We start from the raw sequence: 72,089 nt of genomic DNA, 5'->3' as shown, positions 1-72,089 counted from the left end.
ATAGAAAAGCTATAAAAGGGGTCAGGACAATCTTCTGGCACCCTGTGTTTCCAGTCCATGGTGGACATTACCGTGTAAGTGAGAGCAGTGCAGCTCAGGGAGGCAAACATGCCCTGACTCGCCCAAGGAGCAGGGCAGTGCAAAAGAGAGCTTTAAGCCTCATATTCTGTCAGCCTGGTTCTTCACTCATTTACACCAGTCTTCCACTGGCTGTAACTCCACTGACATCAAAGGATTTACCCCAGCATAAAATTGGTATAGACAAATGGAGAATTGTGTATTTTGGCCATACCCAAGGACCTAGCACAGGACTCATCAGCCCTGTTTCTGCTAAACTGCATGCTGGGGTTTCTTATTTGAGAGCTTGCTTGTTTACCCAAATGGGGCCTGACTGTCCTCTCAATGACACAAGTTTTCACCTCCATTTATTTCAATGCAGCTACTTCTTGTATATGGTATGGGGGACTCTCAGGGCCAGAAGATATTTGTACAGGATCCTACATGCTGCCAACCTTCTTCAGAATGGTATGAGTGGAGAAGCTGTGCAACAAGGGGTTGTCACACCCTGGTCTACTTGCCAGGAAGGGTGCTCTACACCAGCTCTAAATAAGACAGTCCGAAATATAGATTTGGGATGGGGCTACTGGGGTGCACACTCACAGGAATTCAGCAGCTGGGAACCACTGTGCATGAGGAAAGGAAGGGCGGTAGTGGAAAGGCTGATAACCCCTGACCTGCTCCTGGCCAGGGTATAAATTCCATCTTCACCAGCCCTTGTGGAGTTCCACACACAACCATAATTGGGGCTTTGTGTAATAGAGGGGCAGGAGGAAATTTCACCTTTATTTCCCAAGCATTGAGTTAAAAATGTACTTCATTTTTTCCTTGAGAACACTGTCCTGTTTGCTGTGAGGAGAATATGGTACTTTGCTGAAGAGCACTAAAGTCTCTAAAAAACTGAGCTGTTTTCCCAACAGATGATTATAAGTTGTCCTTGAAAATATTAATAAGAATACAAACATTTACAAATCTTCTCTGTGCATTACAAAGCTCTGACACCGCTCCCTGACACATCAAATGCTACACCCTATACCAAACACAGAAGTTAAACAGCAGTGCTCTTGTTGTCATTTGCCTTCAGTGCCCAGTCACTCTGCATAATAACACGTTTCAAAGTAGCAGCCGTGTTAGTCTGTATTCGCAAAAAAGAAAAGGAGTACTTGTGACACCTTAGAGACTAACAAATGTATTACAAATTTGTTAGTCTCTAAGGTGCCACAAGTACTCCTTTTCTTTTTTGCAGTCACTCTGCATAATCCTTGTGTCAATTTACTGTTTGTGATGTTTAGGACCAAACCAAATGATTCTTTCAGCACATTTAAAACAATCCCTTCAAGACTTTTTTTTCCCCCTTGGCTGTGTTTTCAATCTTGGCTTATCACTGTTATATTTCATGCTTTATGCATCTGAAAAAAAATTCAATATTCGAGAACAAAGTAAGCCAGAGCTTTCCTTCATTCCAGTCTTTTATGTCCTAGGGCTGTCCCAACTCAATGACCCAGTTTTTATTGTGTCACATTTCACTGTTGCTGGCTGCTACCAGCTTGGATAATCCCTTCCCTGCCTCCTTATCAGTAATTTTTTGTAATTCATTTTTTCTATTTTGTCCATTCCACCCCCAAAGCTTTTAGTTTTTCCCTGGTAGGAAAGTCACTACTGCCATTTATGCTCACTCACTCTAAGAGCTGGTCAGAAACAAAAAGCCAGTCAGTCGTGTAGTTAATGGCTGCAGTCTGTTTTAGGAGCATTGCATTTTCTTCAGAGGTAGGGAAGAAATTCAACATTCTCCAGAGTTGACTCCTGAAAGATCATCCCTATTGATAAAGGTGGGGAAAGGGAAAGGAACCTGCATGCTCTTGAACTGATTGTGATGAGTGAACCTGTATCTTTCAAGGCTTCCCCACACACACAGGGTTGATCTGCCCAGGTAAATTGTCCTATCACTGGTGTCTATGGAATACAATGAATGAACAAAAGAATACAAATCATCTGTGTGGAGGGTAAAAGAGGGAAAAGGACTGAAGCATTCGCCTAAGTTTTTCGGCATGACATCTAGAAATGGTGTATTTCGGTATCTGAAAAGTAGCACTTCAGCATGGCAGCAATAGTATTATACAGTCAGAGCCCCATTACATTTCACAATTCTGCAGGTGTGGAATATTTTGCAAAATTTATCCCGTGCCAGAGAATTGTGCTCCAGGATCTCAGCTTTCATTAAAAAATGGTTTTAGTTCTTATGATTGCTGGTAACCTTGAAAAGCTGAACAGTGCAAAACCATGCAATGATGTTTTTCTGAGTCTGCACAGAGTCTATGAATAGGTGTGAACTGCTCCAGCCATGAATCTTAATGGAGTTTTAATTCTGAAATCTCAAGCTGACAATCAATGCCACCTTGAAAATTGAAACAGGATGGAGATCTCAAAATGATGTAAAATAACCCCCCAAAGGAGTACAGTGCTGTTTGATATAATTCATTTTCATATTTAATTCAATAACTTTACATTTAAAAATTCTGAAGCTGCTGCATACATTTTGATTCAGCTTGCCATGGAGTATATAGTGTCTAGATCGTAGTGAAGGATGGGATAGGAGCCAGTCTACCAAGATGATAGATGAGAAAACTAGTTTGTATATAATAACTGATCAAAACTTGAGCCAAACCTTTTCTGAGATGTTGGATAGCTTTGGGATTTCTAATTTTTTTTAATGCACATCTGCATTTACCAGTCCCAGGAGGATAAAGAAATATCAGAAAGATTCAAATGCATCCACGACTTCAGGTACTTCTACAACCAAATCTTCCAAAGTTTGCTCATCCCAACATTGAAGGTGCCTGGCCTACCGAATTAACTTGAGTGATCTATCCTCAAGTGTCTTCCCTTGTGTTAGCCCATCACAAGGGAGTCCTACAGAACAACTGGTGTGGAGTGTGCAATCATGCTCTGAATCCATTCTGGTGCTCTATTCAGTTGTGTGGACTGAAGACTTCAGGGGGCACATCCTAAGGTTCATAGTGCTTCAGTAAACTGTGCAGCTCTAAGAGTGCTTTCACAGTATGTAGTGGGAGAACTTGCCTGTTCCATTCCACTCAGGATCCCCAGAATGTATGAGCCCAGCAACTCATTAAAACAACCCAGTTCTGACCTGGCACGCCCCCAGTTTCTGTCCACAGCCTTCGTTCCAACCAATGGCAAGGCGTGGACCCAACTCAGAGCAATGCCCCATACCTAATGTTGGGTACTAATGCGACTCTCATTTTGGTAAGAAGAACCAGCGCAGGAGACACAATCGCCGGCATTTTGGCAGTGGCTCATTGCCATGACAAAGTTGTGATGTGCTCTTTTTAAAAAAATTAGCTATTTATTTATTTAGTGTTCACAGGTTTCTAAATCATTGCAGGTTGCCGCGCCGTCGAGCTAAAACGGCACATGGCATTGCCCTATTACCATTTCCACAGAGGTTGGTATTGTCCTTTCTGTTATTTCTTTATCTAGAATTTCATTAGGGCTTTTGCTGATTTTTTTTAAATTGGTGGAACAGTGAGTTGCTCAGGAAACCCTTAAAGTTTTTGAACCCACGTTCAAAAATAACTTATTTTTATTTCTTTTTTCATAAAATATCTGCTCATATACCTAATAGCTTTTTTCAGTGGTACCTGTCATCAACATAGCCAATTCTCCCCTAATTAGTTAATTGTTTGTACACTTTTTTGAACCCACGTTTTTATGAATGTCTTATAACATTTTATCTCCTGTTCTAGTTTTAATCTTTTCTTTTCTTTGTATGACAGCTATGGCATTTGGTGGCAGATGACAGAACAAGCAATGGTCTCAAGTTGCAGGGCGGGAAGTCTAGATTGGATATTAGGAGAAACTATTTCACTAGGAGGGTGGTGAAGTACTGGAATGGGTTACCAAGGGAGCTGGTGGAATCTCCATCCTTCGAAGTTTTTAAGGCCCGGCTTGACAAAGCCCTGGCTGGGATGATTTAGTTGGGGTTGGCCCTGCTTTGAGCAGGAGGTTGGCCTAGATAACCTCCTGAGGTCTCCTCCAACCCTAATCTTCTATGATTCTATGATGCTTTGCTTATAAACTTGTCCCTAACTACTGCTTTACCTTCCTCCCATAGAAGACCTATATTGTCTGCAAAATTTATTTGAAAGTGTAGAACGTCGTCTTTAATTGCTACAACCCATCTTGGTTCTATAGAAACATTTTCCAAAAAACTGATCTTTGGCACCCATCCCAACTATCCGTTCTTCTTCTAGTGATGGTCTCTATTGTAATCCATTGTGGGTTACGCAAGCGCACACCATGCATGCGGAGTAGTGTCCATTGGTCTGCACATGAACGGAAGCATGATGCGAGATAGGGTGCAAGGTGATAAATGGTGGGGCTGGCCGACTACACCTTCAGTTCCTTCTCACCGCCGCATCGTCTGTATCAGAACTCTGTGTCCTCGTCTCTGATGCGCTTCTGGAAATGACAGTTGTACATAGTTTTAAAACAGTTTTTATAGTAGATGATAAGATTTAGTTCTTTCTAGTGTTAAAAGTTTTAAATAGTAGCTAGCTCCAGTAGTTTTAGATAGACTAGGGTTTTTCACTCCTTCCTACCCCCATACCCACATGCAGTACTGGACTATGCTCAGGACTCCGGGCTTCAAACTTTGTGCCTCCTGCCTGCAATCCTTCTTAGTCAGTGATGACCACCAATGCTGCCTGCACTGCCTGGGAGAAGCTCACATGACGGCACGGTGCAGTATTTGTCCATCCTTCCCCAGCCACAACCGAAAAGGCTGGGCACTTTGCCTCTGGAAACATCTCATGGAGCTAGCCATGAGACTGCACTTGAACCCAGGCCAGGGAACCCTCCCTGCACATCAGCCTGATTCGAGGAGGAGTGCACCTCCCACTACATCAAGTCTGGTGCCGGTGGAATCACCCCCAGGGTGGGGCCTAGTCTGGAGGTAAGGAAGTACTTCCATAAGCATGGGGCTAAGTTTTCCTCCAAATCAAAAAGAAGATGGAAGTTCCTTCCACCAGCTCAGCCCAAGGGAATGGAGTACAGTCTAAGTCCCACAGGCACTAGAAAAAGACCCCAAACAATGGGACCCAGTGGTTCTGGGTGACAATCTGTCAGTACCACCATCCCCAGCACCCCACAAGGCTCAGGACCCTCTCACACCGGGAAAGACCCAAGCACCTGGTTCCAATGACTGGAAAGGAAAGAGTGTCTCTCACACCAGAAAAATCCAGAACCATAGTGGTTCCCCAAGAGGTCTTTGCCTTCCTGGATCTGGAGTTACCTCCCCCGCCACATCAGGCCCTTCCACATCTAGAGAGATTAAATCTCCACCAAGGGACATGCCCTCAGTTTGGGGCCCCTCACTGCTTCATCGATGCTCTACACTCTTCCACCATTTCTGATGGTACCACCATTAGAAATGGGATCCATCTTCTCCTCCTCTGACAACTCAGAACCAGGAGAAGAACAACCTTTATCTTACCATCCTTATGCACCACAGAAACCACCTCATCCATGGCAATACTTACCAGCCCAGCCACCATGGAGAGATGGTACCCTATGCCATGGGGAGCCCCACCACCTCCATCAGATCTGACTTATTGGCCATTTTGGGTACCCTGGGCACAATAGCCGCCCCCCTCGGAACTGGCCCAATCCACAAAGGAACCATTACCTGCTTCCCCCTTGAGGGATCCTTCCACCAGGCATACAGACCCGATAGTGGAAGAACTTTTTAGCCTGATTCCAGCACCTCTGCTGGAACTAGCAAGATTCCCTTCTTCCTCTCCTGATCACATGGTAGCTGCATCACCTCCTTGCCTGCCAGATGACTTCAGAGAATTTCAGAAGAGTTGAGAGGGAACTCCAAATCCCTTTAGAGGAGATCCAAGATTCCCAGCACAAGCTTCAGGATATCCTTCACATCTTGGCGCTGACAAGAACAGCATTGCTGATTAACGAAGCCATACTGGAACCTTCCAGAATGGTATGGCACACTCCGGCCACATGCAGAGCTACCTCCAAAGGAGCAGAAAAATGCTACTACATTCCAGCCAAAGGCTCTGAATTTCTTTTTTCACATCCATGTCCAAATTCCCTTGTAGCCCAGGTTGCTGCAGAAAGATCTAAACAACAGCACCCTCAATCTACTTCAGCAGACAAAGTAGGGAAGTGCTTAGATCTTCTGGGTCTTAAAGTATTTTCATTTTCCAACCTGCAATTCAGGATCACAAACTATTCATGTTTGGCTAACAAAGCCTATTTCCTGAATTACACCAAATTCAAGGAGTTTGCTGATAGACTTCCACAACAAGATCACGCTTGTTTTCTAACACTTGTTAAAGAAGGGAAGCTCGTGGCCAGAACTACCCTTCAATCTGTGGTAGATGCAATGGACGATAGTCATGCGTAGAGAGCCCTAGGTCCACTCTTCTGGATTTCCTAAGGAGGTCCAAAACACCATTGAAGACCTCCCTTTTGACAAATCCGTCATCAGAACCTTCCCACCTGTTGCATCCCAATTGCACCTGAATCTAGTTCTCTCTATGCCAGTGAAGCCACCCTTTGACCAATTAGCTTCATGCTCTGTGTCCTTCCATTCCACGAAAGTCATCTTCCTGCTTGCAATTATTTCCATGAGACAGGTTGGTGAACTCAGAGCTGTGATGGCAGACCTGCCTTTCATGGTGTTCCACAAAGATAAAGTCTCCCTACATCTCACCCCAAATGTTTACCAAAGGTGGTCTCCCAGTTTCACATCAATCAAGCCATCCACTTACCAGTTTGGCTTCTGCCACAAGCTTCTGAACAGGAACATGGACTCCATTCCCTCAATGTACGGTGAGCTCTGGCCTTCTACCTGCGGAGAATGAAACCAATCAGGAAGTCTTCTCGACTATTTGTTGCAGTAGCAGCGAGACTCTGGACAAGACATTTCCACTCCGAGAATCACCAAAAGGATTTCTGGTTGCATTAAACTCTGCTACCAACTGTGAGCTCACTTACAGGGCTCACACCACGAGAAGGCTCAGGCTTCAACCACAGCCTCCATTCAAGATGTTCCGCTTGTAGACATATGTAGAGCAGCCACGTGGCATTCAGTACACACCTTCGCAGTGCAGTACATCTTAGTGCAGGACTCTGCAGCAGGTGCCTCCTTCGGCATGGCAGTTCTCCAGACAATCATTCCATCTTCATCCTTACACCCTCCTCCAACTTAGGTACTGCTTGTCAATCACCCTCAGTGGAATACAATAGGGACCTTCACTCAAAGAAGAGGTTACTTACCTGTAACTGGAGGTTTTTCAGGCTGTGTGATCCCTATTTGTATTCTGCTTCCCATCCACCTTCCCCTCTACTGCAGATTGGTCAATTCATGGTAGAGAAGGAACTGAAGATACAGTCGGTCTGCCCAGCCCTTTATCGCCTTGGACAGAATCATTAGGCAAGCCAGGGCACATGCATGGACCCACAGATGCTACCTTTCAAATTCTCTGACTCTGGATGCATGGTGTGCCTCAATGGAATACAATAGGGACCACACCTCTTGAAGAACTTGCAGTTACGGATAAGTAACCTTCTCTTATTACTTCCAATGGGGCAAGAACTGATTGTTTGCCAATTTCTGCAAATTTTGCTGCTACATTAAGGATTTAGAGATTAATATTAAATCTATTCTAGTCTAGTTGATGAGGGTATGAATACATGTGTAATCTCATTCCACTGGATATAATTCCCTCCAGAAATCTGAGAGATTGACTTGTTGGTATAGAAACATTAATACTGCACCTGTTTCCTTCTTTTGTCTTTTTATCAGCTCTGTCCCAATGAAGAATAGGTGTACAGCTGAAGTCTCCTTCAAGTATAATTTCCCCTTCCCCAACGTGTTGCAATATTTTAAAGAAATTCTTTTCAAAAGCTTTTTTTTTTTTTTTGCTTTTGCCTGGGAGCATATGACAAGCCCATTGTCCAGCAGCTATGCTCCATCTTTAAATTGATCTTTAATCTGAAGAGGTATGTGTTCAGCAAATATTATGCCCACTCCTCTTTTTTTTGGCTGAAGCAAAAAATATCTACTGAAGCCAACTACTTTTCATGCCCAGAATTTGCTCCTGTGGAAAATTTTGTTTCTTTAAGTAAAATTATCTGAGAATGTGGGAGGCTGAGTTCTGACTGGGTGTTTTTTCTTTTAATGACATAATTTAGAACTTTGACATTTAAAGCTGTTGCATTAAAGGAAGAGCCATTGAGAATAACAACTTAGCTTATTGAAAATCTGAAAGTTGTGTGTGTGATTCACTCGCTGTTTGATGGCATATGAACCCTTTACTGTGGCACACTTCTCTCAATTCTAATTCTATTGTATTCACCATTGCATGCGTGAATATGGCTTGGTTTCTTATATTGATTCAGCTCCACTTCCCCAGTTCCCTCCCTACTACTATCTTACCCTTACTTTAAATCATAGAATAAAATACCAAAATAGCATATAAATCAGTCCCTAAACAATTGCTGACTGAAGGAGCAGAGCTAATCGTTTCTGAAAAGCTCCATACAACTGAAGATGATGGTTTCAGTCATGGAGCAGGAATCGGAGAAGAGAGAGTGAAGTGAGTTCAGAACAAAAACAGAAGAAAGCCTGGCAGCATCTGGAGTGAGGGGATAAAAGGGATAGACATTGAGAGAGCACAACTGACAGAAATGAGGCACCGCTTAGAGAAATGTAAAAGACCAGAATGTGGGGAGTATGTTACTTAATAGTGGGTGTGATACATGAAGGGAGGGAGTAGCTCCCTTTGATGGACACCCAGCCACCCAGTTAGCTGTAAAATCCCTCTTCGTATCTGTTCTCTGCTTGCTTTATCTGTAAAGAGTTAATAAGCCCACAGGTAAAAGAACAGGAGTGGGCACCTGACCAAAAGAGCCAATGGGAAGGTAGAACTTTTTAAAATTGGGAAAGACACTTTCCCTTTGTCTGTTGCTCTCTGGGCTGAAGAAACAGGGCAGCAGGAATGCTGTGGAAAGTTTGAACCAGATATGAAAATAATCAGATCATATCTAGAACTACTTTTAACAACCCAATGGTGTAAATAGATCAGAATGTTTAGCTAGACGTGATCAGGTTTATTTCTGTTTATGTTTTAAGGCTTGTGGAACTCCTCTGGGCTAACCCCAGATGCTTTTCTTTGCTTGTAACCTTTAAGCTGAACCCCCAAGAAAACTATTTTGGGTGCTTAATTTTTGGAATTGCTCTTTTAAAATCTAGCAAAAGCCTAAATTCCAAAAGTATTTTTTCCTTTTTGTTTTTAATAAAATTTACCTTTTTTAAGAACCGGATTGGATTATTGGTGTCCTAAAAGGTTTGTGCGTGTTGTTTGATTAGCTGGTAGCCACAGTTAATTTCCTGTGTTTCTTTCTCAGCTCTTCCCCAGAGGGGGGTGGGGAAAGGGCTTGAGCGTACCCCACATGGAGGAATTCTCAAGTGCTCCTTCCTGGGTTAAAAGGGTTTTTTTTTTTTGTATTTGGGTGGTGGCAGCATTTACCAAGCCAAGGTCAGAGAGAAGCTGTAACCTTGGGAGTGTAATACAAGCCTGGAGTGGCCAGTATTAATTTTTAGAATCCTTGTGGGCCCTCACTTTCTGCATTCGGAGTGACAGAGTGGGGATTTAGCCTTGACAGTGGGTGATTTTGAAAGTGTGTCCACTCCTCCTCCATTCCACAATGTAGGTCGGCTCCCCAGACTAAGGTTAGGGTTACAAAGGGCAGAGCTCCCAGGGTGAAAGTTAGGGTTAGAAAAGGTAATGCTTGCAATGCTGGGGTTAGACCTGGGGATAGGATTCCAAAGACTAAGGCTGCTTGCCTAAGGGTTAGAGTTGGGATCGACGGGGCTCCCTGGCCTAGAGTTAGGCTAGAGGTCAGCAGGGCTCCCTGGCCTAGGGTAAGGGTTGAAAAGAGCAGTGCTCCGGCCTAGGGTTAGCATTGGGGTCAATAGGTCTCCCCGAGCATAGGTTAAGGTTTCAAAGGATAGGGCTCCCAGCCTAGGATTAGGGTCACAAAAGGTGCCTATGTGTGGCTTTCAGCCCATAGGGATTCCAGGACTAGTGTTAGGTTGCGGTCATTAGGACTCCCTGACCTAGGGTAAGCATTGGGGTTTGTAGGGCTCCCTGACTTAGGGTTACGGTTGCAGTCTGGAGGGCTCCCTCCATGGTATTACTAGGGGTCCATGGCATAAAGTTAAGGTTACAAAAGTTAGGGCTTCTCGGCCTAGGGTTAACATTGGGGTAGAAGGGCTCCCCAGCCCAGGGTTAGAATCATAGAATCATAGAATATCAGGGTTGGAAGGGACCCCAGAAGGTCATCTAGTCCAACCCCCTGCTCAAAGCAGGACCAAGTCCCAGTTAAATCATCCCAGCCAGGGCTTTGTCAAGCCTGACCTTAAAAACCTCTAAGGAAGGAGATTCTACCACCTCCCTAGGTAACGCATTCCAGTGTTTCACCACCCTCTTAGTGAAAAAGTTTTTCCTAATATCCAATCTAAACCTCCCCCATTGCAACTTGAGACCATTACTCCTCGTTCTGTCATCTGCTACCATTGAGAACAGTCTAGAGCCATCCTCTTTGAAACCCCCTTTCAGGTAGTTGAAAGCAGCTATCAAATCCCCCCTCATTCTTCTCTTCTGCAGACTAAACAATCCCAGCTCCCTCAGCCTCTCCTCATAAGTCATGTGCTCTAGACCCCTAATCATTTTTGTTGCCCTTCGCTGTACTCTTTCCAATTTATCCACATCCTTCCTGTAGTGTGGGGCCCAAAACTGGACACAGTACTCCAGATGAGGCCTCACCAGTGTCGAATAGAGGGGAACGATCACGTCCCTCGATCTGCTCGCTATGCCCCTACTTATACATCCCAAAATGCCATTGGCCTTCTTGGCAACAAGGGCACACTGCTGACTCATATCCAGCTTCTCGTCCACTGTCACCTCTAGGTCCTTTTCCGCAGAACTGCTGCCGAGCCATTCGGTCCCTAGTCTGTAGCGGTGCATTGGATTCTTCCATCCTAAGTGCAGGACCCTGCATTTATCCTTATTGAACCTCATTAGATTTCTTTTGGCCCAATCCTCCAATTTGTCTAGGTCCTTCTGTATCCTATCCCTCCCCTCCAGCGTATCTACAGTTTAGTATCATCCGCAAATTTGCTGAGAGTGCAATCCACACCATCCTCCAGGTCATTTATGAAGATATTGAACAAAACGGGCCCCAGGACCGACCCCTGGGGCACTCCACTTGACACCGGCTGCCAACTAGACATGGAGCCATTGATCACTACCCGTTGAGCCCGACAATCTAGCCAGCTTTCTACCCACCTTATAGTGCATTCATCCAGCCCATACTTCCTTAACTTGCTGACAAGAATGCTGTGGGAGACCGTGTCAAAAGCTTTGCTAAAGTCAAGAAACAATACATCCACTGCTTTCCCTTCATCCACAGAACCAGTAATCTCATCATAAAAGGCGATTAGATTAGTCAGGCATGACCTTCCCTTGGTGAATCCATGCTGACTGTTCCTGATCACTTTCCTCTCCTCTAAGTGCTTCAGGATTGATTCTTTGAGGACCTGCTCCATGATTTTTCCAGGGACTGAGGTGAGGCTGACCGGCCTGTAGTTCCCAGGATCCTCCTTCTTCCCTTTTTTAAAGATGGGCACTACATTAGCCTTTTTCCAGTCATCCGGGACTTCCCCCGTTCGCCACGAGTTTTCAAAGATAATGGCCAAGGGCTCTGCAATCACAGCCGCCAATTCCTTCAGCACTCTCGGATGCAATTCGTCCGGCCCCATGGACTTGTGCACGTCCAGCTTTTCTAAATAGTCCCTAACCACCTCTATCTCTACAGAGGGCTGGCCATCTCTTCCCCGTTTTGTGTTGCCCAGCACAGCAGTCTGGGAGCTGACCTTGTTAGTGATGATGGGTCGTGATGAAGGGATTAGGGTGATGAAGGGTCGTGCTTGCCTGGTTAGGGTTAAAAAGGGGAGGCTCATGGGTTATGGGCTTGATGATGAGTTTTGGTGGGCAGGAAGCACCCCTCTGCAAGAACGCATTTGAGGAAAGTAAGGGAAGCATGAGGCAAGGCTGCCCTTACTTCATGGAGTACGAGACAGGTGGATAGCCCCATGTGCTGGCTAATCTTGACAGCATCCACCCATTCCTTGATCGTAGTCCAGGAGGTCTGAATCTGGTTGCATCAACCAAGACCAACCTCTGGCACACCAAGTGGGACTAAGGTTTGAATTTAGCATGGATTCTGCAAGGAGGTCCTTCCCATTGGCAGCCGCTACAGACCTGGTCCCTGAGACCAGAACCTCCACGTTCTGAGGCGGTTCTGGTAAAAGACTGTAAGCTTAGAGAGGTCTCAGGGAAGCTGCCGCTTGTATCGGCACTCTCGGAGGCATGCTCTGTGCACAACTGCCTGCACTGTAAAGGAGTCTCTGCAGGGCCTGATGGTGGAAGGTGTGGACCTGGTTGAGGATGTAGACCAGGCGCTGTCCATCCTCCCACAGGAGGAAAGTCCAGGACACCTGCAGAGACCCTGTGCAGCCCTGGCCAAAAAAAATTCCAGGATCTTCTTCTGGAGGCTGACTAGGGTCCCCGGGAATTCGCTGAGGGTGCTGAACCAGAGCATGGACAGGACTAGATGATTCATCATCAGCATCCTCCCCTGCAGGGAAACACACTGAAGCAGCCCCATTCACCTTCACACCTGGCCAGACACCTTGGCCTCTAGATTGGTCCAATTCTCCAGCAGGAAGTAGATTGTTGGCAGAAAGGTATATGCCCAGTAGAGCAGTGGACCTGTGCCCAACTGGATGTCATAGAGCACAGGGGGGAGAGAACCTGCCTGCCACCCTTTCCCAATCATCAGGCCAGAGCTCTTGACCCAGTTGACTTGAGTGGGGAAGGAGGAGGTAGTGAGGCCTGGAGGACCTCTGTCCAAAAAGCAATGGAAAGCTTGACAGCAGACCCTCAAGGAGAATAGGGCTATGCCCAGCTGAAACTGGAGAGAAGATTGCATTAGTTGTGTTTTGGTTTGAAGTACTTTTGATAAATGTGACTTCTTAAAGGTCCCCTGAAGAGAAACAGAAAAAGAAAAGGAGTACTTATGGCACCTTAGAGACTAACAAATTTATTTGAGCATAAGCTTTCGTGAGCTACAGCTCACTTCATCGGATGCATGCACTGGAAAATATAGTGGGGAGATTTATATACACAGAGGACATGAAACAATGGGTGTTATCATACACACTGTAAGGAGAGTGATCACCTAAGATGAGCTATTACCAGCAGAAGAGTGGAGGGGGACGGGACTTTTGTAGTGATAATCAAGGTGGGCCATTTCCAGCAGTTGACAAGAACATGTGAGGAACAGTAAGGGGGGAAATAAACATGGGGAAATAATTTTACTTTGTGCAATGACTCATCCATTCCCAGTCTTTATTCAAGCCTAAGTTAATTGTATCCAGTTTGCAAATTATTTCAAATTTAGCAGTCTCTCGTTGGAGTCTGTTTTTGAAGTTTTTTTGTTGAAGAATTGCCACTTTTAGGTCTGTAAGCAAGTGACTGAAGAGATTGAAGTGTTCTCAGACTGGTTTTTGAATGTTATAATTCTTGATGTCTGATTTGTGTCCATTCATTCTTTTACGTAGAGACTCTCCAGAAAAAGCACAAGAACAAATCCGCAAAGACACACCCCTAGAACCCCAACCAGGGGTTTTCTATCTGCTACCCAAGATCCATAAACCTGGAAATCCTGGATGCCCCATCATCTCAGGCATTGGCACCCTGACAGCAGCATTGACTGGCAATGTAGACTCCCTCCTCAGGCCCTATGCCACCAGCACTCCCAGCTATCTTTGAGATACCACTGACTTCCTGAGGAAACTACAGTCCATCGGTCATCTTTCTGAAAACATCATTCTAGCCACAATGGATGTAGAAGCCTCTACACCAACATTCCACACAAAGATGGACTACAGGCCATCAGGAACAGTATCCCTGATAATGTCATGGCAACCCTGGTGGCTGAACTTTGTGACTTTGTCCTCACCCATAACTATTTCACATTTAGGGACAATGTATACCTTCAAATCAGCAGCACTGCTATGAGTACCCTCATGGCCTCTCAGTATGCCAACATATTTATGGCTGTCTTAGAATAACACTTCTTCAGCTCTCGTCCCCTAATGCCCCTACTCTACTTGCGCTACATAGATGACATCTTCATCATCTGGACCCATGGAAAAGAAGCCCTTGAGGAATTCCACCATGATTTCAACAATTTCCATCCCACCATCAACCTCAGCCTGGACCAGTCCACACAAGAGATCCACTTCCTGGACACTACGGTGCTAATGAGCGATGCTCACATAAATACCACCCTATACTGAAAACCTACTGACCGCTATGCCTAGCTACATGCCTCCAGCTTTCATCCAGACCACACCACACGATCCATTGTCTACAGCCAAGCTCTACGATACAACCGCATTTGCTCCAACCCCTCAGACAGACAAATACCTACAAGATCTCTATCAAGTGTTTTTACAACTACAATACCCATCTGGTGAAGAAACAGATGGAGAGAGCCAGAAGAGTACCCAGAAGTTACCTACTACAGGACAGGCCCAACAAAGAAAATAACAGAACGCCACTAGCCATCACCTTCAGCCCCCAACTAAAACCTCTCCAACGCATCATCAAGGATCTACAACCTATCCCGAAGGACGACCCATCACTCACAGATCTTGGGAGACAGGCCAGTCCTCGCTTACAGGCAGCCCCCCAACCTGAAGCAAATACTCATCAGCAACCACACAACAGAACCACTAACGCAGGAACCTATCCTTGCAACAAAGCCCGTTGCCAACTCTGTCCACATATCTATTCAGGGGACACCATCATAGGGCCTAATCGCATCAGCCACACTATCAGACACTCGTTCACCTGCACATCTACCAGTGTGATATATGCCATCATGTGCCAGCAATGCTCCTCTGCCATGTACATTGGCCAAACTGGACATCTCTACGTAAAAGAATAAATGGACACAAATCAGACGTCAAGAATTATAACATCCAAAAACCAGTTGGAGAACACTTCAATCTCTTTGGTCACTCGATTACAGATCTAAAAGTGGCAATTCTTCAATAAAAAAAACTTCAGAAACAGACTCCAGCGAGAGACTGCTGAATTGGAATTAATTTGCAAACTGGATACAATTAACTTAGGCTTGAATAAAGACTGGGAATGGATGCGTCATTAGACAAAGTAAAACTATTTCCCCATGTTTATTCCCCTTCCTCCCCTCCCCCTGTTCCTCAGATGTTCTTGTCAACTGCTGGAAATGGCCCACCTTGATTATCACTACAAAAGGTCCCCCTCGCGCTCCCGCTCTCCTGCTGGTAATAGCTCACCTTACCTGATCACTCTTGTTACAGTGTGTATGGTAACACCCATTGTTTCATGTTCTCTATGTATATAAATCTCTTCACTGTATTTTCCACTGAATGCATCCGATGAAGTGAGCTGTAGCTCATGAAAGCTTATACTCAAGTAAATTTGTTAGTCTCTAAGGTGCCACAAGTACTCCTTTTTCTTTTTGTGGATACAGACTAACACGGCTGCTACTCTGAAATCTGAAGAGAAATGATGGCCAAAGAGGCAGGGTTCCATAGAGCAACCTCTGTCCACAAGGGGGCACTCTAGAGGTACAAGCAGGTACAAACATCTTAATCCCTTTGATTTTCTCCAGCACTGAGGTCCTGTTCATTGAATTCTACGCCTGGCCAGTTTATTCAAAATGTCGTCATGCATCTTGGCATTTCAATTCTTGTTCCTAAAATTGTGAACTCTGCAAGACCTGAGTCAGAGATTCATCAGTACCTTGGTTGCAGCTGTCAGCACTCTGAAAATGTGTCATCTTTGTCACCATTATCACAAAACAGGAGCTCTCTACCAGACCTGTTGAGGGCAGTTGCTGATACTGGCCGCTGTGGGTGAATGTGGGGAATGAGGGCCAGGCAGACCTGTATGCAGCAGGAGGTGACTTTCAGTCAAGAAGCAGGGAACAAGTAGATAGCAAGACAAGACTACAGGACAGGGGACCCTAAGAGAATTGTAGGGAAGGCACTGGAGGACTAGCAGCTCTCACTTGTTATCACAGCACTAACCTAATCAATACTATTAAGAGGTTGTACTGGGGGCTAAGGAGGTAAGCTCACTTAAGGTCTGCTCTATATTCCCACTTTTACCAACCAATTTGTGTTACCATAATCACAAATAAGTGAGTGGGTTTTCTGTGTATGGGTAGAATAGAGTTAACAGAAACACTTGAGTTATACCTTGTGTTAACTCACTAATGAAGACATAAACAAGAATTGATACTTCTGGTTGGCCTTTTGGGGTCTCTTGTTCTGTTTTCCAGGCCTTATTTTAATTGCCTCTGAAAAGTTTCTCTTTGAGGTGACCTGGGCTCTGATCTCTAGTGGTTGATTTAAGCTCAGCTTTGTGCAGTAGTTACACAATGGCAGGATGACAATTTGTGCTACTGCATACAGTTAAAAAGTTTTTTTATTTTAGAAACGAATTCCCAGGATTATTGAAAAAAAGGATTTTTCAAATGATGTAACTTCTAAATACAAAACTCATGGGCAGGGCCAGAGTTCCTATGCTTAAAACTCACCTGCATCTCCCTTACAGACTCTGAATGAAGGACCCCAATCTTAATACTTCTTCAGATACTTCAGGTAACTTCCTGCTTACAAATTCCTTCCAATTTGTCATACATCTGCAAAATAAGTCAAAGCCAGACCTGGTGCAAGTTGGGGCAACTGCTGCTGCAAGTACTTGCTTCCATCAGGTTTGAATTTTAATAATAGATAACATTTAAATGAATATTTTGCAGAATCTAGTCATCCAACATCCCTCTCTCCTGCCCACCGAGGAAATCCAATTTTGATATGAGACAAGGCCACTATCCATTCCTCTGAGACTCTAAGACTCTAATAGGCCTACAAAAATCCCATCCTTAACTATATAGCATTTTTCCTTCATAGTGCAATTAGATTCCCTATCCTCTTTACACTTCTCCCTTTCATTAACCCTGTGTCCATGTACCAGCCCTGCCCTGCACCCATATGCAACTGCCTCTGCTCTGCTGATAGACAGAGGGATCCACAAGAAGAAATTAAATTAATTTAACTTTTGATCACCAAAGATTGAGAAACAAACTTTTAGCCATTACCAGAATGGATAGTCTAGACATTAATACAGAGACCTGAAAATGAGACCGGGGTTATATACCTGGCTCTGAAATAGATTTCCTGTATTCCCTTGAGCAGATCACATATCTAAATGTTTAAATGGCCTGTAATTTTGCATGGCTCAATTATTGGGTGCTCCATTTTAGACAACTAGGCCCTAACTATGAGGTGCTGGGTACCCAAAACTTCAGCTGAACGAAATGGTGTTTTCTTGAATTAACAGTTTCTCTGACTGGAGCTCCCAATAACTGAGTCATCCAAAAGTAAAGGTCACTTTTGAAACTCTGTCCTGGAAGCTTTTTAAGTTCTTGTAGCATGACCATCACTGTAGTTTCTGCATCCCTTTCTGTGTCTGTTTCTGCATACTTCCTTATCTTACTGGGCTAGTGTGAGGCTAAACTCGTTGTTTGTAGAGTGTACTCAGATCTGTAGATAGAAGAGGCTATATAGTGTGAAATTTTATTAAAACGAATAAAATATGAATTTATTGTAAACAAAATATCCTTGTGCAAAATCATGAACAGTAAAAATCTTCTGTACACAATTTAAAAAAATTAAAGTTTGCACAAGTATAAAACCTACCAACCCCACGCTGTAGGCATTTTATCCAATGAATAACTGTATACAAATGAAATCAACTGTATAACTGGCAGAACTAATAGTGCCAATGTGATGTTGAAGCAAAATTCAAATCTCTCATCTTTAATGTTGGCTGTGGCAGAACAACTACTTTTAGGGTCTCTGACAAATAGGAAGGTTGAGAATGAGCCAAAGAAATGGGAACAATGGGACTATAGCAGCAAGAGACATTCATCCTGAGGCTCTATCCTAGTAACCTGTCAGGCCCTGAGTGCAGACTCCCAATCAATATTTGATGGAGGAGCCTTCTCAATATTTTGTCCTACCCGCCATGGAGCCTGCACCCTCTTCTTCTCCCAGGCTAGATAATCCGATCTGGGATGATCATCCAGCTGGTCAAATTCTTTAAGGCTGAAATGAACTGCCAGCTGGTTCACCATTCTTTTCAAGGCAAGAAAAGCCGCAATGACCTGGAAGGTGAGGAAGAGGGCAAAAATGATGTGGACTGCTCGCTCTAGTGGCTGGATCTTCAGACCGTCATTAAAGAGCAAGAAAAGGATTATGGGCAACTGCAGGAGGAGACTTAGGAGCCAAAAGCCAGCCAGTTCAGGGACCTACAACAGAAAGACATCACGTCTAACATCAACCGTTATTAAAGCATGGCAACTGAACAATGCAAGCAATGTGTACACAGTTGGAGTACATAACAAAAACATGTATCCTGTAAAAAATCCATTCTCCCTCTTCCCAAAGGCTGCGTATGCTATGGAATTGCTAAGAAAGAGGCCTGAAAATGTTGAAAATGTTCTGTCTAAACTATTTTTCAATGAAAAATTGGGATTTTTGACTAAACAAAATTTGCCAAAAACCATCTCCTTTCTCTGGAAAATTTCTATCTTTCATCAAAAAACTAATGCCCCAAATGTGAAAATTGTTATTGATTATACCACTGCTGTGCCTCATGCACCCATTCTTATGGCGTGGCTCCTAGCTGAACTTCATCTTCCATGATGCAATGTGGCTATGCAACTCCCATGATGCACCAGCTCCCTTAAACAAGAGAGGAGACAGTGGTGTATCACATATGATACAGTCTAAGCACTGAGCAAAGCTGATCAAGAATAAGAGGAGCATGTGGTACGTGAACCAGAACTCCCCTGATGTACTGTGGTAGCATTTCAGAATTGAAGTATTTTGATTTAAAATTTTTGCTGAAAAGTCAAAATTTTCAGCAGGGGAAACCCCATTTTCCAGCCAGCTCTACTATGAAACGAAGAGACAACATAAATGTCTAGCCAACAGCTACTCTGAAATCAGTTTATTATTCATATTTTTGTTTCAACTAAATCCAGGGCTTCAGGGAGTTGAATTCAATGGACGATCATGGGCTTCCCTGGTGTTCCCATCACCTTCTAAAATCTCTGCAGAGAAGTCCTAGCCCTACTGCTGCACCTTGTGAGCCCAAAACATCCTGGTAAAAGCATAAGCAGAGTGAAATGTGGTCACTGGCCCTCCCACTGTTCCTGCGAGAACTGCCAGCCAAATGTGATCCTCTTTACTCCCACACCCCACAGTGACAGGGAGAAGTGGACACAAGGTTGCTTCTCTGGCAATGAAGTCTATAGGATGTTCAGCAGCTCAGGTGACGTGCAGTAGCAGAGTAAAGCTAGTGGGGATAGTTTGATTCTCATTAGTTTCCCTCTATCAGTATCATTAAGGTAGTTCTATAGGCTGGAGCAAGAAGCATGGTCTTCCAAGGGCAAGGTACAAGGAGAATTAAATTATCAGAGCAATAAGCCAGGACAGAAGGAAACAACAAATAGAGAGGCAGAAAAAGGAGACTTGTACTGAAAGTTTAATGTCAGTACGTATCAGTATGGAACAGAGCCTGGTCCCTTGCTCCCTGGATCAGCCAGCTCTAGGAGCATCACTTGCTACACTATTCTATCCTATAATACTTCTAAGCAGACCCACCATATGACGGAAGGCTTCCAGAGAGCTGCATGAAGCTGAAGAGGATGGTTTCAGTGACGTGAGGTCGCTGGAGCAGGAATCAAAGAAAAGAGAAAGGGAAAATGAGGTTGGTATCCCCAAAACAAAAAAACAAGAAAGGGGGAATGAACTTAAATGAATGAATGAAAGGGATAGACAAACACTGAAAGAGCATAACTGGCAGAAGAGAGGCTCAGTCTGGAGAAATGCATAAAACCAGAAGAAGGGAAGTAAATTATTTAATATGAAGGTGATTTTGAAATTTGTGTGTGCTCCTCGTCCACCCCACAACATAGAAAGACTAAATTTAAGTCCTTTGTAAGCCCCCTGGAATAAACAAAGGCCAGGTCTGATTCTGTCCTTTTGTGAACTTCAGAAACAAAGGAGCCCCTGCTCACTTGTGCAAAGTGACCAGCTCTTTAGCTCAACTGACAGAGCATTTACCTAGGGACATGGACCCTAGTTCAAGTCCAATTAGTAAGTGCTCCTTTATAAGTGAATGTCTTTAATTCAAAGCATCATACTCAGCCCCCTAGGGCTCCTGAACTGATGCTCAAGGAGGTCAACAGAACATACCTTCTCCTGCAGATTGCCCATGTATCCAAGATACAGTCGGATGGCCTCAATTAGAGATACTAGGACGATTGCTGTGACCAGGATGAACTTGTAGTAATCTGGCAAGACTGGGTACTAGAGAGAGGAAGAAAGTAGTAATTCCAGAGGGATGGAATGCACTATCACTATTTTATACAGCTCTACAGAAGCTTATGGTATTTGTGATCTGGAGATTCATGCAGCACTGTCAATGTTGCTGAAACCCAACAAGCCGTAGCCCCTGATTTTTCAATCAGCCTCCAACCAAACATGCCACTAATTTGGTCATGAACTCCTGACCCTCCAACTACTCTGACGTTTCTACGGAGACATTGCACTCTATTAAGTATCACTTTCCATGTCTGGGTTGAAGGTAATAAGTAGAAGGGCTGAATATTAGGGCTTGTCTTCACTACCGGGGAGATCAAGGCTGCGGCAATCGATGCTGTGGGTGTCGACTTAGCGGGTCTAGTGAAGACCCACTAAATCGACAGCAGAGCGCTCTCTAGTGGACTCCGGTACTCCAGCTCCCTAAGAAGATTAGGGTAAGTCGACCGGAGAGCGTCTGCCGTTGACACAGCGCAGTGAAGACACTGGGGTAAGTCGACCTAAGCTATGTCGACTCCAGCTACGTTATTCACGTAGAACTTAGGTTGACTTACCCCGGTAGTGAAGACAAACCCATAGTCTTGCAGACAGAGTGAGGAAATAAGATTCAGACAGGCACCACAGTTGTTGGAGGGGATACGTTCCCTCAGGACTTACCTTCAGCTGGAGCATGACAACACTGCTCACCCACCAAAATGGGAAAAAATAAAGGTTGAAATAGAGGGACATCTGCAATGGCAAACTGGAGACTATTTCATTATCTAGAGAGAGAGAGAAATCCTCATCACCCAAGGTCTGTGCCAGACATTTTCTTTCCTACATACAGCAGGAACAGATGCTACTGGGGAGGGATAGCTCAGTCGTTTGAGCATTGGCCTACTAAACCCAGGGTAAGGAGCTCAATCCTTGAGGGGGCCATTTAGGGATCTGGGACAAAAATAAGGGGATGATACTTGGTCCTGCTGTGAAAGCAGGGGACTGGATTTGATGCTTTTTCAAGGTCCCTTCCAGCTCTATGAGATACCATATTTTTTTTTAAAAAAAAAACCCTCTATTTTAAGATATAGCAACTTCAACCAACACATTAATGGTTGGACTCTGAGATCAACCAAGTTCAACATTAAGTATAGTGTGCAACGTTAAAATGTGCAACGGAAGAATTCTGCTACATCACAACTTCATTCTAAAGAATCTACGTGTGAAAGTGTATACAAACCTGCACCAGTAAGGAAGGGGTTAAGCAGCTGTTTTGCTGCCACACTTGCAAAACATGAATGGGTGGAAGAGAAGCTCAAAAGGAGAGCAGTCCAGCTCAGGAGAGTAGACAGTGGAGTTAAACTGACCTGCACTCTGAACTCCTGAGGCCTGACTTTAGCAATGTGGTAGTCTGATCAACAGGGTGTAGGCTTAAGTGAGCATATATATTTGATTATCCTCAAATTAAAACTGATCCCTAAAGATCAGAACTCAGGCATGCTGGTGGGGAATCTTGCATCACTTGGTCTCTACACAATACCTTTCTTTTGTATAGAAAATTCTAGACTCCAGCAATGTCAATCCACTGTGCTTTTTTAAAAAGAGAACCACCAGTTTGGAATGTACATTAAAGAAAATGGAGTTCCAAATCAAACACTATGGAGAGAAGAAAATTAGCTGATAAAACCCAGAAAAACAAAACTTTGACCTCTGCAATATTAAGTGGGAGGTGAAGTTCTATAGTATTTAGAATTTGCACATAGTTTCAAAAAAACTAGACACAAAAGTATAAAAAGCAAGTCCTTAAAAAATGAGATCAGGGAACAGTTTTGTTTCAACTGGCAAGTTTCCTTTTCCCATTGTCCAATTTATTGGTATCATATTAAATCTTGAATTAATGATCAATAAGCTGACTTATTGAAAAGTTTCTCACATTTCTCAAAGTGCAGCTCATAGAAGAATCAGCAATCACCACCATTTGTGGGGGTGGAAGATCCTCTTTATGACTGCCTCACCTGTATTTCCTGTTTAGTGTCAGTGTTTCAGCAGGTCCAACTCAAATTTAAACACCTAAAAATATCAGTTAAAGTTGGTGGCAGTGGAAGCCTGATTTATTTTATCTCTTGAAGTGCTTTGTAACCTCTGGATGAAAAATGCTAGGTAGTAGTATCTGGCAAGTTACTTTGAGTGCCTGGCTAAATGTTAAGGGATCAGTGGTTGTCAGAACAGTAATATTTTCACAGAAAGGCACAATATGTTTTGCCCTAGGCTGATGTCTAATGGTATCCCACAATGTACCTCAAGTTTCATAATTTTTGGTGCTTTTTGTAAAGCCCCAACTTCTGGAGTCCTGTGATTGGGTGAGAATCTCAGCTTTCATTTTTAAGCTGTTTCTAGACCCCAGGGCTGCCAAGAAAAGCGGCCAAAAACCTAATAACTCAAAACCACAAGGCACAGAAAAACAACCACAAAGCTAATACTTGTTAAATCTCATGATTTTGATGATGGCCTCCTGAGTTCGGGGGTGGGAGGCCTGACTGGTGACTTTTGCACACGTGGGGTTGGCAACACAGTCTGGCCCCCTAGCGAGGCTCTAGCCCCCAATAAGGCAGCCTCACGGCCCGGCTGCGTGGGGTACCTGAGCCAAGCCGTGGTGGGGGGGCACTGTGGGGGGGGGGCTGAAGGCGGACACCACTATCTGCTGCTATCACCACTTCTAGCCAGGGGATGAACCGCGCCCCAAGGCTGCGGCCACCCTTGGGGTGAGGGGAAGCTGTTGGCGCTAGGGGGTCATTCTCCCTCCCGCGAGCCCCAGGGCTTTTGAACGCGGGGACGCGCCGCCCGGCGCTACCCCGAGTCCCGCTATAGCGAGGCCAGCGTCGCCATCTTCGTTCCTGGCGGCGACCCTCTCTCTCTTTCTCCCCTGTGAGGATGCCGATGCCGCCGCCGCCGCCATCTTTGTTGCGGGCAGGGGGGGGGGGGGCGGTGCCCTTCCTTACCCAGGCTGCCGCCGCTGCCTCGGCGCTCCGGGCCGGTGCGGTTGCTGTCGCTGAACACAGTCCGGCTGAGGGAGCCGAGCCGCCTTCTGAGCGGATCCGGCAGCGCCATGCTGGCCGCGCGAGGCGCATCCAACCCGCTGCTATGGCAACCGGGGGGCAGAGACGCGAGGCGGCCGGAGCCGATGAAGCAGGGAGGAACCACGCCCCCCTGTCGGGTAATGAGCGACGTGAGCATGCGCAGTAGCAATCATCCGAGCCGGCCCGCTACCCTTCCCCAGGGCACAAAGGCTGGGTGCTGCGCCTTAGGGAGTCGCGTTCCTGCCCCCAGGCAGTGCCTGGCTGGTGCCAGCCCCAGAGCAGAGCCCCCGGGCCGGATTAATACGAGGCTGCAGCCCAGGGCCTCCGCTAAAGGCGGCCCCCCCCCCGCCCCAAAAATAAATCCATAATTATGTCCAATGCAGTGGTCACCGACCCGTTGAGCCTCTGCCAGCCGATTGTGATCTCCAGGCTGCTAAAAGTCCAGCGGCGCAGCAGGGCTCAGGCAGGCTGCCCGCATGCCGTGGCCCCACACCGCTCCTGGAAGCGGCAGGCTGCTGGCGCCTGCCTGCAGCCCCTGGTGTTGGGGAGGCTCCGCATGCTGCCCCCACTCCCAGCACTGTCCCCGCAGCTCCCATGGGCTGCCCCCCCGCCCCAGGTCAGACTCCCCTCCTGCACCAAACTCCCTCCTAGAGCCAGCACCCCTCACCTTCTCCTGCACCCCAACACTCTGCCCCAGTCTGGAGCCCCCACCTGCACCCAAACTCCCTCCCAGAAAGAAACTAATAAAACAACTGTTCTAAGGTAAGGAGTAGGCTATTTTGAATTAACTATATTCTACATATTTTAAGACTGAAATGTAAGCACAGAATGGCTTTATGTTAATTATAAGTTTCAGAGTAGCAGCCGTGTTAGTCTGTATTCGCAAAAAGAAAAGGAGGACTTGTGGCACCTTAGAGACTAACAAATTTATTAGAGCATAAGCTTTCGTGAGCTGAGCTGTAGCTCACGAAAGCTTATGCTCTAATAAATTTGTTAGTCTCTAAGGTGCCACAAGTACTCCTTTTCTTTTTGTTAATTATAAGGAAAGTTTAGTATAGCGTTAATAGCCTTGATGCTGTAATTGTGATAATTTTGTTTTAAATTTGGAAAAAGACTTGTATATAGGGGTCCCACAAAATCTAATGGCCCTGGGTCCACAGGAGAGTTAATCCAGCCCTGCTGGGGAGCGCTAGTGCCCTGGTGAGTCTGTTCATGTAGCTGCAGGGTGTGTTCCATCCACCACGGCCACCCCAAAGCCTAGCTTTTCATGCAGTGTCCTTCTGTCCCAGGAGCTGCTTTCAGGGCACCTGAGTCCTTCCGGTTTTCCATTTCCTAAAAGTTTTTAAAATGTTTTTATTGTGATCACTCCATGTTTGTTCGAGGAGTATCGCTATACTAAGAAGGAGTTCTGTGTTTATGGGAATAGTGCAGCAGAAGGAGCGTTTGATGGGATGAATAACGAATAGTGGTTGGAATGGAGAGAAAAGCCAAGTGTTGACATTGTAGGAGCCATTCTTTGGCTTAGATTGAATGTTCGTGACACTTGTTCAGCAATTCATGGTGAATTCATTCACAACTTGGAAATTTACTAGAAAATGCCCTCCACTCTGAGACGCTTCCCTCTTGAGTGAGAAGCTGGCAGTAGTGACACCTGTACATATTTTTTTAAACTACTTTTGAATGAGTATTTCATGACCCTTAAAAAAAAGTTACTGCAGAAGTGTCCTGTTTTGTTTTTTATTTTGAAAACATGGTCACCTTAATCCCACAGGTCCTGTCTACAGGACCTAGCAAGGAATAATAGTTTGCTAAGATTCACCAAGATAGTCAGGGCCCAGTCTTCCCAGAGGAGAGTGAGGAATCCTTAAATACAATTTATTTTTTCTCTTGACTGCAGCTGATGAGAAGTGTATGACTTTTGGCAGGAGTATTGATAACACTTGTAGTTTTAGCCTAGCTGGTGTAACTGCAGAGTGTATTCGTATAAATGTCAATCCCTTTTTTAAAATAATCCTATTAAACTCTTTCACTTGATAATATTCTGTAGGAGTGAGTTCTACAGATTGATTATTTGTGACTGTACAGAATTTTTATATCCATTTTACATTTAATCCCCCCTCATGCCCAGCGGTACAAACACACAGAAATTTTTTTACACGTAACCATAAACATAAGTTTAGTGCTAGTAAAAGGTATTAGCACCAGATTGCCTTCACAGAGTTTCCCTGAACAGTGGGAGTAGATGTGGGCAGGCAGGACCTGATTCCTTGAATTGCTCAGAAGAGATGTTGAGGAGGAAGGGTGTGTGGGCAGCTTGGAGGAAACTAGAGGTAACCGAGGGGGAGGTTCAGAAGTGGGTGTGGTTCCTGGGTGGGAGTGAAAGTGGTTGGGAGTTGCTAGCAATTATTTAAAGCTGGCAAGGTAGTTAAGTATTGTTGTGCCCATTTTACAGCTAAGGAAACACCATTAGGGTCTGACCCTGTGAAAAGTTGTGTGCACCTTCTCTTGAAACATAGGCGCTGAGAGAGGGTTCAGTACAAGTCCTAGGTATGAGAAGCAAGGTAAGCTAATCAATCTAAATGTTTCTCATAAAATATCAATTGAAATTTTGAAAAGACAAAATGATATAGCTCGTTTCTAGAATCCAGGAGTCTGGAATAAGACTCCCAATATCAGGCTCCAAAGACTAGACAAACTACCTATGAAAGCAAATATAAATAGTATGGAGTGGTTCTAGAGATAATTTTTACATTTGAGGAAACGTTATAAAAAAGGAATGGGTCTCAGAACATTAGCGAAAGAAAAGGAGTACTTGTGGCACCTTAGAGACTAACAAATTTATTTGAGCATAAGCTTTCGTGAGCTACCGCTCACTTCATGAAGTGAACTGTAGCTCACGAAAGCTTATGCTCAAATAAATTTGTTAGTCTCTAAGGTGCCACAAGTACTCCTTTTCTTTTTGCGAATGCAGACTAACATGGCTGCTACTCTGAAACAAAACATTAGAGTACGCTTTTGATTGAATTGCCTGAAATCTCATTTTTGTTGTTACATTCGTCTTGGATAATTTAATGCATTTTAAACTTCAGGTGCAATATCCCTACTATTCTGAGGTAACCCTCTGAAAGGAGCAGGTAGACATGAAGTAAAAGTATGGCAGTGAATTGATGATTAAGCCAGATCTTCATGGAAGTTCTTCCCACACTGTGAGTTGGTAGGTCAATGTTCCACATTATATTCACACCTTCGGGATTTTCCTAATCATTACTTACTCAGAAGTGAAGGAGACATTTTTCCTTATGAGTTGCATGATGATGTGCTGCTCATTTGCAGTCACTCTGCACAGATACCCTGATCTCTCATTCTACTTTTCTAATTTTATAGGCCTAATTCTGCAAATCTGTCAAATGTGAAGTCTCTAGTCACATGAGTATCTCCATTACAGTCAATGAGACTAATCACATGATGAAGCACTCTTGACATAAGAAAGATTTGCAAAATTGGGCCCTCGGTTCCCAGAAATAGTGGGAGGTAGCACAGCTTAATCTGTGAAGTGGTAAAACTGAGCAGCAAGTAGAGGAAAGGCCAGTGGAAGGCGGATACCAAAAGAAATACATGGATTTGCTATGTGCACTTGGTTTCCAAATTCAGGATGTGAATCTGTGATATTTGGCAGGACTATGTGTTCAGCAGATGGCAAGCATCCTACTTGCCCCAGTGAAAAAAATTCACACCTTTGTTTAATATTTAATTTTTATGTACATGCATAAAATATTCCTCAAAGATTGAATATGGCTGTATTCCAGCTAATCCTATTTAATTGTCCTTTGGCTTATGTACCTATCTTTTGTGAATTTAATGAACAGGAGATTTCCTCTGATTTTATGTAGTGTGTTTTTAGTGAGCAGATTCTTCCATTTCAAGCAGAAGGGGAACTTACTATTTTTAAAGAACAGAGCCTTGGAAGCAGCTGAACTGGTAATTTAGTGCTTTATATAAAAGTGGGCCATAAGGGAAGGAAGAACATTAAACTGCACGTGACTGGAACAGTTCCAATATTTATACAGATGGTCATTGTAAGTGTTCAACTTTTATAGTAGGCCTGGATATTAGTCTCTTTCTATTTTAATGGAAAGGAATTCCATTGCTGTATCTCTTCATGTCTGTCCACATATGAATGGAGGGACAACTACCCAGGGACTCCAATTCTTTATGCTTTGAAATAAGCTACTGGAATGAGAAACTGTGTGGAAGAAATAAACTCTTAATTGCACAGCATATTAAATTACTGTTTTATTTCTCTCCACGCATGCTAACTATAAATAAAACAAAAGTCTCTAACAATCTGCCTGTGAGCTTTAAATCAGAGGAATATTGAATTTCTATGTATCCACAGTTGCCCAACTAAATTGGGAGACACTGGCTGTGCTCCCAGACTGATGCTCCTGGGGTTCTCTGGCAACAAAACTAAGCCATAAACAACAGATGCGGTATATCTAACAAAATTTAATATCAGCAGTTTCTACATTTGGCATTTCAGAAACACAGAGTTCATTTAAATGGTGCCAGAGGTTTATCTTTCCACCTGAATCATTATAGCTGTACTACGAAATGCGTTGATTTGGGTCTTACTGACATTGTTTTCTTCTGGGTTCATAAAGTAGATCCCAGCCATGAGCGTGAGGTCATTCACATCTCAGCTTTTCCTTTAAAAAAAGTCTACCTTTTTAAGATAAAGATTATAAAATGGATATAGTGTTGGTCAGCACATACAAGCTTAGAGTACAAAGACAGGCTCTTTTCCACTGTTAAGAGTAAAGAAGTGACAGGCTGAGAGTTTTAACAAATTACAAATACCACAAAGACTATAATATGCATGTTTGAAAAGATCATGTTGTTAGCTTGACAGCCTCTGCCAGAGCAATTTTGCAGCTGTGCTCCTGGCTTGTAGTACATTTACTTTTCTCTGTCATTAACACTCTAGTGCCCAGTGCTCATTTAACACCCACAGGATTTTTTGGTCTGGAAAACAATAATTATTACTACTGATGAGGCCTGCTTGAAGACTCCTTTTTTCACCAGTTTATATTTACACACACACACATGCATGCTATGTGTTTAAATATATCTCTGTGATTGTAGTCTTAAATCAGCATCAAGGAGGTGGCAGATGAGGCTGGATCTTGCTCTTGTTGAAGTCAACAGCATTGAACAAGTTCAAAGGATGATGGATTTCACCACTTCAGTGTTCAGTTAAAATGACTGTAGCACTTACTTTATTATTAATGATTTTTAGTTTTTGTTAAGTTTATTGGGAAACTGCTAAAACAGGCAATGACATTCCTGTTGCAGAAACAGTGAAGGTCGTTATGGTTCAGAGAACTATTGTAAGCATAAAAATTTTGAGCCAGAAACATATTTATACATAGAGCTTTTTACATTTACATCCATTGTAAGGCTCCTTTACATGTGTAAAGGGGCCTTTGTATAAATGAGAATCAGGCTCTTAATTTTTAAAATGTGGCTTTGGAACATCCATGAAAGGCTAACTTCTGCCATTATTGGCACACTGTGTATCTTAAATCTTGCTTCTCTCCCACAACATCTGTATTAGCATATGTATGTTTTGTGTTAGATGGTCTTCAAAATGCATAGACAAATTCAGCCCTCATTTAGACCTATGCATCCTCACTATCACAGGATTCTATAGCTACTTATAACTGAGGCCAGAATCCAGGCCACAGTGTCTACTCAGATTTATTTTTTTCATTTTTTTACAAGATGGCTATCGGTAGCTCTCAAAAAAGCAAATCCTCATCACAGTATGGCTGGGTTATGCTCTTGGTGAGGAGCTATGCATCGGGAATCCTTCTATCCAGCATTTTCCCCAAAAATTGAAATTAGACAGGGTGTTCAAATTTACAGGGGAGTGAGGGACGAGGGGTCAGACGGTGAGAGTATAGCACCATAGTAAAAACTGAAAAATGTTTCATGACCATTTTGTTAGATTTAACTCATGTTTTAAAATCATCACCCAAATTAAAGTTGGCTACCCAACTTGCCTTCTATGAAGCACTAAATCTACATCATTCTTGGTTTCTTGTAGTTTTGCACAACTCCGTTAACGAACTTTTCTAATGCAGCATGTTCATCTTTGGTGGCTTCTTGTGTGTCAGGTATTTCCAGTCCTTCAGTTGATATGCTCATTAGTTCGTTCACGTGATCAGGCAGAATGCGACTTCTTTCAGAACACAAAATTCTATTCCAGGACAAAAAAGAATGTCAACTGTAGCTGTTGGGACTGGGAGTAACGAGATGAATTTCTGTTTCTTACATCCCAGAAAACATAGCATGAAGATCAGGTTGAGCCACTAGAGAAAAGAAGTTGAAGTCAAATCTTCATTCATTTGTCGTATGACATTTCACTCTGTATTCAAATTATCTGTTTTGTCCTGATCATATGGCAGCCCCATTGCTGGTAGTGCCTCACTCCACTCAACTGTCAGTGTTTTATAAGACAGGCTTTTGTAAAAGCTACGTAGAGGTTGAGTAGAATCCAGAAGTTGCTGATGTAGATTTGGAAGAATCAAGTCTGTGTACTTTTTCAGCTGCTTTACAAACATTTCTTGTCCTCTTCATTTGAGGTTTGATAAAGTGCCTTCATTAGTCAACTTTTGGACTGATTTTTCCAGTATCTTTTCAATGGATAACTCTCTGATCCAAGTGCAGCTTCTGTTGCTGGACAAAGATCTACTACTATTGTAGCAGATGCCTGGATGGCATTCTTTAATGACCCAAATGGTTACAACAGTAGCCTTCAAGAGAGAGACTAGTGATTGTCTTCTCTGAATGTAGTAGCAAAAGTAGTCCACCAGCCTCATTACTTAGTTCCATCCCTTCCTGGTAGATACTTTCCAAAGCCAGCAATAACAGTTGCAGTATTTTAAGACAATAGCCAAGATCACTCATGAGAAAGCCAGTGGATTTTCTCAGGTTGGACTAATTTGAACGTTAGTCCCAGAGCATCTTCTGTTTTTTCCAAGATGTTCAGTCTTTTTGGATTCTTGTTGAAAAGTACTACTTGTGGCACCTCAGAGACTAACAAATTTATTTGAGCACAAGCTCTCATGAGCTACAGCTCACTTCATCGGATGCATTCAGTGGAAAATATAGTGGGGAGATTTGTATACACAGAGAACATGAAACAATGGGTGTTACCATACACACTGTAACGAGAGTGATCAGGTAAGGTGAGCTATTACCAGCAGGAGAGTGGGGGGGGAAAAACCTTTTGTAGTGATAATCAAGGTGGGCCATTTCCAGCAGTTGACAAGAACATCTGAGGAACAGGGGGAGGGGAGGAAGGGGAATAAACATGGGGAAATAGTTTTACTTTGTGTAATGACACATCCACTCCCAGTCTTTTTTCAAGCCTAAGTTAATTGTATCCAGTTTGCAAATTAATTCCAATTCAGCAGTCTCTCGCTGGAGTCTGTTTCTGAAGTTTTTTTGTTGAAGAATTGCCACTTTTAGGTCTGTAAGTGAGTGACCAAAGAGATTGAACTGTTCTCTGACTGGTTTTTGAATGTTATAATTCTTGATGTCTGATTTGTGTCCATTTATTCTTTTACGTAGAGACTGTCCAATTTGACCAATGTACATGGCAGAGGGGCATTGCTGGCACATGATGGCATATATCACATTGGTAGATGCTCAGGTGAATGAGCCTCTGATAGTGTGGCTGATGTGATTAGGCCCTATGATGGTGTCCCCTGAATAGATATGTGGACAAAGTTGGCAACGGGCTTTGTTGCAAGGATAAGTTCCTGGGTTAGTGGTTCTGTTGTGTGGTTCTCTAATGTGTGGTGTGTGGTTGCTGGTGAGTATTTGCTTCAGGTTGGGGGGCTGTCTGTGAGCAAGGACTGGCCTGTCTCCCAAGATCTGTGAGAGGGATGGGTCATCCTTCAGGATAGGTTGTAGATCTTTGATGATGCGTTGGAGAGGTTTTAGTTGGGGGTTGAAGGCGACAGCTAGTGGTGTTCTGTTATTTGTGACTTATCCTCACCCATAACTATTTCTCATTTGGGGACAATGTATACCTTCAAATCAGCAGCACTGCTATGAGTACCCGCATGGCCCCACAGTATGCCAACATTTTTATGGCTGACTTAGAACAACGCTTCCTCAGCTCTCGTCCCCTAATACCTCTACTCTACTTGTGCTACATTGATGACCTCTTCATCATCTGGACCCATGGAAAAGAAGCCCTTGAGGAATTCCACCAGGATTTCAACAATTTCCATCCCACCATCAACCTCAGCCTGGACCAGTCCACACAAGAGATCTACTTCCTGGACACTACGGTGCTAATAAGTGATGGTCACATAAACACCACCCTATATCGTAAACCTACTGACCGCTATGCCTACCTACATGCCTCCAGCTTTCATCCAGACCACACCACACTATCCATTGTCTACAGCCAAGCTCTTCGATACAACTGCATTTGCTCCAACCCCTTGGACAGAGACAAACACCTACAAGATCTCTATCAAGCATTCTTACAACTATAATACCCACCTGGTGAAGTGAAGAAACAGATGAAGAGAGCCAGAAGAGTACCCAGAAGTTACCTACTACAGGACAGGCCCAACAAAGAAAATAACAGAACGCCACTAGCCATCACTTTCAGCCCCCAACTAAAACCTCTCCAACGCATCATCAAGGATCTACAACCTGTTGCAATTTAAGCCCATTGCTTCTTGTCCTATCTTCAGAGGATGAAGAGAACCATTTTTCTCCTTCCTCCTTGTAACAACATTTTATGTATTGAAAACTGGTATCAAGTCCCTCCCATAGTCTTTTCTCTTCTCCAGACTAAACAAACCCAATTCTTTCAATCTTTCCTCACAGGTCATATTTTCTAGACCTTAAATTATTTTTGTTGCTCTCCTTTGGACTTTCTCCAATTTGTCCACATCTGTCTTGAAATGTGGCACCCAGAACTGGACACCATGCTCCACTTGAGGCCTTATCAACGCAAAGTAGAGTGGAAGAATTACTTCTTGTGTCTTGCTTATAACACCCCTGCTAATACATCCCAGAATGATGTTTTCTTTTTTTGCAACAGTGTTACACTGTTGACTCGTACTTAGCTTGTAATCCACTATGACCCCAGATCCCTTTCCACAGTACTCCTTCCTAGACAGTCATTTCCCATTTTATATGTCTGCAACTGAGCCAGTTCCTTCCTAAGTGGAGTACTTTGCATTTGTCCTTATTGATATCATCCTATTAACTTCAGACCATTTCTCCAGTTTGTCCAGATCATTTTCAATTTTAATCCTAACTCGTAAAGCACTTGCAACCCCTCCCAGCTTGGTATCAGCTGCAAACTTTATAAGTGTACTCCCTATGTCGTTATCTTAAACATTGATGAAGATATTCAACAGAAACAGACCTAGGACCAGTCCCCACGGGACCCCACTTGATATTCCCTTCCAGCTTGACTGTGAACCACTGATAACTACTCTCTGGAAATGGTTTTCCAACCAATTATGCACCCACCTTATAGTAGCTCCATCTAGGTTGTATTTCCCTAGTTTGTTTATGAGAAGTTCATGTGAGACAGTATAATAAGCCTTACTAAAGTCAAGATACACCACATCTACTGCTTCCCCTCCATCCACATCCTCGCATTGTTACCCTGTCAAAGAAAGCTATTAGGTTGGTTCGTCACCATTTGTTCTTGACAAATCCATGCTGACTATTACTTATCACCATATTATCTTCTAGGTGTTTGCCAATTGATTGCTTAATCATTAATGACAGGTTACAGAGTAGCAGTCATGTTAGTCTGTATCTGTGAGAAGAAAAGGAGTACTTGTGGCACCTTCACCTTCGATGAAGTAAGCTGCATCTCACGAAAGCTTATGCTCTAATAAATTTGTTCGTCTCTAAGGCACCACAAGTATTCCTTTTCTTCTTAATTATTAACTCTATTATCTTTCTGGGTACTGAAGTTAAGACGGCCTCTGCGGTGTGTGTATAGAAGGTATTAGAGTTACAGGTTTCTCAGAGCAAAGCTTGTACTCCACCATGTCTTCCAGAGAAGTTTGCAGCTTCATCAAATGCACAAGCAGCCATCTGTTTGGGATCCAATTTACAAGCATTTAACCCTTCTAAGATGTGGGTTGTCACAGATACAGCTGATGTGTTTTCTATAACCTGAACATCTAGAAATGCCTCTACAATATACACAATGACTTGACACCCATTTGCATCGGTGCATTCATTTATCAGCCATGAATGTAAAATTTTTTAAGGTTGTGAGAGAGTTCTTCTCCTTTTCAGCTGCTGAGTTTTTCACTGTTGCACCATGTGCTTCTAACCAGTCAGTTGAGTTTCTTGCAGAAAGATAGTGAGCATTTGCTGGTCTTGTTCAGAACCAGTGTCCAACCGAGGGTTAACAAGTAACAATGCAGTTAACATTAGCCTCCCATTTGTAGCATGTGATATGTCTTGCTTAAATAGAAAGTATGATGCAACAGCCATGTTTGTTCACATAAAGTGTGTTCTGTCTCCAGCATTCTTAACAGCCTCATAAAGTACTTCTAAAATTGGCTTTGACAGTGACTGGCTTATAAGGCTTTCTGCATGTGGATGCAGTCCAGAGGTTTGGTGTTTTGCAGCCTTTTCATGTAGTTTGTCAGCATTGGCTTTGCTGATCGGTTTGGCAAACCGAGCTCCTCCACTTTTACCGATTGTAGCAGTGGGAAGCTTTCCTTCTTCATAAGCTTTTTTGCAAGAGGTGCACCAATAGCCATCTTTTGTAACTTCCATAAATGGAAAAGTTTGACCTACTAAGTAGCTGCATTTGTGCTTCGGGCTATTCGGTTGTAGATACACCACTTGAACCTTCAGATGACATGTTGGTATATTGTTGATATGTTCTTCATCTTGGTTGGTTTGACCATTGGGGGCGGGGGATGGGGGAGTTCAAGGGAGCTTGTAGGGAAATCCCTGCTTCTTTCCAGGCTGTGAAACTACTTTGCAGCCCTAAATTGCAGTAGGGAGGGAGGAAAGTGGGAGGATCTGTATAGCAGCAGATCCTGTAGCCCCACCTGTGGCCTGCCCCAGGAATAGAGTAGAGAAGGAGCTATAGTGGATCTGAGCGCCACATCATGTTGGGATGTGCATCTCCTGTATGACCCCAATAAATCTTGCCCCTTGCACAGCAAAACCGCACCAATTTCATGATTGCAAGGAGCAATACAGCATGATTCCCTCTGTGCAGGAAGAATCAAGAAGCTTTACTTGTGTTCTGCACAGCCACTTACACAGAATGTTTCTTGGGAGCTGTACTTTGACAGTGCTAGGAGCGAGAGCGTTCTGTTTTATTACAGACTCCAAACACAAGGGTTAAATACACAATGTTTAAAAATCTCCCTCCAAACTGACACATATCTGTGTGTGTGATTAAAACCATGCAAGGATCAGATGCAGAGCAGATTGTGCACCTGCAGCTGGTGGAGACGGATCACTGCAAACCATGCATTATGCACACAAATGGCAAAAAGGTCAGACCTAGATCCTAAATAAATAATGCAGGGGAACAGTTGTAATCTGATTGCTTAAAAAAAACATATGGCAAAGAGGACTATTTTTTACTTAGGTAAGGAACTACTTACAGGGTTAGGTCAGCATTTTTTTGAAACCTAAATCTATATTTAGGCATCTATGTAAATAGCTTAATTTTCAAAAATGCTGAGTACACAGAACACCCATGATTTCAGTGTTGAGCACCCTGAAAATCAGACCAGTTAGATGCTCACATTTGGATTTGGGTCCCTAAATTTAGGTTCTTAACCAACAGCAAACTCTCTCTGTAGTGTGAAGCTTTGTTTTTGTGAAGTGAGGTGTCTTGTTTGCTGACTAGTCTATACTGAGTGGGTTTTCTTTAAGCATTCTTTATTCCTGCAGCTATACTTCCTCTTTATGTTACAATAAAGATTTTTGAGTGCCTGAAAATCCCGCAAGAGGCACTGTTTATGGCTGAGGCATGCCAGTAGAATGCTAGTTCAAAGCCTCTAATTTTAAACATAATTGGCTAAATTCTGCACTCAGTTACATCAATGCAAAGTCACTGGAAACCAAGGGGATTGCATCAGTGTAACCAGGATTTGGCTATTTGTTTTTGTTCTACAAAAACAATTTGGGATTTCCTTCTTCTTCTTCTTCTCTGGAACCTTGTGTCCATACAAAGCAAACTTGGTCAAAGTTCCCATCAAGTGGTGAAGGAGCAAGACCTTAACAACTCATTAAGTTCCCAAAAGAGTATTAGTCCTGTCCAGTCTCTCTCATTTTAAATGGTAAGTTATTTGGGGGATGGACTTACTAGATATGTGTACAGTGTGTAGCACAATAATACCTAGCTCTTACATAGTGTTTTCCATCAGTAGATCTAAAAGCACATCACAACCATTAATGTATTTATCATCACCCCTGTGAGGTAGAGAAGGCTAATGTTCTCACTTTGAACATAAGAATGGCCATACTGGATCAGACCAAAGGTCCATCTAGCTCAGGGTCCTGTCTTCCAATAGTGGCCAATGCTAGGTGCCCCAGAGGGAATGAACAGAACAAATAATCAAGTGATCCATGCCCTGTTGCCCATTCCCAGCTTCTGGCAAACAGAGGCTAGGGACACCATCCCTGCCCATCCTGGCTAATAGCCATTGATGGACCTATCCTCCATGAATATACCCTTTTATAGTCTTGGCCTTCACAACATCCTCTGGCAAAAAGCTCCACAGGTTGACTGTGCATTGTGTGAAAAAATATTTTTGCAGATGGGGAACTGAGGTTCGCAGAGGCTAAGTGATTTATCCAAGGTCACACAGAAAGTCTGTGGCAGAGCAGGAAATTGAAGCCTGGTCTCCCAAGTCCTAGGCTACAAAACCATCCTTCCCTACTGTAAGGCCTTGCTCTCACCTGTGGCACTTGATGCTACTGTAACATGACTAATAATTTTTAACTATACAACCTGCCATCTTCCAAGGTGTAAAAATCTCCACACACCACTGAAGACCTTCCTGGTCTTGTACAACAAAAATCTGTAAAATACCAGAGAAGTCTATGGGGAAAGTCAAGCTAATGAGTGCTTTTGAACTGGGAACATGGAGTTTACAAACAAGTGATCATTTTCTAGCCATAGTGAATTGGAGTCTGCACTCCAACTGGTTCCCACCTATGGATATGGAGGTAAGATTAAACATCTAACGCAGAGTGCTGTGTGTTCTTGCTGTCCTCTGAAACTGTTTACTACAGGAATCTGGAAAGAAACCCTCCCCCACTCTGACTTTATCGACAGGATTTTGCCTGCTTTTGTGAATTATTGACTGCACAGCTGCAGATGTAGATTATAGCAGCATATTGGGTCATAAACATTAAGCTAGTACAGGAACTCTTATTAGAAACACATTGAACTCTTGGACAATTCAACCCATGTCACAATAAAACGCAGTTGTAAAGAGAGGTTTCTAAACCTCAGTTATTAGATCGAGACAAGTACTTGAGCACATTTAAATATATATAATATATCAAGGGGTGCTTAGTATGGCTCTGAGCTTTCATGCCTGAGCTATTGGGAAAGTATGAAGACAGTATTGAAGTAGCACTATACATTGACTTTCTACTTTAATTTGAGTTAATTCACTTTGGGTCAGACTCACTCCATTCCACCGCTGTAACTCCACTGAAGCTGCAATGGGGTAATAGAGAACTTTTCAGGATATGTGTTAGGTACTCTCTTGATTTGGGCCAAATATATGCCACACAGCCCTGATCATTCAGAAGCAATGAAAAGGGAGAGTAGAGATTAGCAATGCACTGGATTTGATAGTTCTAATTTACATTATAAAAAAATCATTGGCTAGCACCTCCTCTAGTGTAAACAGATCTCTCTCCATTGATTTTTTTGATGGAGCCAGGTAAATTTACACCAGATGAGGCTCTGACCCTACAGTGCTAAGATTGTCTCCTCTTCTAAGAAACAGAGACACTTTAGTGGGCCGAAAGGGGAAAAAATTACAAGGGGATTAATACATTAGAAAAGTTTCAGTAGCCTTTGTAAATTGCCCGTTCCAGTACCAAACAGCTTTCATTGATCATGCCTAAAGCTCTGTGTCATTTATTCTTTCCTTGAGTATTAAACATGGCAACTTACTGTAGTGTACTAGAATTCATGATTGATATTTCTGTCCTGTTAGGATAATTAGAAACTTGCCACTCTCTGATTAATGGAAGCCTTGAGAGACCTGAGTATGATTAACTTCATAAATATGTGTTATGAAATCATGGCCAGTGTTCTAGTAGTAATGCATTTTTCCCTAGAGGACAGTATGTGCTAACACAGGAATAGGAGAAAACACAGTGCCATGCATAGAAAGGCACTCAGAAGGAGTAAAAGAAAAATCCTTTAAGGCTAGAGTCTAACTCAAAGAATTTCTTTAATGATCATTCTCTTTCAGAATTAGATCATGAGATTTTTCTCTTGTTTTTTGCTCTTGCTGTTCTAAATTTCACCACTTTCCTAAATGCACCAAAATGCATACCACATTTGTACACAACACAGTGTACCCTCTCCCTCTGAGTAATGTTTTCTTTTACTGTATGCAGGTGAATCCGCTTGTATGAAGGCATCAGACTGCTTGAGGAACACTAGATGTTTGTCTTTGCATAGTGAAATCCTTGAGTAGCTGCTGATGTGGTTCCTATACAGCCCCCTCATAGCATTTTTGTAGTTAACATGGCTGGTGGAAAGGGTGTAGCTGGAGTTTTCCTGCATCCTGCTGATCCTTTGTCTGCTGGAACAGCTCCTGGGAGCCTCTGGCAGCTGGCACAAAGTAAAGTAGCCTTCAGGCTGCTCCAACTTGTATAAGGGACTGGGTCTAGCACCTGGCTTAGAGACACTTTTGCCTCCTCACCCAAGCTCAGACAGTCTGGAGAATCTGATTCCCCTGAATCTTGCTCTAATCACCAAATCGCACTCCACATTTAGTTCTTAAGTCCTCATAATGATAGATAGAATTAACCTGTGTCCTAACCACTGTAGTCTTTGGACCAAATGACTTGCTTATCTTCTCTTGTGGTACTTCCATTGCTTTTACAATGCACTCTTTCCTCTGCTTCAGAGAACTCCTGTTGAACCAATATTTTGTTGCTATTTATATAGTATGCATTTTAAGGGGAAAGGTGCCAAGATAAACTTAATTTCAGAATGTCACATTACTAGAGAAAAAAGTGTTCATCGCCTACTGTTTCTACTGGGATAAACAGAAGGCTTTAATTTCTTAGGGCTAATTTATTTTCAGTAGAAATGGACAGCAGCAAAGGTAGAAACACTTTCAGTTCTCAGCTTGATAAAGGCCTCAATTCAGCACAGCACTGAACACTTTGCTGAAGATGGATGGACTAAGCACATCATTAGATTTGAAGTGCAAAAGGGACCTTGACCTCTTGTCTAACACAAGCCATGAATTTCACCCATTAATTTCTGCATCTAGTTTAGTAACTCGGAATGGAATTAGAGCATATTTCTTAGAACGACATCCAGTCTTGATATTTAGAGTTAAGCATATGCTTAAGGACCTTGCTGATTCAGGGCTAAATGTGTAAAGGATTTTTTGATACATTAATTCACTGGGGGTAGATAGATGATTAGAGGTGACTGCTCAGCACATAGGAGTTCACTAGCTCCCATTGAAAAAAGTGACCAGTTCCCTTTGACATCAGTGGGACCAGAATCAGGTCCCAACTTTAAGCATTGCTAAGAAACCCAGTGTAAGGATGTGGGGAAGAAGAAGTCAAGGCATATATCGGTTTGGTGAAAAACCCTATAGGGTTTTTGTTGCTTTTCAGATAAACTTTAAAAAAAACCCAACTAACCAAGGAGACTTACCAAGAAATAACCATTTAAAAATTTTGTTTACCCCCTCTGGACCCTGAATTTAAAACATCACTTTTATGCACACGTCAGTTTGCAAATGCAAACTGAGAGGAGTTTGCTGGCTGGGCACTTGCACAGGGAGCTTTTTGCAAATACTCCTCTGCACATGCAAGTATAGGTGTAAATTTTCAAAAGAGACTCATGATTTTGGCTGCCTTAATTTTTGAGTACCCAACTTGAGATACTTTACAGAGGCCTCATTTTCAGAAAGTGCTGAGCAACTGTACCTTCTGGCAGTCTGACCCCTTTTAGTTGTCTAAGTTAGGCAGCCAAAACACTGAAGTGCCTAAAATCATGAATCTGAGATGTAGGGTTATTTTTATAAATCAACTTCCATGTCATATCCCACTCTTGTTCCTTTGATTTATGGCAAAGAGTCATAAGAGAATGATGGGTAACTTGAGGCCAGATCCTGTAAATGCTTATAAATAGTCCCTTTTTTATGTGTGTAGTCCCAGTGATTTCAGTAGGATTACTCACCTGAGTACTGATTATCAGTGTGAGTGTTTTCAAGATCTAGCCCTCAGTTATCACTTAATGCCAAAATTGTCAAGCCACTTTCAATACTCTTTGCTGTGGTGGTCTGAAGAACTGATGACACCTTAAGGTTATACAATGGAAAGTCAAGGATCCAAAAATGTATTTGCAGTGTTTTTGCTTTATGAAGAGTTAAATCTCTGGTCCTAACGAGCAAACTGAAAAATTCCCAATAGCTTCAAGAAATTTTTCTAGTATCAAGCTTGAATGGTTTGAAGCAGGAAAATCTGAGAGATGTGGGCATTAAAACAAAAGAGGAAATAGTTGCTTACAATTCTGACTTGTGAGAGAGTGAAGAATCTGGATTCTGATTACGTAAATTATGAGACACAACAGGGAAATAAAAGCTGACTAAACTTTTTAAGGGCAAAGTTACTTAACACACAAATCATTCTCATTTCACTGAGCTTGGAATGAGGAGAAAAAGCAGTAGCTCGGTCAAGTTTTCTAATATATCTGTAGACAGGACCAAAAGTTGGTAGTCTACAGGAAAAAGAAATAAACTTGAGATAGCCTCTGCCGCTAATAAGTTGCACATGTTTGTCATTAGTTTTGCATATTCGCTGTTGTACAAACCCTTACAGTCATTGTTGTTTTCACCGCTGCTCATTGTAACAATAAAACTGAATCCAAAATTGTCTTCCAGGGTCTGTGTATACATAGGAAATTCACATTGCTTTCCTGTTTGATCTCATAGCTCCATGCTGGCAGTCTGTCAAAACAGGGAGGATGGCAACATAGGGAAGGTGGTAGGAAAAACCTGTTATGAGCCAGATCTTCAGTTGATACAATCGATGGAGCTGCACCACTCTGTAATAGAACTGTGCCAATTTATACCATTTGAGGATGTGGCCCTGGACCTTGCAGTTCTGGAGTAGTTTTGCTCTACTGAAGTGCTTCTTTCCTATTCCAGAATGTGATTAGAATTTAAAATTGCTTTGTTACAACAAGTTTAATATTTTTTTTTTTTTGCAGTTTATTTAACTGAGGGAAAGTTGGATCCTTAAATAGCATTTAATGCTGACAATTTCTAGCATTTCAGAGTCTGTTAGTAAAGGGCAAGACTTTGATCTACATAATGTCAGGATGTCTTGTCCTGCCATAACAGGGTATACACGCTGCTGTGGCCCTTCTCGTGGCTATGTCTGAGGAATAGCTCCTCCCAGTCTGATGCCCCCTGCTGTCTCCCATTTGTGCTGTGGCCCCTCTCATGTTTCAGGAGTTGCAGTACTCCCTTTGTGAATCAGGATGCTCCCTCTTTGTGGGTTGGCCCTCCACCCGGGGCACTATAGTTTTCCCTTTCCAGTGTATCAAAGTCTCACCAGACTCCCTGTCCAGATATTGTTCCTGGCAGTACTCCAATTCCAACCTATGCCACTTCACCAATGGCTGGTAGGGGAAACAGGGTCTGTGCAGTACTCTAGATTCCAGCTCAGGGACTCTCAAATCAGAGGCCAAGGTCTCCATCATCCCAAACCTTGCTGCCATTTTCCTGAACCTTTTTGTACTCCACCTCTTTCAGGCTTCTGCTCTACCACCCTTCTCAGTAAACTCTTCCTTGATGACTAGGATGCCAGGCTTCTAATCTCCCCCATCTCTCCTCTCCTCTCCTTCTCTAAGCCCAGAGAGTGACTGCAGGCTTCCACTCTGCAGCCCCAGTTTTTTTTTTTTTTTTTTTTATGGCAGACTTGACTGAATAGTCTATAACTGGCACCAACTACAATTCCTCAGTGCTTAACCGTTTATATCCTCTCATTTTGTGTCTGTCTGGTAATGTAACAGTGCCTTTTTAATAATACTCTATTTCCCTGATGGTTTTATTACATAACATAATGTATTTTTTAACTTAAGACAGTTGAATTATTCAAAAAGCTTCCTCTGTCAAAGCCCTTACATTATGTGACAGGGTCGGGCCAGATGGCTATCGGAGAGTAATAGAAGGCAGATATATTAGCCCCAGGCTAAGTAGGTCCCTTTTCCCTGAGTAAGGTAACAGGGAAGGTTCCAGAACAATCAGGAACCTTCTGGAGACAATTAAGACAGGCTGATTAGAACGCCTGCAGCCAATCAAGAAGCTGCTAGAATCAATTAAGGCAGGCTAATCAGGGCACCTGGCTTTTAAAAAGGAGCTCACTTCAGTTTGTGGTGTGCATGTGAGGAGCTGGGAGCAAGAGGCACTAGGAGTTGAGAGTGAGAATGCGGACTGTTGGAGGACTGAGGTGTACAAGCATTATCAGACACCAGGAGGAAGGTCCTATGGTGAGGATAAAGAAGGTGTTGGGAGGAGGCCATGGGGAAGTAGCCCAGGGAGTTGTAGCTGTCGCACAGCTGTTTCAGGAGGCACTCTAAACAGCTGCATTCCACAGGGCCCTGGGCTGGAACCCGGAGTAGAGGGCGGGCCCGGGTTCCCCCCAAATCCTCACAACTCCTGGTCAGACAGAGGAGGAGTCGACCTGGACTGTGGGTTCAGAAAAACGGCCAAGCTGAGGGCTGCCGTGAAGCTCCAAGGTGAGCAAATCCACCAATAAGTGCAAGACCCACCAAGGTAGAGCAGGAACTTTGTCACAATACCCATAAAATGTGTTCAGTTGTTTCTTCCAGCTTAGAGCACACACAGTCCATCTTTCTCTATTTATTTGAAAAAGATTTTTCTTTAAGCCACAATGGCCAGCTAGTACTGTAAATGAAAGCACTTCATTAGTCCTATCAAGGCCCTGAACTATGTTGTCATCCTCAATTCTAGGGCACAATACAAAAAATCATCTTCTTCTTTTTTTCCATTAATCCACATTTTTTGCCCTTCCTCTTTTTAATATTTTCTGTACTAGGCTTTTGAATTCCTGTGTACTTCAGGATCCATCTTTCCATTTCTTACAGCATGTGCTTGTCTTTTTTTCTTTTTTTTAATGCTCTCATTCTGCTGCAGACTTCCTGACTTTACATCAGCCCTTCCTGCTCCTGTCCAGCTAGGTTCCATTCTCAATCAGTGCTCTCCTATCAAGCCTAACTCTGCCTGAGGTGTGGCTCATCAGGTTAACTCCTCCTTGGCCACATTAATCCTTTCCATCACACTTTCGTTCAAGGAGTCTGTTGCAACATTGTTCGGAGTGTAAGAGATGTAAAGCAAGATACCAATAAAGAAAAGTTGAGTCTAAGAAACACAAAAATACAGTATACTGGAGAATAGCTACTCATTTAGGATCAAATTCTGGTCTCATTGAAATCAATGGGAGTTTGGTCTTTTAGCTTCAACGTGTATCAAAATTTAGCTTCAGTGGGAATCAGAATAAGTTTCTCACAACCATGTTTGTCAATAAGTTTCTCACAACCATGTTTGCTTTGAGCTGCTCTTTTAGCTCACTAAGCAGAGGCCTTCTCTTTCGGAGTTGAAGGCCACTCCCACATGGCCATTTTTGTTGCCCTTGTCTTCAGTAGGAAGATCTTTTCTGCTGTGTCAAATGAGATATGATGACCGTAACTGAGCACAGTTTTCATTAGGCCATACCACCAATTTAAGTAATGACATTGTTTTTCATCCACCATTTTAACTCTTTCCAAACCATTAACTACTCTGTAAACTTGTTCACATAATTCTAATAGGTTAGAAAGGCCTAATTTCTTTGTGTAAACCCTTTCTTGTGTAGACAAACCCTAGGGAGCCTTTCTTTCTGTGTGTTTATATCACACTCTCCACCATGGTGGCAGCAGCTTTAGATGTTCCCCTTTTCCCCAAGCAGGAGTGCAGCACTAGAGTGCTATTGATTCACAGCCTTTGACTGAGGGAGCACAGGAATTGTCCTCTCCCTTCTTCCCCACGTCTCTTCTCCTACGGATTTCAAAGTCGGAGGAAACAAACAGTCCCTGATGGCAGGAGGGGTGGGGTGGAAGAAAAGCTAATCTCAGAAGCTGCCCTGGCCTTTCAAAATATGGAGAGTGCCCCTTTTGGAGGTTGACACAGTGTACTCTCTTGGGTGCTGTGGCAGATGGACCTTGTTGAAGAAGCAACTTGGACCAAAACTTTCATGGGTTCACTTCCATGTGTCAGCCGGAAAGACTCTGCCTGTTGGAGTTAAACTCAGTACTGTTGCCCCTGAGGGCTGTAGGCCTTTAGGGGGATGACAGGAAGAAAGCAGATTCCCACCTGGCCAAAAAAGGTAAGCTGAGTTGGGGGAGACCCCGCTGATGTGAAAGAGATGAATCTGAACAGACTAAAATGACTGCTTTTTAATGAAAACTTCTGCCATGTGATCGCTAATATTGCACTCGACAGATTCAGTTAATGATCAGGAACTCAGCTGGTAACCAACCCAGCAATTCCTTCCCTTAATGGCACTATAATAGCTGATTAGGACAATATATCTCAGAAAGTGACAGTGGAAGAGACTCACTTTCTAGCTCATTCTGACACATTCTAGTGAAGAAAGCCTTTAATCCTTTCAGAGTTTAATCCTTTCAGATATTTTAACAAGTTTGGTTTTTTCAGGTCTTCTTTTTAATGACTGCCATTATCTAAAGCAGATTTCTAGTTTGTTGCTTTTGTGCTGTCAGGGTTGCAAGTGACATAGGCTCAATGCTACTGTTCGCTTCCAAGAGGGGAGGGAATCAAAACCAAGTTGATTCCAGCTGCCATGGGGAGGCACAGGAATGGAGAGTGCTACCTGCCCAGCATGCTCTTCCACCTTCCCAGGTCCCACTGGAGTCCCTCTTTGTATCTGGATTGTGGGGGTTGAGCATGGCCCTGGCATTGTTTCCCTATTAAGCTCAACTGGCGCAGAGTTGGGCTAATGCTGACTAGGGCTGGTTGAAGTTTCCTGCTGAAGAAACAGAGTTTCATCGAAAACCAAATGGTTGGCAGGAAAGTGTAATTCTCAATACAATTGTTCAATGAGAAACTCTGGAATGGAATGAAGTAAAATTTTTTTTCATTCGGTTTCATTTTTTGAAAGCCATTTCCTTTCTTTGAAATTTCAAATTTTCAGTTCCGTCTCCTTTCTTCTTCCTCTTGTTGGCTCTCACTGCAACTGAATGAATGCTGCCCAACTGTTACTTCCCCCCACTCCTCTTTTCCTTGTTCCTTTGACCACTTCAACTTTTGAAAACTTCTTCCACCGTGGCAAAGTTAGAGTAGCAAAAGAAAAAACAGAAAATGAAAACCTGGATGCCCGTTGTTCATTTTTATTGTTCTTGGGAGGCAAACGGGGGGGAAAGGAAGAAAAATGAAATTTTGAACATTAAAAATTTGAGAACATTTCACAATTAAAAATTAATTAAAACTTATTCCATTTAGACACTTGCAAAATAGAAACAACTTTAAAATTTTATTTTTTACTGGACTTTTTTTTTTTTTTTTTTGGACCAGCTCCAATTCTGATCTTTTGCTTTTACTCCACAGCACTGTGGTTTCCCCCCTACCTCCCAGACTGTGTTGGGGTGCTGTCTGGGGAACTGCAGGGAACTGGGAGTCTATAAGAGCAGAGCTGTTTTTTCCCTGGGACTGGTAAGCAATGTGAAGGAATAGGGCAGCTGAGTGGATCTGGGGTTTTCAGAAGCTGCCAACTCCAAATCCCTCCCCCAGTTGGAAGCCTCCGAAAGAGAATGCACATGTTCACATTTGGAGTTTCTATTTGCCTGTGTAGTAATAGTTCATCTAGGGGAGCAGATGGGTCTTCATTTTTCAGCAAGATGGCAGCAGGCTCAGCAATACTAGCTGTAGTAATCACTTTTTATAGGAAGTATCTGAACATTCTCACAACAAATAGATAAAATCTCAACAGTCTACATAAATCTCTTGATTTGGGCAAAGGCCTGCACATGAGTTTCTTGCAATGAAGAAAAATAATTGTTCAAGTTAGAAAATAGAACAAAACCCTAAAATCAAGAAGTAAGCATTTATGCTGTGGCCCAAGATTAGAGTACAGGTAGTCTGTTTCAGAATTAATTTAGGAGATTCCTTTCCTATTCCTGTAGTACTGCTAATGAGAATCCTATCTGATCTTCCCTGTGAGAAGGTTCAATCTGCTATAAATGAGGAGTACTATATGACCTAAAACAGCAGATACTTGGTAATAAACATGTAGGTTACCACCATCATGGAAATTTGTATTCACTAGTTTTCAACTTCAGCTGTTAGCAAGCAATTCTTATTTGTCATACCTTTGGGTTTTCACTTACAAGCTTTGCAATTAACACAAATTTGAATTGTTTGAAAGAAAAATGTTGAATTAAAACTTGAGTTCTCCACCATATAGATACATACAGAAAAAGTAATTTTAGAGATTTTTATGGTTCCCTCTGAGCACTCTACATTTGGATGTCATACAAAGAAATGTTCCTGATCCAACTTTTAAAAATGTTCTAAACACTTATTCAGCAGCAGTGACATATAAAGAATACTTATGATTGGTGTGATACACATTTGGGGTTTTTTTGTCTGTATTCATAATGGACTTTATAGTACACTACATCATCATGTAATAAAATATATAAAATATATTTATATAAAATAAAATTATAATGATTGTACATTTATAGAATGCATTATGTCCTGAAGGATTCAAAAATGCCACATCAGCTTAACAGATGTGCAGTACCATACAGAAGAATTGCTTCATTCACCAACTGTTTAATAGCAGCAGCGTTTAGGGCAGGAAGTGTATAATGACTTTTTTCCAGTTGAAACTTCATTGGAATAAAGGAGAATGCAAATACCTGAGTTTGACTTAACCTAGGTGGTCATATTCTAACTTCCCTATGCTGACCATTACCAAGGCAATACAGAACCCTTAATGATTCCAAGGAGAGTTGATGGACCTTTTCTGAATGACATGTTTTTTCATTTTAAAATGGCTTTTTTTTTTTTTGAAAACAGAATTCTTTGTATAAAGTTGTCAGCATGTTAAATTTTCCGTGGAAGAATGTAGTGCTTTAACATTCTTAGCCAAATGGATTATGGATTTAGCAAAAGAAAATTGTCAATTTCTGTTTTCAATGTTTTTGATAATTTTGTGGGGAGAAAAAAATCATTTAAAAATGCTGGGAAAACCATATGAGGCCCATTTCAGATATTTTGAAATGAAAACAATTTTGATATTTTTGGCAGCAACAGCTTTTCAATTATTTGTGATCAGCAGTGATCACAAGTCATCAGGGCCTCAGTTTTACATACCACTGAAAGATGTCACATTCAAAAGCACAAAGTTCCCTAGCAGGATACTAGGGCACTGGGTCAGTGCTAGAACCTAGGGGCAAAATCATTATCCTACTAAGGTCAATGGCAAAACTTCTATGAGTGAGGTCAAGGGTTTTCACCCATGTGTGAAGCCAGCCTATCTTGTTTAACTTGTGTGATCTAGCAGGTTTTCAGCACAAGGCAGTTGTGCCATAAGCCACATTTTAAATGTTTCACAAGTCCTATATACACCAAATGGAAAACCTACACAGTAAATATGGTTCATGTAAAACTATAAATGAAGGAATGACTAGCAAGAGGAAGAGAATGAGTCAGTGTAACATCTAAATGAAAATGTGAGGAGGTTGTGCAGCTGGGGAATCTTTCATGAGACTCCTGCTGATGAGCTTCTAAACACCTCTATAATTCTGGCACATGTAAATCTACCCCTCCAAAAAGTCTGGGATAAAGAAGCCAGACAAATCTGAATTCTTAACTAGAGAGCCAAGAATACTGCTTAAGATAGCAAGGGAGAAAGGGGAGATAGGGGCACAAGCATTACTGTTGGTTATTCTGTGCCACACATGTGCACAGACAGCTGCAGCGGCACAGGAGCTAGCAAACAGAGCTCTAAACAGGGGAGTTTGAGTGGGAGTTCTGTTGGAGGAGAAGGTAGTTGTACTTGGTTTTGTATTTTTAGTATTTGTGTGTGTGTGTAGGGGTTTTGTGCTGGGAGAGCAGCTGAGCCTGATTAGGGGGGTGGGGCTTTGTGCTGAGAGAGCAGCTGAGCCCTGCCTAGGGGGTGGGGCTTCTGACTAGGGGCCCTATAAAGGTAGCCAGCCAGTCAGGCAGCGGCACAGACAGCTGCAGCGGCACAGGAGCTAGCAAACAGAGCTCTAAACAGGGGAGTTTGAGTGGGAGTCTGCAAGGGGAGTTTGTATTGTGGTCCTTGTTTGGGGTTTGCTTTTGCTGGGGGAGGGTGGTCTTCTTGGTGTGGCTTGTGTTTCCCAGATTAACAGGATTTAGGTGGGAAGGAGATGACAGATACAGAGGCAGCTGTGGGAGTGACTCCTGTAGTGAAAGACACATTGAGGATGACTGGATGTGGAAGCTGTGGTATGTATATGATCCTGGAGGGGGGAACCGGTAAGAGTTTTTTCTGCATGAAATGCCGTCTGATAGAGCTGATGGAGGAAAAGATCCGAGGTTTGGAGATGCAGGTGGAAAGTCTGGTTGAGTTTAGGAAGGGGTTTGAGCAGATGATGGAGCAAAGATATGAGGTATCTGAAGGGAAAAGCTCAGACTCACAGATGGAACCAGGGCTGGGGAATTTTGAGGAGAGACTGGATGAGGAAAGTGGTCAGTGGAAACATGTGACTCAAAGAACCAGGCAGAGAAAAAGACGGGCTAGTGAAGGAGAAATAGAGCTTAGGAACAGGTTTGCAGAGTTGGAAAATGAAGAAGGGGCTCAGCAGGTACTTGTTGAAGGTGGAAGGGTAAGGAAGAAGAGAAGAGAGGCTAGTCCTATAGGAAAAGCGGAAGAGTCAAGGGAGACTACACCAAATATGAGCCCCAGGAGGATACAGGATGGGTTGAAGAAGATTGTAAGGGAAAATAGGAATGGAAAGAACTTGCAGCCAGAGGAAACAGGGGAGAGACTGGAGAATAGCACTGTCACCAGGAATAGGCAGGTCTATGTGATCGGGGACTCTTTATTGAGAAGAATAGACAGGCCTGTAACTAGAGCTGATCCTGAGAATAGAAGGGTGTGCTGTCTTCCGGGTGCTAAGATACGGGATGTAGACCTGAGGTTGAAAAGGATCCTAAAGGGAGCGGGAAAGAATCCCCTAATTATCCTTCATGTGGGAACAAATGATACGGCTAGATTCTCGCTGGAAAGTATTAAGGGAGACTATGCTAGGCTGGGGAAGATGCTTAAGGAAATTGAGGCTCAGGTGATCTTTAGCGGGATCCTTCCTGTTCCTAGAGAAGGGCAACAAAGGTGTGACAAGATTATGACTGTCAACAGATGGCTTAGGCAGTGGTGCTATAAGGAGGGCTTTGGGATGTATGGCCACTGGGAGGCATTCACGGACAGAGGTCAGTTCTCTCGGGATGGACTTCATCTGAGTAGGGAAGGAAATAGACTTCTAGGATCGAGGCTGGCACAACTGATAAAGAGAGCTTTAAACTAGGAATTGGGGGGAGATGGATGGGAGACGTCCAGAAAATCTCCACGCCAGATTTTAGCATTGAGAGGGAAGAAGATGAAGTAAGAATGGATACAGCCGTGGGTAGGAGAATGTATATAAGGAGTGAGGGCGGTGTGGATACTAGTCTAATAGGTTATACTGGATGTAGAATGACTGTGCCTAATAGGGTACAAAATGTGAGCAAGGCCAAACAGCAAAAATTAAGATGTTTATACACCAATGCGAGGAGTCTAGGTAACAAAATGGAGGAACTAGAGCTACTGGTGCAGGAAGTGAAACCAGATATTATAGGGATAACAGAAACATGGTGGAATAGAGTCATGACTGGACTACAGGTATTGAAGGGTATGTGCTCTTTAGGAAAGACAGAAACAAAGGTAAAGGGGGTGGAGTAGCATTGTATATCAATGATGAGGTAGAATGTAAAGAAATAAGAAGCGATGCAATAGATAAGACAGAGTCCGTCTGGGCAAAAATTACATTGGGGAAGAAAACTAGTAAAGCCTCTCCTGCAATAGTGCTTGGGGTGTGCTATAGACCTCCGGGATCTAATTTGGATATGGATAAAGCCCTTTTTAATGTCTTTAATAAAGTAAATACTAATGGAAACTGCATGATCATGGGAGACTTTAACTTCCCAGATACAGACAGGAGGACCAGTGCTAGTAATAATAATAGGGCTCAGATTTTCCTAGATGCGATAGCTGATGGATTCCTTCATCAAGTAGTTGCTGAACCGACTAGAGGTGATGCCATTTTAGATTTAATTTTGGTGAGTAGCGAGGACCTCATAGAAGAAATGGTTGTAGGGGACAATCTTGGCTCAAGTGATCATGAGTTAATTCAGTTCAAACTAAATGGAAGGATTAACAAAAATAAATCTGCAACTAGGGTTTTTGATTTCAAAAGGGCTGACTTTCAAAAATTAAGGAAATTAGTTAGGGAAGTGGATTGGACTGAAGAACTTATGGATCTAAAGATAGAGGAGGCCTGGGATTACTTTAAATCAAAACTGCAGAAGCTATCGGAAGCCTGTATCCCAAGAAAGGGGAAAAAATTCATAGGAAGGAGTTGTAGACCAAGCTGGATGAGCAAGCATCTTAGAGAGGTGATTATGAAGAAGCAGAAAGCATACAGGGAGTGGAAGATGGGAGGGATCAGCAAGGAAAGCCACCTAATTGAGGTCAGAACATGTAGGGATCAAGTGAGACAGGCTAAAAGTCGAGTAGAGTTGGACCTTGCAAAGGGAATTAAAACCAATAGTAAAAGGTTCTATAGCGATATAAATAAGAAGACTAAGAAAGAAGAAGTGGGGCCGCTAAACACTGAGGATGGAGTGGAGGTTAAAGATAATCTAGGCATGGCCCAATATCTAAACAAATACTTTGCCTCAGTCTTTAATAAGGCTAAAGAGGATCTTGGGGATAATGGTAGCATGACAAATGGGAAGGAGGATATAGAGGTTGAAGCAAAACTGAAACAGCTTAATGGGACTAAATCGGGGGGCCCAGATAATCTTCATCCAAGAATATTAAAGGAATTGGCACCTGAAATTGCAAGCCCATTAGCAAGAATTTTTAATGAATCTGTAAACTCAGGAATAGTACCAAATGATTGGAGAATTGCTAATATAGTTCCTATTTTTAAGAAAGGAAAAAAAAGTGATCCGGGTAACTACAGGCCAGTTAGTTTGACATCTGTAGTATGCAAGGTCCTGGAAAAAATTTTGAAGGAGAAATTAGTTAAGGACATTGAAGTCAATGGTAAATGGGACAAAATACAACATGGTTTTACAAAAGGTAGATCGTGCCAAACCAACCTAATCTCCTTTTTTGAAAAAGTATCAGATTTTTTAGATAAAGGAAATGCAGTGGATCTAATTTACCTAGATTTCAGTAAGGCATTTGATACCGTGCCATATGGGGAATTATTAGTTAAATTGGAGAAGATGAGGATCAATATGAACATCAAAAGGTGGATAAGGAATTGGTTAAAGGGGAGACTGCAACGGGTCCTACTGAAAGGCGAACTGTCAGGTTGGAGGGAGGTTACCAGTGGAGTTCCTCAGGGATCGGTTTTGGGACCAATCTTATTTAATCTTTTTATTACTGACCTTGGCACAAAAAGTGGGAGTGTGCTAATAAAGTTTGCAGATGATACAAAGCTGGGAGGTATTGCCAATTCGGAGAAGGATCGGGATATTATACAGGAGGATCTGGATGACCTTGTAAACTGGAGTAATAGTAATAGGATGAAATTTAATAGTGAGAAGTGTAAGGTTATGCATTTAGGGATTAATAACAAGAATTTTAGCTATAAGTTGGGGACGCATCAATTAGAAGTAACGGAAGAGGAGAAGGACCTTGGAGTATTGGTTGATCATTGGCAGCTCATAGTCATCCTATGTGATATGGCTGTGAAAAAAGCTAATGCGGTTTTGGGATGCATCAGGAGTGGCATTTCCAGTAGGGATAAGGAGGTTTTAGTACCGTTATACAAGGCACTGGTGAGACCTCACCTAGAATACTGTGTGCAGTTCTGGTCTCCCATGTTTAAAAAGGATGAATTCAAACTGGAGCAGGTACAGAGAAGGGCTACTAGGATGATCCGAGGAATGGAAAACTTGTCTTATGAAAGGAGACTTAAGGAGCTTGGCTTGTTTAGCCTAACTAAAAGAAGGTTGAGGGGAGATATGATTGCTCTCTATAAATATATCAGAGGGATAAATACAGGAGAAGGAGAGGAATTATTTAAGCTCAGCACCAATGTGGACACAAGAACAAATGGGTATAAACTGGCCACCAGGAAGATTAGACTTGAAATCAGACGAAGCTTTTTAACCATCAGAGGAGTGAAGTTTTGGAATAGCCTTCCAAGGGAAGCAGTGGGGGCAAAAGATCTATCTGGCTTTAAGATTCTACTCGATAAGTTTATGGAGGAGATGGTATGATGGGATAATGGGATTTTGGTAAGTAATTGATCTTTAAATATTCAGGGTAAATAGGCCAAATCCCCTGAGATGGGATATTAGATGGATGGGATCTGAGTTACTATAGAAAATTCTTTCCTGGGTATCTGGCTGGTGAATCTTGCCCATATGCTCAGGGTTTAGCTGATTGCCATATTTGGGGTCGGGAAGGAATTTTCCTCCAGGGCAGATTGGAAGAGGCCCTGGAGGTTTTTCGCCTTCCTCTGTAGCATGGGGCATGGTTGACTTGAGGGAGGCTTCTCTGCTCCTTGAAGTCTTTGAACCATGATTTAAGGACTTCAATAGCTCAGACATGGGTGAGGTTTTTCATAGGAGTGGGTGGGTGAGATTCTGTGGCCTGCGCTGTGCAGGAGGTCGGACTAGATGATCAGAATGGTCCCTTCTGACCTTAGTATCTATGAATCTATGTACATGATGCCTTGCAAACAGTTAAAAACATAGTGTTGCCACACTCCAGGAGCTTACCATCTGAGGCCTTGGTCCTGCAACGAGTTGGGTATGTGGGTTTCTTTAAACACACGTGGATGTCTTTGAAAGGTTGGGGCTTTAAGGCTCCATTTCTGTTCTTTTTGAAGGCAAAACTCTCTCTGACATCAAAGGGAGAAGGATCAGGCCATTATTACACATAACACAGCGATTGATGACAATAGACAAAGAAAGGGGGGGGTGGGAGGATGAGGGTTATAACAGTGGCCCAGCATAGCATATTCTTATATAAAGATAGGACTGAACTCGCCCTGGTGTAACTCCAATGAAGGCAATGCATTTGCACTAAAGATTCAAATAACCCACAGAGTTTCTAGCTCTAGGCAGTTACTGGAAATGGAGTCCTTGAATAGGAACTGGGACTTTGCAATTTCCGAGTAACTTGCTCTTATGACCTCTGCATAAAGAAAAATGTGCAATATTAAAAAATAATGCTAAGAGAGAAATAACTTGATACCTAATTTTTTTTAAAAAATCTATAACTTATATTTGAAGAAACAGCCTCAAATCGTTAAAAAGCCAGACGATAAAACCATGAACATTTTTAGACCAGCATGAGTCAGTCTTTGGAGTTAAATGTAAACGTGTTCATCATTGAAAACATGAAAATGTTTTAATTAAAATAATAAAAAGATTATTAAAATGGGGGCTTGATCCTGCAAAGCCCTGCTTGCATGATGAAGGCTTACCCTCTTGTGCAGTCCCATCAGGCCTGATTCTTGGCTTGATTACACTGGTATAAAACACATTGACTTCAGTGGTGTTAAATCCTGGTTTATAGTGACGTCAGAGACATCCACCAAAGTGAAAAGATTATTCCTGTGATACAGGCTGTGCGTGGCTGGGGCTCCAATTCCTGAAGAGAAAAGAGTGTATAAAATAATAGTTTTTAAAGTTCAGCTGAACTTTGCCATGAAAGGTACAACATGGAAAAAATCATCTAGGCTGCCTTTGGCTTTGTGGACTGATGGTGGTGCTGGATTGCTGCTCATGTTCTTACGGCTGAAGTGTGGGTTTTTTGGTACAGAAGTGGTTTTCTGTTAGTCAGGAGTTAACAGGCATGGGCTGCATGTTTTGCCAATAAGTGTCTTTATTAAGTATATTTTTGAAAGAGTTTCTTTGGGTGCCTGTAAACAGCAGGAGTTGGTGGAGTATGCTTCGGTAAGCATGCCAATATATTTGGTGAATCTGGATGTGAAGACATGTCTGAGTTAAGCTGATATCCTTCCATCGTGGAACACTATGAGCACAAACCTGCAGCCCTCCTGTGCATGGGGCTCTCCTGGCAGTCAGTGGGAGTTCTGTGTGTGGACGGCAACAGGACTGACTGAGTTATTGATGGAGGGTAATTTTGTGTGGCCCTGCTGAGCAGTTTTAAATTCCTCTCTGGATAGAGGGAACAGCTGCCAACATTCTCCTGGCTGTTTTGAAGTGGACTGAGGCCAGCGGGAGGATCAGAAGAGCTGGCTTTTAAAACGAAAACTGTGTTTTTTCTGTGTTGAGCCTGACCCCATTCAGGACTGTCTTTCTGTGTGACCAGCAGGATTTTCTGTGTAGAACATGCCAGACTTTGCACTGTATTTGACTGTTTCACAATTTACCACCGGTGCAAGCCAATGGTAAAGCTGGGATAGATGGAGCACAGGAGGAGCCTCAGGTGCCATACATCTTCCAGACTGGCTCCTACACCAACCCCAGTCTCCTGCGATTAGCACAGGGGATCTGGCCATGTTGTCCCTGTACCCCAGTGATCTCCAGTTGTTGATCAGCTCTTTGGAGCTCTTAGCAGTTGCAGTAATATAGAGCAGCTTCTAGTCTGCCCCAAGTTGCATTTAGGGACTGAACCAGCACATAGATGGCCCAGAATTGTAGGTGGAGGGGCACAGAGGCCATTTTAGCACAACCCCATACCCCCAAGCTCCAGGGGGTGCTCATCAACCACCGCTATTAAGTATTCTGACACCTCCGGTTGTTTTAAATGGATATACAACGGACCATGCACATGGAGCATGAAATGGGGAGAAAGATCAGATGTGGTGAAGCATGATCCATAATGTAGTTGTGATGTGGTAAAAGACCTTGATTATATGGTCATGTGTGACACTCACAATACAACAGTCTAAATCCCAGTTTATTATTTGTCATTAGTGGAAGTTACAGGAAAGGTTTAGCATTTGGATAACAAAGTGTTGCAGATCAGGACTGAGATACATTGGGAGAGCATTGTTCAAAAGCTGGTTGTGTGCTGGCACACTATGGTTGGCTTTAGCCATTGCAATCTGTCCTTAACTTTATGAGCACCAAATTTACCACACACACAAATTAAAATAAAAGTTATTTAAGGATGAGAATTGAGATCAGGAAGAATAATTGTGGATCAGACCCCAACTGCCTCCACATAAGTGTCTTGATCCCAAGTCCCAGGCCAAATTATTTCTCCTTTGGCTCTCCCACTATTGGTTCAAACAATCAAGACAAATGCATAGTTTAAAAAGAAACTGAACTGTGTATTAAAGGTCAAATTTCCATAATGTAGAGGTATGTGCAACTGTGTGCGCAGATCTGGTATTTGCATCAGCAAATGGTCACAGCTAATCAAATGCATGCAAAATTACCACAGCTGCATATGCAGTTACATGGCTAAAACAATGGGGAGACTGATTCTTAAGATCTCTCCTCAGTCTTGTGTGCTCTATGAAACCTCACCTGTCTAAGATATGTTCTTCTTTGATGACTTAGGTTCAAAGTCACCAAGTCACAATTGCTGAGTCAGTAACACTACTCAGCTGCTGCTGTGGTTGCATTGCAGGGTCAAGGAGGATGTTCCAAGATGTGATGAGAAAAGGTAGAATCTCTCTTTTGGAAATAAGAGTCCAAGGGAGCAACATGGCAAGTGGAACTGGCAACGGTAGGACACAAGCGGGGAAATAGACCACATCTACAGGAAGGCATTCATAGTATCTGCACTCTGGTAAGTGCAGAAGACAAAGCTAGGCACAGTTGGAAGACTGAATAGATTAGACCAAACTAGAGATGAGGTTCCAGCAGAACAGAGCTGTGCACACGCAGCTTCAAAAGTGGGGGTTTAGTGTGAGATTTTCAAAGGCATTTAGATGCCTAACCTGCTTAGGGGCTTTTGAAAATCCCACTAGGCAACATGTACATCTTTAGGTGCCTAAATAACTGAAAATCTGGCCCTTAATCTGCACAGAGATTGTGCTTTGTGTGCGAAGCTGCTGCTTTGTGTGTGCTATGGAATTTGTATTTATTTGTGTCCTGTTGACTTTTAATGCCATTTCTTAGAATTTACTGAATGGCTCTGACTTAACAATGCACAAGATTCCATTCCCGAGCTAAAGAAACGCTTTGGTTTTCCGCCTCTCATTATATCTGATTTTCTGTGGGCGTGTAACATTCTTTTTTATTTAACCAATGATACTCAGTCTTTTAAGCAAGTGAGACCATGGAAGTATTTACATTTTTCTATGGCACTTGGTCTGTACATAGCCAAAACGATGTGTTCCTTTAATTTTTTTGCTAGTTAAAAGTAATTTGATGGAATTCCAATTCAATGGTAATAAGGCTTTTTAAATGGTAAACGGTTTGTTTGTTTTGTTTTGTTTTTCAAAATAGCTGTAGTGAAGGGACTGTGACGTAGTTGAACAGAAGTGTCATTTTATCATAGTGAAGTTCCTTGTCCAGCACTCCGTCCCACGGGAGAGCTAGTGTACTGAAGTCACATGTCTGTACGCAGTATCAGACAACAGGGAGTGAAGTGAACTGATGGCACAGTAAACTGTTTAACATCACTATTATTTGTATGAGAAGTGTTGGCTTAGACAAATGTGACGCGCATGTAATAGATTTATTTTGTTTCAGAGAGATGAAGTGGGTAAGGTAATATCTTTGATTAGACCAATTTCTGCTGTTGAGAGCCAAGCTTAAGAAACCTTCTCTCCCACCAACAGAAGTTGGCCCAATCAAAGATATTACCCCACTAATCTTGTCTCTAATAGCTTGGGACAGTGGGGCCAACATGGCTACAACAACACTAACTACTTACTTGGCTTCAGGCAGCTTACTAAAGTCACTGATACAGCAATGGTTTTGATTCACATCACTAATACTGGTACTTCACGTTGTCAGGAGTGGTATTATAAGCTTGTCCTTCCAACGCTAAGGCCTGATTGTTCATTCCTTCCAATAAGCTGAGTGTACATGAGTAGTCCTGTTGACAAGGCAGAATCGTGCCTTAATGCTTAACTTGGGGTGTGCTGAGCCTTGGTGCACCACTGCTGCTGTCTCCCGTCAGCAGTCAGGAAGACTGTCCCTGCCCCACAACTGTGATTACTCTTTTGATCAGGAGGCTGGGATTTGGAGCAGCCACATTTCCATAGTGGTTAAGAGCACATGGAACTGAATGGGAGAAAGTGAGCCCTGGCTGGTACAGCTGACACCAGCTGCCTCAGTCCTGCAGTCCTTGCCAATTCATCTAGATTTGAGCTTCAAAGGCATGTTACGCAGTTTTGTCCAAATCCTATTGAAATTCAGTGGGAGTCAGGCCCCTAACTCTCTTAGGATCCTTTGAAAATCTTAGCTGTTGTCCTTATGCCCATAAAGACAGATTGTTAAGGTTATTTAGGCACCTAACGATACAGATAAGCAACCCCAGGCTTTAGAAAATCCCTCTAGATGCCTAACTCCAACTGAAGTGAATTTTTAAATGTAGTGATTTCTTTAGCAATAAAATTTAAATGAACTAAATACTAAACACTTGGAAGTTCAAATCCCCAAACTTTTGAAAATCCCTAAATACCTTAAAAAAATCTGACCGCTAGTCCTGCTGATATTAATGAAACTACTCCTGTGAGTAAAAGGGTATAAGAATCAGGCCCTCAAACTGCTAAACGGGCATCTGGTTGCCCTAAAAGTTTGTTTGTTCTTTTCAAAGGTTAAAAGTTGTAGTTTTAACCTTTGTTGTTTCTGAGACAAAGCCTGGTGTAAAAAAAATAAAATAAAACCTGTCAGGTGATGGAGAATGCACTGTGTGGCTTTTACAGAAATGTTTTCTTGATTTTTATTTTAAAACAGACACAGGAGGTAACATCAAAAGATGACCCACTAGGTACGGTGAAGAAGAGCTCCAGAGAACTAGAATGTGGTATCCAATCAGACAGCAGGTGGTGTTTTTCTGAGCTGCGATTGAATTCCACTAGAAGTTCCTCGGAAATTGACATATTAAATTACTTCATGCTGATCATGTTATGGCAATAAAGATGAAATGAGTTAAAGACTGAACACTTTTTGTTATCTAGAAAGGTAAGAGTGTTTTGTAATGTTACATTAATAATTACTGAACTACAGTGCTGTTGAATGTTGATAAAGGCAGAACTGCTTCTTGAAATGCTGCTGCTGACAGTCTGTGGCAGGCACTTAAAATATGATTTCTGAGTCTTAGGAGAAAAAAGAATACATTATTACTTGTGATTACAGGTCTTCAGAAAAAGCTTATTCTAGTCACATCTCCTTGAACATTTGCCTGCATCCCCTCTGCTTTCCATATAGGCTGCCTTTGCATGATACGTGAGAGGAATGTACTCAGTCTTTTTTGGTCACAAATAATATAGACATTGTCAATGGAAGATCTGTATGAAGTCCTCAAAACAAAACAAAATTGGCAGCGTGTGCACACACATCTGCAGGTAGTATCTGATTCGTGCAAAATGGTGAATGGGGATGAAGCTTGTATGTTGCAAACCTACTGAAGCTACTGTCACTAGAAGCACCTTGACTATGAGCCGGTATCTGATATCTCCGATTCCTAACCCTAACATGGCCTAATAAACATACTTGCCTTTTAGTCCACATACCTCATGCTTAACACTCAGTCTTCACACCCCATTCCCCAGCAGAGTCTAATGGAGAAGGTGAACTGCAATGAAATGGTTATAGTCATTCACGTTTTATATTCTTAACTTTTTGTTACTTTATAAAAATATACTCTGTCTTAGAGTTATGGAGGCCGAGTGCTTTAAAGAAGTGTATCCTCCAGTTTGCTATTTTCATTTTGTTCGAGCTGGATGAAACATTTGTTGCAAAAGTATTTGGGGGAAAATTTGCCCAAGTCACTTAGGTGACTAAATTCAATTTTCAAGAGTGGCATAGGTGTTCAAACCCTAAGTATTATTGAAAGTCAATAGGATTAGATGCCCAAGTCAAATTTTTAAATGTAGCTAGGTGCCTAGAGATGCAGATGGTTATCTAGTGGGTTATGCAAGCGAGCCTATGGACCTAATTCCCCCTGTGCTTTTGAAAATCCCACTAAGTGCCTATCTGCATCTTTAGGCACCTATATATCTTTAAAAACCTGGCCTGTAGAGATTAGGAGATTTGGCCAAGATCACACCTCAAGTCAGTGTGAAAAGCAGGACTAGACTGTACACACCAAAGTTTGTACCTGAGATGACCAAACTCCCGTACACGTTGGGGAGAGGTGTTTAATACATTACCAGTCTAGAATTTCCTGGGGAAATGTGCAAAATGATTTTAGTGCGGATAGTTAAAAAAATGTTCTTCAAATGCAAGAGTAGATTGTGTCCCATTGGCATACCCCATGTAACACAGTGCAGGGGAGGAATTGTGTCTCCAGGGCAGGTAGTAATTTTATTTCTGGCCTCTACCTAGTGTGTGGCTTAGGGCTCAGCTCTGTTGGGTGTAGTAGGGGAAAGCAGAGTCAAGGTTCCATCCATTCCCCACCTTTCCCTGCTCACCAACTGTGGAAGTAAGGTAACCCAGTGCCCCTGACCTTTATGCACCCAATCCAAAGGTCCCGGTAACCCAGGCAGGGGAATAAAGGGTATTGGGATTTATTCCCCTCTGCTCTCCTGTGTGGGTATCACATCTGAGTCAGAATTTAGAGCTTAGTGTAGAAAATACCCTCCATCTCTTGCAAAGTATTTGAGTTTTTTAAAGTAATCGTGGGCAGATGTGCAAACACTAATGATTATTTTTTAAACTCTCTTCAGCATCCGTTACTCCAGCATTGCATTGATGAGGCTCCTCCAGGCTGAGGATCTGGGGTGTAAGTGGTCAGGGAAAGGCAAGGCAAGCAGAGCGGTCAATCTGAAAAAGGACCCACTGTTCTAGCTTGCCTGCCTGTCAGGGTAAAATTGATTTTATTACATTTTTTTTCCCCTCCACAAGCATTTCTAGTCCTCTGAAAATCCTCACTGAGAATCTTCAAACATGGACTGACAATCTATTCTGTTTTTATCCATCACCTCTTTCATAGGGTGTTTGAAGCTTGATAGTAGACCCTTTTAAATGAAATGTTTCATTTCCCAACACTGTCCAGCTGCACAGATAGAACTGCTCTGCTTCGTGTGGCTCCTAAGATTTGTTTTTGTGGACTGGATCTCAAGCTTTGTTCCTTCAGTTGTTTTGTATGACAACAAGAGACAGTCAAATTGATTAAAACTTTATAAGTGTATTAAAAGCAAGGCTGGCTGAAGGCTTAAATCAATAGTTCTCTGGGAGACACTAGAAAAGTACTACACTTTGGGAGGCTTTGGTCAGTGAAAACCGCTGTGCTGCTGTGTCAGATTTCAGGCGCTGTTGGTATTCTGTGATAGGGTGTGTACCCTAAATAGGCCCTGAATGGGTAAATGTGGGCCTGAGAGACCAGTTATGTCATCTGGCTGCACCTGGAAGGAGAGCCAGGCTTACCTGATCATGAAGCCCCGCTGGGCAAGAACAGGCTGGTTAGTATAAAGAGAGGAAGTCTGTAGTAGAAGGGGGGCTGCAGTCAGAGTCTGCAGTCATTGTCTGGGAGTAGAAAACTGGTAAGGTGTTCGTGGCTGCTTCACGGATATCAGGGGACCGGCGGGTAGAAGAAGTCTCCCCATGCCGTACATTGTCACATAACTGCAGTTTGTCCTTGTCATGAGGCTTTCCAGTGCTTCCCTTTGGGGCAGTGCAGATTTGTGCTGTGTCTTTTGACTCCTAAATGGGTCTGGATCCACCAACATTTCAGGCCAGTTGATAAACAGACCCCTCCAGAGCCTTTGACCACCTTCCCCAATCATCCAGAGAGATGCTCCCCCCGGTCCCTCTCTTCTGATTGATCTCTTGATCTTCCCCTTAGATTGTTGGGCCTGATCTAAACACAGTTAAACTAGCACAAAACCCTCTTGGTTAGGGGTGTGAGTTTTTTAAAAAAACAGACAAAAAACAAGTTATACTGGTACAACCCCCCAGTGAGGACACGCAACAGTATAAAGGTGCCTTAAACAAGTACAGCTTATTCCCCTTCACATACAGGAAGAGTGATACCGTATAAGACACCTCTACATGGATGTAAATGCATCCACAGAAGGGGATTGTACCAGTATAACAATATCTGTATAGTTAAAGTGGTACAGGGAGTCCCCGGTATATGTTGGGGTTGCATTCTTGAAAAGGACAATGGATACTGAAATGACGGATACTGGTGAATTTTTCCCCATAAGAAATAATGGCCCGCTCCACCTCTTCCTGCCCAGTTTCGCCCCCTCCTCCAAGCGCGCCCCATCCCCGCTCCTTCCCCTCCCTCCCAGTACCTGCAGCAAGCCGGGGAACAGCCGTTTCGTGGTGAACGGGAGGCGCTGGGGGGGGAGGCACTGGCTGCCGGTGGGTGCTAAGCACCCACAGAAAGCCACGGGGTGAAGCAGTGGATTTGTGGATCGAGACCAATGTGAATTGGAATACGTTCCCCTATAGATGAGCAATGGATATGCCAAACGACGGATAAGGGGGAGACGTACACCGGGAACCCCCTGCACAACTTTGTTCACAGACAAATTCTTGGTGTCTCAGTGCTGGGTCAGGCCCTCCTTGACTGCTAAGCCCATTTCCCAAAGTCCAAGAACAAACACATTTCCCGTTTGTCAAAGCTCTTTTAAGCAGTGGAGTAAGGAGAAATGCAGCTGTTTCATCTACCGTGGGCAAGCTCAGGTGAACATGCCTCCCAAAACTTAGTGCTAGGTTTGTTCATCACCCCAGAAACCTGAATTGAGAGCACCTTTATTTTGGTCTGAATCTTTCATAACCCCCCAAAATGCTCTAGAACATAAAACAGTTTGAGAGCAAAATAATTAGTAGACAAAGACAGATATAGGCAAGGGAGTAAGGGTCCCTTCTCAGATGCGATTGAACAGAAATGGAATGACAGGCAGGCTGCTATAGATGGTTTGTGCTGCAGAGGAGAAGGCTCTCATACCCACAATGGTGAAACTGTGAAAAGACAAAGTAGGCTGGTGTTTGACAAAGCAGAGAGGGTGGGGACAGGAGAGAAGACTTCAGGTCCATTAAGTAGAGCAAAACTATTGATGTGTTGAAACACAAGGTGGGCAGTTTTACATTGGATGCTGTGGAATGAATGGGAGAAATCTTTAATTTGTCTGAGGATGGCAGTAGTTTCTCAATGTGCTGATAAGATGCCTGATGGCGAATGAATCTACAGAGAGAATCCACATTTCTGAATCAAGCTGATGTGATAATTAATCTCTTGTGATTCTAATGGATGTCTACAGAGCAGGAGAAACAAAAGATCATGCTTTGAATGTGATTAATGCATCCTTAGCTGTCAGACCAAGAGTTTTGGAAGTGGATAAACAAGCCATGGGCCAGACTGGTGACTGCATCTGAGAAAATTGCAGGAGCAGAAGAGTGGGGAGACGGGGCTCAGCATTTATTTTCCATGAGTGTTATGGTGTTTTATTACTTGTCTGAAATCGCTCTGCTTCCAGAATGTATAAACAGAAGGAGCGGGCTTTTGATTTTTAGAACAAAGCTCAGTGACTCAGGGCTCAAACTTAGTGAGGAAATTACAAGAGAGAAACAGTTGACCACAGTCTCGCACACGGGGCCCCACTCACATACAGGCTCTGTAGGAACCTGAATAGTGAGCACAAAGACAGTGCTAAGTAGTTCTACTGCTGACAAAAATTACAGTGTCTTGGTGTACAGACTCGGGTTTAGACCCTTATTGTTACAAATGGCTAATTTGAAAAAGTATTAATATTTGCCATGCTGTGTGGGGTTGGGCAAACCACTTAATCTCGGTGACTCCATTTCCCTTCCTGTAAAATGGGAATTACTACTTCCTTTGTAAAGAATTTTATGATCTTTGGATGAAAGTTACTGTGGATGTGCTGAATATTGATTAATTATTGCTGCTATTTTGTTGGGATGAGTGTAAGCAGTTATTTTTAGTTAACGCAGTTTGATGCCAACTCTCTTCCTCCTCATACCTAGGAGCATGGGATATTTGTTAGTGTACGTTTAGGGTGCCCAGATGGGGGGCAAAAGGGGCAGTTTGCTCCAGTGTTCCCCCCACTTGAACGGGCCCCCAAAATGATGGACGGTTAGCTGAGCCAAATGTGAGTGAGAGGCTTTGCAACCTGACACATGGAGTCCCAGCGCCACTCAGGTTTGGTGCTCACCACTGATTGTGTAGGGAGCCACTTGTCTGCCCTGGCTGGCCAGATCCCACTGTTGCTGATTAACAGCGATACAGTTTATACCCGCCAAGAATTTGGCAGGTAGTGTATGAAATGTCACCATCTCTGAAATGTGCCTAGCCCGAGGAGGCCCCCAAAGAGAGAGAAGCTCCTTCCACCTCTCCCTCGGATAACAAATGATCAGACACAATCTGCCACTGAATAAGGATTTCAGTATAATGTTTGAATCACTTCAAGTACTACTAACATTTCACCAGCTCTGGAGTGAAGTGTAGAAGCTGTCTAACAGTGCATAATTCATGTGCTAGGGATGGTCCTATTATTTATGTAGCTTCATAAATGTACTCGGTGCTTTACAAAACATAATCCCTTCCCTGAAAGGTTTACAATGTCGGGAACAAAGAACGAGCAGCAGTTTAGAGGCCTGATCCACAACCCATTGATGTCAATGGAAAGATTCCCATTGAGTTCAATGGGCTTTGGGTTGGGCCCCAAGACTTGGATGGAGACGTCAGATTAGGCAAGAACTACAGAGCAGAGCTTCCTGGAAGATATGGGCTTTAAGGAGGTAAACCCCAGGTGCAGGGTACGGTTTTGGCCTTGACTAGCAATGCTGAGGTAAAAACTACCCGTGCCTTGTCTCCATTAGGATTTTCCTTGGAGATAACTATCTTGATGTAAAAAAGTTGCTGCTGCTCCATGGAGAGGAAAAGACATGAGGTGGAATTGAGATAAATCAAAGGATATGAAAGAAGAAATTTTTACCCCTTGGATTCCACAGTCCAAAGTATTTGCCAATGTTCCTTCATGAGGTCTAAAGCTGATGCATGTCTGGCAGCTCCCAGCTGTTCTACAGCTCGTCTACCTTTTGGCTTTGGGTAACCGTCAAATTTCAGTATTGCATTGGCCTTTCAATAGTCGTTGCAGAAATGTTCCGTGCCATCAGGCTTTGGCACAATGAGACTTCTCCCTTTGCTGTGCAATTCTTCCACCAGTGCCAGCATCATCTGTAGTTCATCCCAAACTGTGTCCCACATTTTTAGGGGGAGCAGCTGAGGAGTGTCGGGGCTATCAGGGCTTTAAAGGAGCTATCCTGATTTGCTGCTGTTGAGGATCTGGCTCAGCTTTTCTTTGGAGGAATGGATGTAATTGCTGTATGAGGAATAAATGCATTACACAGACATATTTTTATAGCTTTGTGACATGTACTTTTGTAAATAAAGGGTTGAAAGTGAGTGTGTTAATCATTAGATCTGAAGATGGTGTAACCATGATAATATAAAGGTGTATATTCTACATTCTTTCAAGGTACAAACTAGAGAGGATTGAGCTGTTCATTGAGAGTAATTTGTCTGACTAACTTAACCTTTTTCTCCTGTTGGTAAAATGTCTGTAAAGAGGTTTGGTTTTTTTTTTACAGATTTTTTTCATTAATCAAAATTGCGTAATGGGTTTTATGAACACATTTGAGCCTTGGAATGATAGCTAGTACTCTGTAGTGAGTATGCCGATGATTGGTCAATGCTGGAATTCCAGCGTTACCCTCTCTCAATTTTATCACTAGCCCCATAATATTTGGTGTGTTTTTCTTGAAGTTACAGCTCCTGGAATCATGTAATTATGAGGAAATCTCAGCTTTCATTTACAAAAAAATGTTTCTAGCTCTCATGGTTGAAGCTTGAAAATGTGATCCAAATGCACCCTCAAGGTTCAAAAAGCAAAGCAAAGGACTCACAACTTACAATTATTTTAATTTCATGATTTCTAAGCCAGTCTCATGATTTTTGGGGGACTGACTCATGATTTTTGAACAAGTTGGGTTGGCAATACTAGAATTCTCTCTATGTGCTATAGGTTAGGTCACCAAAATCTTGTTTCCTCTTTGCTGATTGCCTAACTTCACTTTTATGAGGTCCTTCTGCTTCCACCTAGAACAAATTTCATTGTGATGTTTCTTGAGGCCCTGCAATCTCCTACATATTGGCAGACCCCCAGTGAAGTCAGTGGGGCTCTATGAAGGTGTATGGTCCAGCTGAGCATATGAGTTTGCATGATTGGGGCCAAAATGATTCACAGCAACAGACTCTAAATTTACTTTTCACAGACGTTCATTTGAAGCAATGATGGGGTATGACTGGCCCAACTGACACCCAATTTCACAATGAACGAACTCTGGGAACATTGTTACGCTATTTCACCATATTTTTTAAAAAATAAACCCTGATCTCTGTTCCTGTGGTCTCTTGTTGTGATAGCTAGAACGTCTCCTTGTCTAAAAGCTTCCAAGTGGCTGCAGTTGTCATACCTCTTGGTGAGAGTGCCTACAGTTCCCTCATGCTGGCTAAGTTCCTAGATTTTGCATGTTTTCGTATTCCTGCCTCCTTCTGAAATCAGAAAAAATGTTCCCTCACCTGGGGAAAACCCTGCAGCTATGTAGCCCCAAATGTAGTGGTTCTCAGAACTGTTTATCATCATGCCCCACTTTTACCAAAACAAAGGAACTTAGGCCCCAATTTCACATGTTGCTGTGGAATTGTTGGCCACTCAGAGGAATCCTTGTTTGAGCCCTGAAGCCCAGCTGGGCATGTGAGATTTCAGCATGGCTGTGGAGATACATATAGGAAACACCAGCAGCTATTTCATGTGCTTATTTTCAAGACCGGTAAATAAAATTTTAAGACAGGAGTTTCAGGCCCCATCAATGTCCTGATCTTTGAACTGCAGCATAGAGCTAATGAGATGGCAACCATACATAGCTGCACAACATCTTCCTCTGGATCAATAAACATCAGGGCTCTCTCTCAGCCACCAGGCAATACATTTTTTTCTGTGTCCTGCTTAAAGAACTTTTCATTTACAGCCCCTTTGCAGCCTTGTGTTCAGGTGTAAAAGCCCTGCAGCAGGAGGTGGGACAGTGTCACTCTAATGTGATTTTACCATTTATAATATTTTTAGTGATATTTGCTGACTAAGTTCCAGGGGAGGCTAGAAGTGGGGGGGGGGGGGGAAGGAGAAACAGTGCCTTGGAGATGGCAGACCTCCCCCTTCCCCACAGAGCATGCTGATGTTGCCCTCTGTGCGCACATCTAGACTGCATAATCTGTGTATATTTGACACTTTATCACTTAAACTCTTAGGGCTACATTGTGTCTGTAGCGCACAGCCCTTAGTAAGGGACACTGAGTAGCTGGGCCAATCTAGAAGTGTCTCAAGAAGCCACAATTTTCTCTTTGCTTCTCCTCAACCCTTGATCCAGGGTTTTAATAATTGCAGCTGGCCTGAATCTGTCACCAGGCCTCATCCCCTTCCCCACTCATTTTCTGCCCACCTGTTCTGGGAAGAAAGTAAGAAGGCACCTTAACTCTTTCTTCTTTACACCTACAGCCAAGGACCAGGTAGCCTGTATAAGGATATAAGGTAGGATTCTGTGCTGTCCAGGTCACAATCTAGTTCTTAGTGTCTTTGCTTTTGTTATTGATACTGATAATTGTTTATTTAAGCTTGACACACATGGAGCAAGGGATGTTATGGCAAAAGCTAAGAGTTCCGGATTAAAGCACAAGGTGAATGTATTGTGGAAATGTATATTAATAGTTTGATTTGCATAAGATCTATGGACAGGGCTTCAATAAAAAGCTACATTATGAAAAGGGAAAACAAGACTGGCTAACACAAGCCATTTCATCCTCTTGAGGTTCCTCCTCATCTCTGCCAAATCTCAGCAAATGCCTTGTTCCTCTCCTCTTATGTTAGCCCCAAATCTCTCCCATGTCATGGCTCCTATCCCACCAGCCAAGAGAATCTGGGGAAGATTCCACTCACCTTTGAGGCTGTGATCCTGAGAGCCCAAATGATTGAGGCACCTACTGCTTTCAATAGGCGTTAGATACCCAAATACCTTTGAGGATCTGGTCTCGGAAACCGCAATGATGGGCACTAGTACAAAAGCCTAAGGTCCAGATTTTTAAAGGTATTTAGGTCCCTAGTAGGATTTTTAAAAACACTGGAGCAAGTTATGCATCTAACTCCCAGGTTCAATAGCTGCCAGAAAAAGTCACCGCTAGGAGTAAATTGTCTCTATCTTACGCACATGACCTTCATGCTTGCTTTTGAAAATTCCACTAGGTGGCTAATACCTTTTGAAAATCTGGCCCTATGTGATTGTCAGTATCACTCGTATATTGACCATAGGGTAGCTTTTGTTGAGTAATGGGGAGCTCGCCTTCCTGGCCAGGGGCTGAGAGTCTGGAAGCATTCCCGATCATCGTTTTGTGTGAGATCTGCAGTTCTTCCACAATAACACATGTGTAAGAGATGTATGGATCTCAGATAAAGATAACTCACCCTCAAGTTGACACATTCCTAGCTTTCAGAGCAGACGTGTTAGTCTGTATCCGCAAAAAGAAAAGGAGTACTTGTGGCACCTTAGAGACTAACAAATTTATTTGAGCATGAACTTTCGTGAGCTACAGGGATCAAATCCTCAGCTGCTCTAACTCAACATAGCTCTGTTACATCAATCTGCAACCCAAGCCTTGCAATGTTGTGCTAATGGATGAGAGAACTAGTGAAACTGAGGAGTCCATTTTAATTGTTGATGCTGAGTAGCATGTGCAATGAGTAAGCAAATAGCAGAACCGGTGAACATCGGATGAAGTGAGCTGTAGCTCAAGAAAGCTTATGCTCAAATAAATTTGTTAGTCTCTAAGGGCCACAAGGTCTATTATATTAAACAACTCAGCATTGAACTAACTCATCTTTAATTTATTAGCTTCATTGGAATAGAAATTCTGACCGAAAAGTAAGCATTCTGTATATTAATTTTCAGATTGTGATACAAAACAGTGAAAGCTACTGTAGGGAATTCAAAGTTTAAGGCTGATTGTGCATCTCGAAAAGAAGATGGGAAGATTGGAAAACCAGATCACATTTTTAAAAAAAGTTTCCCTAGCTGTGTTTTTCCAAGATTTTCAGAAGTGACTAGTGATTTTTGGGACCCTCAATTGCTTGGGTGCCCAACTTGAGACGTGCTTAAAGTGGCTTGTTTTTCAGAGGATGGGTGCTCGGCTCTTTCTGAAAATCAGGCCTTCTTCAGGTGTCTCAAGTTGGGCATCAAACAATTGAGGCACCTAAAATCACTACTCATTTTTTTTTAATAATCTTGGCCTTTACAAATAAGACCTTAGAAAAATCTGAAACTGAAAACTTTCACCAGTTCTGCTATTTGCTTACTCATTGCACTTGCTACTCAGCATCAACAATTAAAATGGACGCCTCAGTTTCACTAGTTCTCTCATCCATTAGCACAACATTGCAAGGCTTGGGTTGCAGATTGATGTAACAGAGCTATGTTGATTTAGAGCAGCTGAGGATTTGATCCACTAGGTGCACAAAGAATGCAGAATCTGGCCCCGTGCAAGGGAATGCTTAAATCCAAAGCATCTCTTAAAGACATGCCTGTTTTGTATTCTTGCTTTTAATTTTATGAAAAAAATATACCTATTAATAGTGTGGTTTTTAAAATTCCCTCTCTCTTCCTCATTTCCTTTATTTTTCTTAAACAGGAAAGAAACAAAATTCTGATCTATAAATAATACACACAGTGGCATGTTCAAAAACTGAGCTCATGCATGGTTTTCCCTCCCCAGCCCCTGCTCAGATTATTTTAAAAACATCACTGGTAGCAGAAACTGTACACCAGAGACTGCTGCTTGGTACTGCTGGCTTTACAACAAGCTTGAGAAACACTGTTTTAACATGGAATCCTGTTGTGTGAATGCAAATCATATTACAATTGGAGCTATGTGGGGAGAACCTTTTGAAAGGTGAGACATGCCTGGGTTTGGATTTCATTACAAAGCTGGGGTCTGATCCTGAGACGTGCTGAGGACCCACAACTCATACTTTTAACACAGGTCCTTTGCGGAACATGCCTATAAATTTGGGCCAAATTCACTGAGGTCCACAGAAGGTTGTTACCTTGACCAAGTTTTGAGAGAACATGGACCAATGTGTGGGTTTGAGTGGACAACATGAAAAACGCTAACCTAAACTGGCAGAGCTTTGTGATTTAGGCTAAGTTTCACTTTGGCTGAAATGACCCTTTGACTTCAGAAATTCCTAAACATCAAGGAAATGGAAACAACATAGATGCCAAGATGGTTCATTAATATGATTATAACACTGTCTAGCCCCATAAAGGCAAAATCAAAACATAATATAAAATAGTCAGGTCTTTGCTTTGATTAAGCTCACAGCATAAACACTGTAAACTTTATAGGGTAGATAGGGCCTCTTTACAATCATATTTGGCCATAACTTTATTTGAAAACAATTTTAAACATTGTTTCAAGCCCTAGTGGGGCAGAGCCTAAATCAGTTTGCTTGGTGCCAAAGTCTAAATGGGATATTATTTTAGACCAATGTGTGTGTCTGGGTTTGGAAGCTAATTTAAAAGACAAACTCCATTCTAGATAGGAAAGAAGATGGATGTTTTCCTTGTTTGCTCTCCTGAAAACTTTCCACAGAAAGTTATGAGCACTGGGCACACTTCTGTTCTGTTAGAAAACAGGAAATGTGTTTCAAGCTGGGAGTGAACCCGATTTTAAGGAAACATACTTTATGTGATTGCTCTTGGATTCTAAAATGCTACGGAAAGTCACTGAGTGGCACTTCAATACTTCATAATCAAGTTGTTAAAGTTTTGCCCCCTTTCAAAATTAAAGTGATTGAAAAAAAACAAACAGGATGTAAAGTCAGGTCAATGCTCTATTTCAGATCCAGGAGCATTTTTATCCTAAATACCTTTTCTTTACAGTTTCAAACCCAATCAGTCTATGTTCCTATAACCTAATGTTTCTTAAGATCAAATACAATTAAATATCCTTCAGCCAAAAACTACCTCTGCAGTGTGGGCTAGCTTTTCAGGCTGTAATAGTGGCGAGTATGCATGTAGGAGCAAATCCTGTTCCCATTGTTGTGCTCATAAAGGTCCCTGGGCAGTGAAACCAATGTAAGTCAGCTGTGTATCGAGGGGCACGGTTTGGCAGGCTGTGCAGGGGGTATATGCAAGGTCTACTCTGCAGCGGCTCCCTTCATATCAGTGTGTGGGGGAGGGGGGTACATGGAGGCCAGGTGAAGCTGTGAGATTTGCTGCTACGCAGTTCCCCTATCCTCCGACCCACAGAGTGGATATACTTGGGCCACGGAGACTACTGCAAGCCTACTGGGGGGAGGATTTATTCCCCCAGCTCCCTCACAGAGACCTGTAGGAAGTAGCTTGGCATTTGGGCTGGGTGGTGGGTGGGAAAACTTGGCCCATTAAGCATTTTACCCCAGATTTACTTAGTGATAGTAGAGAGAGCCTAAGGGCTTGTTTACCTGGGGGGGGGAAAGCCTAAAGTAGGTGGTGTACACTAGCTACTCCGCACTAACTCCCCCCGCGAACACTCTACCTGTGCACTAACCGTACCTTTGTGTGTATTAGCATAATGCACTTTGGCCAGGTACTTAGCTAAACCACCAGAGGGCGCTGTAAGCTCTTGGCAGTAAGCGTGCTCACAGGGGGCAGTTAGGGCAGCGTAGCTAGTGTGCTTTAAATGTGCATCCTAGTTTATTGCCCACTAATTTCCCTGTGTAGGCAAGCCCTAAACAAGAACATGCCCTGTCTCTGGTATAAATGAGAGGAGCCCTGAGGCTACATAATATCTCTTGTAGTTTCTAGGGTTGCACAGGGGCCTTTGAAAGCAGAGAGTAGTTGTAGTGCAGTGCACGGACAGCCCCCCCAAGCTGCCCCCTGTGCTGGGGATGGGGACCAGGGTTTGTGTGTAGAGCCCCAACACCAAGTCTACACTAGTGATAAATGACTATGTGTACCTCTGTGCAGGCAGTATTCTCAGGGCCATTTCTTCCCCTTTATGCTGCTAACGAAGAATGGCCTTAGTGTAACTGAGATTCAGGTTGTGCGTTCTCTCAAGGTTAAGGTTAGTAGGTTAGGTCTATGTGGCAACCTATCATGACTGCTATTAAAGCAGTCACTCTGTCAGTTTTCTCCTTCATCACTTCACAGTAAATAGCCTCATGAAGGCTAACTGGACTTACGGGTGTGAGGAAAAGGGAAAACACCAGATGGCCCTATGCTAATTTATACTAGCTGAGGGTGTGGTCCCTTAATGTATTTTCTCATGGAGAGTTGAGAGACAGCGCAAAAGTGCTGACAAGGAGCAGAGGCTAAGGACTAAGCTTTTCAGACTGTTAGAGGAATAAGAGTGCCATAGTTACATGTCTGACAAGTCATAACCAATCTGTGTGCAGAAGAAAGGAACCTGAGAGTAAACCCCACCAGAGTCATTTATTCTGTGATTAGCAAGGAGCCACAGTTCTGGGACTCCAGCAACAAGCACCTTCTAAGCCACCACTAGAGACACAAGTATTGGCCAGTCAGCCATGGATCAGTTTATTG

General features: G+C 42.8%; 1 protein-coding gene and 1 long non-coding RNA gene across 4 annotated transcripts; one reads left to right on the top strand and one right to left on the bottom strand.

Annotated features, from left to right (window-relative positions):
• Window positions 1-4,021: 4,021 nt before the first annotated feature.
• Window positions 4,022-23,922, bottom strand: TMEM17 (transmembrane protein 17). Of its 3 annotated transcripts, none has more exons than XM_043512057.1 (6): window positions 23,650-23,922; window positions 21,332-21,435; window positions 20,549-20,662; window positions 18,307-18,450; window positions 6,863-6,946; window positions 4,022-4,536 (listed from the first exon to the last, which is right to left on the bottom strand). In XM_043512057.1, the coding sequence occupies exons 1-5, from the start codon at window positions 23,882-23,884 to the stop codon at window positions 6,863-6,865; spliced, it is 681 nt and encodes a 226-aa protein (XP_043367992.1). In that variant the 5' UTR covers window positions 23,885-23,922; the 3' UTR covers window positions 4,022-4,536. The 3 variants fall into 3 exon arrangements, with proteins under 3 accessions (XP_043367992.1, XP_038249536.2, XP_043367990.1); XM_038393608.2 differs by having other exon boundaries at window positions 6,867-6,946; window positions 18,307-18,594; window positions 23,650-23,912; XM_043512055.1 differs by having other exon boundaries at window positions 18,307-18,594; window positions 23,650-23,911.
• A 2,234-nt stretch (window positions 23,923-26,156) lies between these two features.
• LOC119852465 lies at window positions 26,157-65,338 on the top strand. Its single transcript, XR_006280362.1, has 3 exons — window positions 26,157-26,288; window positions 58,221-58,448; window positions 64,278-65,338. It is a non-coding gene; the product is annotated as an uncharacterized LOC119852465 (long non-coding RNA).
• The last annotated feature ends 6,751 nt before the right edge of the window (window positions 65,339-72,089 follow it).

The sequence above is a fragment of the Dermochelys coriacea genome, chromosome 3, assembly GCF_009764565.3.
Source record: "Dermochelys coriacea isolate rDerCor1 chromosome 3, rDerCor1.pri.v4, whole genome shotgun sequence".
In the NCBI taxonomy this organism is placed as follows: domain Eukaryota; kingdom Metazoa; phylum Chordata; order Testudines; family Dermochelyidae; genus Dermochelys; species Dermochelys coriacea.
Note: the sequence above shows the minus strand (reverse complement) of the source record. Positions and strands in the feature narration are given on the sequence as shown.

What these genes read in the sequence shown, in the direction of transcription:
- TMEM17 (XM_043512055.1), bottom strand. Translation starts at nt 23,884, where the DNA reads ATGCTCACGTCGCTCATTACCCGACAGGGGGGCGTGGTTCCTCCCTGC. An exon ending in TTGTCATGCTCCAGCTGAAG is followed by an intron (nt 20,663 to 21,331) that starts GTAAGTCCTGAG and finishes TCCTCTCTCTAG; the next exon opens with TACCCAGTCTTGCCAGATTA. An exon ending in TGGGCAATCTGCAGGAGAAG is followed by an intron (nt 18,595 to 20,548) that starts GTATGTTCTGTT and finishes TTTCTGTTGTAG; the next exon opens with GTCCCTGAACTGGCTGGCTT.